The sequence below is a fragment of the Cottoperca gobio genome, chromosome 21 (genome assembly GCF_900634415.1).
Source record: "Cottoperca gobio chromosome 21, fCotGob3.1, whole genome shotgun sequence".
Taxonomy (NCBI): domain Eukaryota; kingdom Metazoa; phylum Chordata; class Actinopteri; order Perciformes; family Bovichtidae; genus Cottoperca; species Cottoperca gobio.
In genome coordinates this window covers 17,915,507-17,980,655 of record NC_041375.1, presented here as the reverse complement: position 1 = coordinate 17,980,655, position 65,149 = coordinate 17,915,507, and the positions used below count along the sequence as shown (strand labels likewise).

The 65,149-nt window shown below is 39.9% G+C and overlaps 4 protein-coding genes across 6 annotated transcripts; 2 read left to right on the top strand and 2 right to left on the bottom strand.

The window, feature by feature from the left end:
• Nucleotides 1-9,194: 9,194 nt before the first annotated feature.
• Nucleotides 9,195-25,811, top strand: itga6a (integrin, alpha 6a). The gene is given in 26 exon segments (XM_029458927.1): nucleotides 9,195-9,445; nucleotides 15,555-15,679; nucleotides 15,794-15,873; nucleotides 16,189-16,450; nucleotides 16,542-16,673; nucleotides 17,144-17,357; nucleotides 17,575-17,768; nucleotides 17,851-17,945; nucleotides 18,436-18,563; nucleotides 18,641-18,730; nucleotides 18,823-18,884; nucleotides 18,976-19,145; nucleotides 19,526-19,669; nucleotides 19,770-19,885; nucleotides 20,417-20,579; nucleotides 20,960-20,995; nucleotides 20,997-21,047; nucleotides 21,137-21,216; nucleotides 21,308-21,385; nucleotides 21,477-21,579; nucleotides 21,689-21,856; nucleotides 21,982-22,071; nucleotides 22,592-22,699; nucleotides 23,343-23,441; nucleotides 23,540-23,665; nucleotides 24,969-25,811. Coding segments are annotated over 26 exon segments (3,270 nt in total). The 5' UTR covers nucleotides 9,195-9,254; the 3' UTR covers nucleotides 25,134-25,811.
• A 622-nt stretch (nucleotides 25,812-26,433) lies between these two features.
• nup62l (nucleoporin 62 like) lies at nucleotides 26,434-28,953 on the bottom strand. The gene is made up of 2 exons (XM_029458760.1): nucleotides 27,007-28,953; nucleotides 26,434-26,889 (listed from the first exon to the last, which is right to left on the bottom strand). Exons 1-2 carry the CDS (start codon nucleotides 28,597-28,599, stop codon nucleotides 26,731-26,733), a joined length of 1,752 nt encoding a protein of 583 aa, XP_029314620.1. The 5' UTR covers nucleotides 28,600-28,953; the 3' UTR covers nucleotides 26,434-26,730.
• Nucleotides 28,954-29,226: 273 nt separating this feature from the next.
• Nucleotides 29,227-36,087, top strand: pdk1 (pyruvate dehydrogenase kinase, isozyme 1). Its single transcript, XM_029458761.1, has 11 exons — nucleotides 29,227-30,113; nucleotides 30,573-30,714; nucleotides 30,806-30,877; nucleotides 30,988-31,172; nucleotides 32,409-32,504; nucleotides 32,622-32,699; nucleotides 32,943-33,007; nucleotides 33,113-33,211; nucleotides 33,330-33,440; nucleotides 34,562-34,675; nucleotides 34,770-36,087. The coding sequence occupies exons 1-11, from the start codon at nucleotides 30,005-30,007 to the stop codon at nucleotides 34,908-34,910; spliced, it is 1,212 nt and encodes a 403-aa protein (XP_029314621.1). The 5' UTR covers nucleotides 29,227-30,004; the 3' UTR covers nucleotides 34,911-36,087.
• A 374-nt stretch (nucleotides 36,088-36,461) lies between these two features.
• Nucleotides 36,462-59,880, bottom strand: ppp1r9ala (protein phosphatase 1 regulatory subunit 9A-like A). Of its 3 annotated transcripts, XM_029458850.1 has the most exons (20): nucleotides 59,717-59,879; nucleotides 57,086-59,183; nucleotides 46,850-46,982; nucleotides 46,458-46,578; nucleotides 45,957-46,061; nucleotides 45,532-45,667; nucleotides 44,394-44,555; nucleotides 44,208-44,261; nucleotides 43,477-43,706; nucleotides 43,133-43,229; nucleotides 42,925-43,051; nucleotides 42,600-42,751; nucleotides 41,735-42,059; nucleotides 41,598-41,655; nucleotides 41,383-41,454; nucleotides 40,741-40,936; nucleotides 40,148-40,192; nucleotides 39,119-39,235; nucleotides 37,912-38,100; nucleotides 36,462-37,687 (listed from the first exon to the last, which is right to left on the bottom strand). In XM_029458850.1, exons 2-20 carry the CDS (start codon nucleotides 59,012-59,014, stop codon nucleotides 37,529-37,531), a joined length of 4,407 nt encoding a protein of 1,468 aa, XP_029314710.1. In that variant the 5' UTR covers nucleotides 59,015-59,183; nucleotides 59,717-59,879; the 3' UTR covers nucleotides 36,462-37,528. The 3 variants fall into 3 exon arrangements, with proteins under 3 accessions (XP_029314710.1, XP_029314712.1, XP_029314711.1); XM_029458852.1 differs by lacking the exons at nucleotides 39,119-39,235; nucleotides 40,148-40,192 and having other exon boundaries at nucleotides 59,717-59,880; XM_029458851.1 differs by lacking the exons at nucleotides 40,148-40,192; nucleotides 59,717-59,879 and having other exon boundaries at nucleotides 37,529-37,687; nucleotides 57,086-59,014.
• Nucleotides 59,881-65,149: the final 5,269 nt, after the last annotated feature.

The following is a 65,149-nucleotide window of genomic DNA, read 5'->3' as shown; positions in this document are numbered from 1 at the left end:
GGCAGAGATACCCTGAATATTGGCCACAGGATGGGCTAAGCTCCAGCAACTCCTGAATCCTGCATTTATCATAATGCAACTCCATAGTGTTTGTGACCCCTTCTGCTTTGTAAACACCCACATCTTTCAAACTCAAGGCTAACCACGTGTACCGTTGGCTTTCTGTTACACATAACAAGATACCTGGATGATGTCTCTTGAGTACTTTTCTCAGGCTTAAGAAAACTCCTCTAAAGCCACAGAACACATTATACAAGTCTTATGACAAGTAAACTAATCTTCATGGGTAAGATTGGTGGAATGCCCCTTTAAATTGTGTTAGTCTTGAAGCCTTATGCAGTTGCTGATCTATTTCAGTAAATAATTATCCTTTTTGATCCATTTAATCGCACATTGTTGTCATTTTGCTTTAGTCTGCCCATTTGTCAGCGAGGGCCTGATAAGATCCAGTCCAGGGAGGCTTCTATCTCCCCATTGTTTTCCTGAAAGGCAAGCAATCCTCACCCACCATGGGCCAGTGGGGCTGCATGTCACTGCTCATTAGTGGAGCACAATCTCTGTATTCAGCTGCCCGGCATCAGAGCCAATACAGGCAAAAACTCTCCAGTCAGAGTCACGTAGAGGCTACAAAAAGACTGTTTCTCTGTTTAATTATTCTCATAGTTATAAATGTAAGTCATTTGAGCAATTATCTTGTCTGTGCAGGATTCTTTTCAACATGGTTTGGTTGATGAGGTGATTTTCTGGATTTAAATAAAACAGACAACTTTTCATACTTCTTTATATTGTTTGCACAGGTCAGTTTTCTCTTCCTGGAAAAAGAGCCTTTTCTTCTGAAAGCTCACGCTTATGTAACTCATGCTGCACACTAACTGTGCCCCTGTATGTTAGAGTGTGAAATATTGAGATATTTCACAAGAAATAAGAAATAATAAGGAGGTTCCTCTGGAGAGTGCACAAGTCATCAGATTTCTAGATAGTGGTAAGGGAGGATTTCACAACATAGTTCCACAAATTTCAGAGTGCACAGTCAACACCAGGATATGCCAAAATATTCATAACAGCACAGTGCATTGACTGGGATACACAGTTCTTATCGTACCTTTTCTTTCAGCGTTTCATGAAATAGATGGTAGCTACTTAAGTTCTTGACGGTCACACGCAGTTGGTTGATTATAATTTCGATCCTCTGCTGCAGAGCAGCTGGTGTAGTGAATCTTGCCAGTGTTCAATGACATGAAAATGATGCCAAATGACAGGACACAGATGTAAGCGGATTTCATCATGCATTCCAAATTCCCATTTATACAGGAGCCTCTCTTGACTTGGCCTTAGTTCAGCACACCAGCCAGACAGCTTTACATATGTATTCAGCTTCTTTTCTTTCAGTTCATATTGTCTCATCATGGTGTAAAAAAGGATAAAACTACATTGCACATAATAGAAACACTTGTTTGTCTTTTGACAATAATTCAACCTCATGCTTATTGAAATTACTTATTTCTTTGATTGCTAAAGAAAGTTGGCAAGTTGCCACACATCATTAAAGACTTCTTTTTGCATATTGTCAGTTTGGCTTTAAGTACTGAATTTGACATGCTTGACAAAAGACAATACTTGCTTATTCTAGTACATTATTGTGATAGGGCTGTGCAATATATCTCAGCCCTTTCATGATATGAGATTACAGGTCGCCTTGGATTTTGGAAATCTATATAATATCACATAATTGTCTTTTCCTGTTTTTTTGTGGCTGCATAACAGTAAAGTGATGACTGCACTAGCTTTTCTATTATTTGCCTTTACACACTTAAACATTATATCCACATTTCTGATGATTATTTATCAAAATTAAAAAAAACAACACAAATAGTTCACCCTACAATATTGTTTTTTGATTTAAAGAAATTGTGGAATAAGACTTCTCCATATTACCCAGCCCTATTAAATGTGATTATAAGTGTGAACAGAGCAGAGCACACACAATATTGCACGTAACGTGTGCAAACATGTAACGAAAAGATGTCAACTAGTATTGGAGACATTCTTGCTACAGTATGCAGTTAAATCCATATAATTACAATGTAGCCTGTTTCAATCAACATTGCATTACAGCCTATACACAATTCACCTCTGTGTTCCTATTAGAGAGAAAACACGCGCTCGTAAAACACTGGCTGATATTGACATTTTGTCTTGAGGATTCAAAGTGCACAGAACAGGAAGTCACTGTGAAAGATAACAACCCTGACATTCTGAGGGGATATTGATCTTGAGCATATGTTATCTTGTTTTTTTGTGTTGCAGAAGCTCAAAAGGCAAACAAAGGCTGAGATCTTCAAAGACACCTCACGAGTTGAGGTTTCAGAAAGAGGAAAATAAGTCAATTTAAATAGAGAAGTAGCAGAAAATCACACTCACAGTCACTCCATGACCGCACCGTGTCTACTGTGTTCACTATAGTAATGACACTGTCAAGTACAAAAACTACAGTACAATTGATGATACAGGAGCGAGAGGATGTTACACTGAATATTAACCTATTTATTCATCTATTTACATACAAACTGCCATTAAGCCTGAAACGATGTTCATCATAGTGTGTCTGTTCTGCATGATCCATTATGTGCAGTACAGTGACAATGAGGCTTTAATTATCTTTGCAGGAGACAACACTTCTCATACCACAAAGCGTGACCTGCAGCTTTTAGTTTTCGGTTTGAAAGTCTTGTTCGCTCTCGTTGTGTACGACGGGAGTCTCGACGTGTGGCCAGACGAAAGGTGTTCAATGCTCTTGATTACTGTCTGCAACAGATTCTCAAAAATAAAGCCCATGTTCAGACAGAGGACGGCCGTTTATGGCGCTTGTTGTCCCATTTTATAATGAGGATATTGACTAATTGTGAGATTTCTTTTGCTTTGTATAGAATGAGTAAACCAGACATTAGACTAAACCCCTAGAAATGTTGCTTTTGGCTTTTAACAAAGTTAAAAAGAAGTATACCTAAAGTATATTGATATATAAAGAGTCATTAATGTTACAGTATATTAATTGTAACCAAGTTAAAAGTACATTTTTATCTTTACACCTCAGCATAATGTACTCCAGTACAACTCCACCTTTAACTATGACCTCAATAATAAATATTAATCCTAAATGATATACACATTTCTGACACCATCACCAAAAACATCAACTTCATAAAAGTAGACTTTATGGCAAAGCTGTTGTTGAATTGCAATATATTTGCACATGTTTACAAAAGAGTGTACACAATAACACATATATACCTAAACTTGGACATAGCAAATGGATGTCAGTGGTTTTTGGTTATGTACTGTACTCGGGGTCAGCAGCCCGGGCAGTAATGGCCCTGTTGTGTTAAATGCTTGCAGGTTTCTAGCTCAGCAGAGTGATTTGGCTGTTGTTGGATTCTCTTCGCTGATCTCCTGCTGGGTCTATTGGAGCATTCATCACCTTGGCAACTCACCCTTTTAGTCAAATCACATTACTGCAAGTTTTTCAGCTTTGGCTTAACAGTTTAAATATCTCCATGAAAAGCTACCAAACAAACCAAAGTAACAGTAGGAGGGTTTAACCATTGTTTCACAAAGGTTTTTTAAGCATTAGCCCGAAACACAGTCAGCAAATATCAGTTGTTCACCTCATGTGCTTCTTGCAAACATGGAAATGGTTTACCAAGTGTTTCTTGACCTCTCCGTCTGAAAGGTTGAGCCTGTACTGCATGGCTGGGGACATGAGTGGAGTTGAAGTTGGAAACCCTCAGCATGGTATTCATGATTGAGCATGTGTTTCCATGCTTTTCCTCTGAGGAAAAGTTATTTTTAACAACAAAGGCTTTAATGACGAGCACGGGCAGACAATAACAATTGGAAGGAAGTGTTCAGTTTTGAGCTCATAACAGATGTAAGGTTAAGGTTGGCTTCTCCACAACCGGACTAGTCGTTATGCTTGATTAAGCTAGGCCTATTTAAACTACACTCTTTTAATGTACTAAGAAAAAGAAAGGTAGAAAATAAGTGATCAATTGCTGATGTCGTATAAAAAAAATCTAATCTCTATGGGTTTAAAACATTTCTTATTTATTTTCTAGGTTGAAACACGCCCACAACCTCTTGGCCTTATACAAAAAACTTCAAAACCTCCACTGAATAAATGTAAACACTGCTTGATGCCTGGTGTAAAAACACACTTCTTATTTCCTCATGAAAGATTGCTGGTGATGATTGTCACAAAATAAGAACTCAAGCAAATCCCCTGCCCACTCTAAGATCGTCATGACATAATGATAAGAGACCCAAGAGGGAATTCCTTCACACTAACCCAAAAATGGGTATGCCCTTTGCAGGGCAGACAAAGGAATCCTCAGAATTCCCTGTGTCATCTGCACGGCCTGCCTGAGAAAGAATTCAGAGAGGTCTGCGAGGTCCCGCACCCTTTATTGTTGATTCAGCGGCACACCCCCCGCCCAGGACTCATAAATGGAAGCAGTCCTTTGTGCGAGGGGAGTAGAGCAGATTTACTGCGGATGGTCTCCCTACAAAGGACCACGGCACTGTCACAACAGAACCAGGATCAGCTGCTCCCTCTTTCACACAGTATGATTTAACGCCGTGCTTCACACAGCCACTGATGCAGACACAACTTCTGCAGTCACTCAGCACCTCAACGGCAGAACAGTGAGAGGTCCCTCTGGATACAGCCACTACTAAGAAAACTTCATTTGTACTTGCTTCTATCGTGCTGTAGGTCCAGAATAGGGCCGTCACAATATCAGATTTCCACTACATGATCATCGTAGGCCAAAATAATTTGCGATAATATCGTTATCGTGAGTTGCAATTACTTATAGAAGATCTGAATGAATATATAATGTTATCAGTCAAATTAAAACTTAGTTTTTTGTGAGTTTTGTCTCTTTTTGGGCAAATTAATTAGAGAGTCTGCAACCACAACTGTACAAAAGTCACGTTACCGTCAATACCGGTATATTCCATCACCCCTAGTCCAGAAGTCATCCCATTTAGAATCAGAGAAGTACAACTTTGTAGAAGAATCAGCATGATAATCAGTTTTACTTGCCTCTGTGGCGCTGTATAAATGTGTAAATGTTATCAGTAGGGTTGGGCATTGACTTCAGTCTGCCAAAACTGCTTTATTTAAAGCAACAACAGCAATCTGTTCTAACTTTGCATTGTGGTCATATAATCTATTGGCACACAAGCCAAAAACAAATGCCTGGGGCAACTGTACATTTTCATGTCTCTCCAATTTTGGGTTTGATTTCCTCCACCAGTCTCTGCTATGTTGACTTCATTACTGTGAAACAGAAGGAGCCGGCCCTTCTGTCTCACCAGGGTTTGAGTTTCAGAGCTTTTATCAGAAACATAATCATTTCAGCATGAAGGTGGCAAATCAGTGACGTTAAAAGTGCCACTCTTGGCAGCTCTACCAAGCATGGCGGGAGTCGTCCAGATTGCAACAAAGATGTAAAAGCATGAAATCTAATCAATTGTACACGCCTCCATGTGCTGTATAAATGTCATCATCAATAAGACTGAGCCTACATTTTAGTTTCACAGATGTCCTCCATTTAAAGTAACAACATCCATCTGTTTGCATTGCATTGGTTTTATGCCAATGACAACTGTGCATTTTGGGCATGTTCCCCTGCCTCTCTGATAACTGTGGGGTTTGGTTTCCTCCACCAGTCTCCGTTCGGTTGACTTCATCGCTGTTAAACCCGAGGAGCTGCCCTTCTGTCTCACCAGATTTTGAGTTTCAGAGCTTCTTAAATCTAATAATTTTAGCATGAAGGTGGAAAAACTGGAAACTATAACAAAATCTGAACTAAACCTGTGTGTATATATAAAACCTAAAGGGCTGAAATGTAGTTTGGAGATTATAATGGCTGTAATGACAGTGAGTTACTTTGTCCAGCTAACAATGTTCACAGTAACAGTCTCCCCAGACGTTAGCTAATAACTGTATGTTTACAAGCGTTCCATTATTAAAACAAAGTCCCAACATGTTGTCATTGTGAAACACTTAATTCATTGATGATTTAGTAAAGTATGACCAGGGAAGAGGTTTTCCATGACATGAAATATCGACGTTTAAATATCAGAAAGTTTTAATAAAAACATTTCCCCCACACTTGATCATTTTAAGCCACTTTGTTTATCTTCTGCCAATGATCAAACCTGTGGAATATGTATGTGTGTAGCATTACTAAGGGAATCTGATTCTTTCCCCACAAATGAAACTTAATATCTTCACCAGTGATTTAACCAGGGGGCCACACTGACCTTTCTCAAGTCAGCGTTCATTTTGTTAGTACAAAAGTGCAGCTAATCTGTGAAGAAAGACCCGTCACCTGCAGGGGTCCACCTGTTCGACCCGCACCATCTCTCCGGTTTCTCTATTCCCACTGACCCGAGACAATACGAGGCCGGGCAGCTTCACCTCCTCTCGCAGCTCGTGTTACACAACCACCCAGGGCAAAAGTGGACATGAAAGTGTCGTTTGTGTTGTTGGGTGAAACCAGGTAAAGGTAGTTACTGACCTTGTTTTGCTCACAGGGACACACACACAGACCAAACTCAGCAAGCAATTTAAGCCTTTTCTTTAGATTTATCAACAGAAGATCACAGCGCCAACATGGATTTACAGTTTTGCAAGCATGCACCAATCAAACTTTCTCTTAGGTTATGCAAAAGCATGGATGATAAGAAGTGTATCTGTCCATAATTTGTTTTGATTTGCTGATCGAGATTACTGTGAACTATCAAGAATAATAATGCAATCAGTGTTAATCAGTGTCTATTTAATAGTTAATTGTATTGAGGGTTATAATTTCAACAGGTCATAACATTTCTTATTAGTATTGCACAATTGCTAATTCTACTGGGTTAATATGGAGCATTACAAATGTTGAATCCTGACTGTCTAGTTGTACTTCAGGCTTCACATCGTGTTTTTGTTAAATACAGAGTTATGACACTAAATGAAAATAAATATTATGAAAGATTAAAAACTAGGACTAGAGAGCTACGACACCGCACAGTACTTGTGATGAAATGTGATGGGGATTTATGAGAGGATGAAGGAAATCATAAAATCATACAGCATCAAAACACAGCAGTCGCAGACACAAGAGGATGTGAACAACTGTGCTTAAAGTTAAGACTGTTGTCTGACCGACAGACACAAGGAGGCCTAGTTGTATGAATGAGGGGAAAAATATCTTTATCAATGGAATAGTTATTTGTCATTTATAAGAAGCCAGTAAAGTGAACTGATTACATCAGTGAAGAGGCTTGTGATGTGTTACAATCTGATGCATCTGTTACCAAACCCACAGCAACAGAGATGCCATTCACATTTCTTACATCTCACAAGTCATTTGCTGCAATTAGGAATGTGGTTAAGATCCAATCGTACCCCCCTCAGCCACCGCCTGCCAACACACACACACACACACACACACACACACACACACACACACACACACACACACACACACACACACACACACACACACACACACACACACACACACTGACACACACTTTCTTAACAATGGCCACATTGTGTTGTGCTCTGCTGAGGGATTGTGGCCCAAGCTGGATCAAACTTCACACCAGCATCAAACACGAGCAGATACATTGATAAAAGTGAGCGAGCGATACAATGAAGCTGCTTTATGTTTCCTGCAGATTTAGAGGATAACAAAGCTGCCGGCTCATATCACTGGTGCTCGTGGGTGGAAATCTCAAACCTCTTAAATAGCAGCTTTTCAGGAACTATGAAGATGATCCTTAAGGAGAGTTTGTGGAGCTGTTTGTAAAATAATAACTGAAACGTCACCCACAAAATGAGCTTTTGTAATTAAATCAGTGTTGGGATGTCCTGAGGTGACTGAATATCTCTAACATGTGCTTCATGAACCACACAACCTTTTCTGTACAGTGATTACTTATTTATGAACATGGTCCTAAGCAGGTGTTATTCATGAGAGCGTACATTAATATTTTATTCCGTTTTTCTTGGATGTACAACCAACCCCCCAAAGCAGAATATATTGTTCATGTTCAAGTTCACAGTAAGTATATCTTGTGTATAGACTGATACATTCAGTTGCACCTTTGACCTTTGACCTTTGACACTTTGATCTGATATTGCTGCTAACAGTATTACAGTTGTCATACTTGTACTTTTAGATTTTTATGAGTGTAATTTATTTGTATGTGTGTATTTTTGTTTGCATGTCACTTGCCTTGACTTGCTCCTTGAGGGACGAATAAAGTATTTAGAATTGAATTGAAATCAGGGTTTTTCCAATAAATCCTGATAGTGATTGAAATTCCAACCCTTCTAAAGATAGTTCAGCCTTTTAGTGACCTGCAGCAGCTTGTCTCCTTGTCTGGCTGAATTTGAGAGGTTTATTTGTCCAGCTGACTGAAACAAGAAAACAACCTTAGTTAGTGTGTCCTTGGCTCTGTCACAGATGCTGTACGACAGATCATAGCACTTTCTTGTGTAAAACAACATAAGCTACTCAGTGTAAAAATACAGATTTTATACATCGAAGTTTGATCTTTTTGACTCTTTGAATAAGGCATTGAGATTAATGAATGAATGAATAATGAATTCAATTTAGCTGTTTCAGTGCTGACTTGTCGTTAATATCATTAATAACACCTGAAACTTTCCGGCTATGAAAAATCTAAATGCTAGGAACGGGTAAGAAAGCTGATAAACATTAAAATCTCAACAAACAATTCACTCACATACCAAAGAATGTAAAACTCCAAATGAGGCCTATATTAAGATAAAAGTATAAATTGTAATCTATTCATAGCTGACTTACAGTGTCTAATATTAAGATACATAAATGCATGTATCTATTTGCTCATAAGTGTGTTTCCATATGTACATTTGGGTAAATTAGGCCAGATATAATTAATTAATTAATTAAATATTATCACTGGCTTTTTAATCAATCATACATATAAACAAACCTTGAATTTATATGATTAAAAATAACCTTTACTCTACCAGGCCTCTCCCTCAGCAGTCGGAGGGGGCGCTGTGGAGCGGGAGCGCGCAGCCCGGCGGGGGAACAACCAGCCGCAGCTTTCAGTCAAACAGCACCGGGCAGAGCGGAGAGGAGCAGCGGGGTCAGCGGCTCTTAACTTTGGACTACTGGACACATCTGGACAGTGCTGCAATGCTCCTGCAGGAAGGACCCTCTGCTGTTAATGTTGCACTTTTGTTATTATATTCTTATTTCCTGGAGCCAACTTTGGTGGTCGCCTTCAACCTGGACACCAGCCATGTCATCAGGAAAAACGGAGAGGCGGGGAGCCTGTTCGGGTTTTCTCTCGCCGTGCACCGGCAACTCAACCCGGATAAAAGAATGTGAGTGATGACTTTCCCGTACATCTCTGTTGCTTTGTTTGCATTCATCTGCCTGTGATTGTTGTTTAAAAGCGCACCTGATGACGGGACAGGTTCAGCTAATGAATGACAGAAGTCAATCTGAACTTTTAAAGATCCTTAAACCTAAAGGATTTATTTCTAAAATAAGGAAAGACCTTGTTAATTTAGGAATTCTTCCTTTGCGAGAATAATACACTAGTTGTTGCTGAAACCTATAAAAGTAACTTAACTATCCACCAAAGCCTACACACATAGTGTTTTTGTTCTAATTCTCAATAGAAGTCTCCCTGTGGTGCTTTGAATATAAAATGGTAAGGAGCCTAAAGACAACACGTGCACAAACAATGGTTATAACTGTCATGCAAATGTGCCTGTAAGGTCCAACCGAAGGAGCCCTGAGAGGAAAAGTGTAATGTTGCAACTATTGGTATATTAATCAGTTATTATTGTATATATTATTTTGATAATCGATTGATCATTGGCACAATTTGTCAAGTCAAAAAGGATAGATTATATATTCACAAATGTGAGGATTTGCTGTTTTTCTTTTTATAACGATGTAAATTGAACAACTTTGGATTGTTACTGAGACTAAACTTTTTTAATTCATTATTTTCTGATATGTAATTGATAAAACATTAAATGATAGATTTGATAATGAAAACAATGGTACATTTAAGACGGAGATAGTTTGTTGATATTTAAATGTGTTTTTGTAATCCCAGCTTTTTCAGCGTTGCATTTAGATGTTTCCTGTTAATCAGTCATTTCCTCCTAAGGATTTGTGTTTGGTGGGGTCGTGCTCTGTGGAAGTGTAAAACAGTATGGAGAAAGCAGGTTGGTTTCCAGTTTTCAACAGTTTTACTTCTAAAGTTTGATTTATGAAGAACAGTACAGAGAAGGGATGTTGGTGCATCCTGTTTCAGGCAGACACACGTACCAATGAACCAGGTCAGAGAGGTTTTCAGCCAAAATATGAGTAAACAGCGGATCAATTGTAAAGCAGCATTTCAATGATTCCTGCTATGTATACAGTAAATAATTCCATTTGGCACGCCCTGAGGGGGCACATACATCAGTGTAGTGAGCCTGTCTGGTCAACCTGCTCCACAAAGTGTAAGGGGGGTAACGTGAGGAGACTTGGTGGCATGTCAAAGCCTGCGACCAGCGTGAGGCTGCGTGCAAGATCTACATTGTTATCCGCTGGTTAGCAGGCACAGGAACCTGCAGCTGCATGTTGAGAGCGGATAAAAAGCCCTGATAACAGCACTTGGAGAGATTTCACAAAGATCACATAGCATTGGGCTTAATTTGTGGAATTTTATCTAACTGGTGTTTTGACTACTGTGCAAAAGCAGCTCCTGGTTTAGTGAAAGGAGTTTGTTTTTAATACAAGGATTCTTTTGAGCACGAAGAAGCCTGCATCCTAAAAAAAAGGCACTTTTACTTTTGTCAGTTTGAGTTGACAAGTGTAAAGAGAGTGAAAGTCATATTTGTTGGGCAAACAGGGGCTCGAAATGTGACACTGGCCTGATAGTTGGTTTTCAGCCAGTAAAAGTAAGAAGAGGGTGAAGATTCACCTCGCTTCCACGCTGATCTATGAGGAAGCTGCTTCAGTTTTAGCAAACATACAAAATGTTGCCAACGCTTGGAAAAGCTTCTTTCTCGAGAACAGAAACAAACAGCATCCTTTCGTTCGTTATTGTTGACATTAAGTTATTTTAAGATTTAAAAGTGATTGATTATTTAATTGAAAGAAAAGGTTTTGCTAATAGTTTTTCGTGGAAACAAAACAAACAACAAAGCAGGTTCTGACCTCTGAAATGTAAAGATTTACTGGCCTAACAAATATATATTCAACTAACAATTACTTTTATTATCGCAATTAATCATTTTATTGATAGAATATAAAAAAAATTGTGACTAGACAAAGAAAAGCAACAAATGATCAAGAAACTTGAATTAGAGAAGGTTTGGCATCTATGCTTAAAAAGTGACTCAGAAGACGAATCAAAAGAAGTTTCCTATTCGTCATTCTTATCTGTCAATTCTCTGACTAATGCATAATCAACTACATCCTCTCACATCCGGGTTGAGAACACATTGAGTCTGTGTTACAGTATAGAAACGCTCCACACTGCACGTTATTGTAACTGACAGCAGCTCCCACTCCTCGGCCGTGATCTCAGCTCCAAATCCTCATGTGACCCTGAGATTATCAGCCAGACGAGTCGAGTGGAAGCTCAGTAGAGCACACAGGAGTAGGTAATGAACAGCTCTGTCTAACTTAAAGCTGTGAGGCACATTGAAGGCAGCAGTGTGTCACACACTCTGCATCTGTCTCTTTTGTTCTTATACGAACTGATAATCACTGGAAGCTGTAAAGCTTCACTGACTGTCACTGCGTACATTATAGGATTATAACAAACCACAAGTGAAGAGAGGAGTCCTTTCGAAACTTTAAATAAGTTTGCTGAGCAACATGTGTGAAATTGGCCTTCAGAGCTAAAAGCCACATCTTCCCCACATTACTGCAGTTCAAAAACAAATCTTCTGGCGATTTAAGTGATTTGTTATTCATATTGCTTACAACCATTTGTGGAACTCTCTCCACTTTCTTCCTCTAATGGGTTCGTTGAAAGCACAACTCGGCTACTCACGGTCTTAATGGCGTTATTATGTCTTGGTTTGTGATGAGTGAAAGAAAAAAGGAGATCCATGTTTCAACATGAGACATGAACATAATGTGGCATCTTGCTAAGAGACAACTGGGTGCCTCTCCCATGAATAATGTGTTGGGTTAATGATGTGGATATAATATCCTCTGAATGAAACCAGAGAAAAAGGGACATTCGACTGGACATGCACGGCCATCTGTGCACATGTAACCTGATAGATTAAACGCATCGGTGAATCATCAGTCGAGACATTCCGGTCAAACTTTACTCTTGTGAAGCTTGTGGAGCTCAAAATATGGTTAATAAACAGCTAAAACAGGCGACTTAGTCTTTGTTTTGAACTCTGTTCTTTACTTAAAGTTGATTGCTGTGTGTAGTGAATATTCATGATTTCGTCTGTGATGTGTACCCAGCCAATCACAGGTCTGCACCAATCAACGTGTGTGTGTGTTAGTGTGTGTGTGAGTGTGTAAACTGAAACAGTTAGAACAGCTGCAGCACTTCTTGTGTCTTTGAGTGCACAGCTGTGAGAGCTCTGGACCGCATCTGTTAACAAAGACCAGTGAGATCACTGAGTGTAAACCCACACCAGTCACTGTGTAGTCACATTTACACGGCACTGAAAGACACGCTGCATGATGGGACGCGGTTCCACACCGTAGCCGGGCTGATACTGGATTCAGGCTCTGCAGCAGTTGTAGTGTGCGTCGACTGTAAAGAATACGACCTGCAGCTTTAGTTGAATCCAAGTCTTATCAGGACACGTTGATATTTCTGACTAATCTAAAGCTGCATCCTCAAAGTCTATATTAGCATCATATGCAAACATTGCATTCATTTCTTCTGCTGCAGAAAATAAAATAAAATACGGGAACTAGTGTCTGCCAGACGGGCGTGTTGCATGTAAATGTCAGTGTTATCCCTCAGTTACTTGCTAAATTCTACATCTGTCACTTTCCAGAGTAGCTCTGCTGTTATGTTGGAGGTGTTTTTCTTCTCTTCATGAATATGAAGCTGTTGATTATTATTTTGAAAGCGGGGAAATATTTAAATCTCCCACAGCCAAAGGTGATCTTTATTTTCATAGCTTGTTAATATTCGACAAATAGTCAGAACCCAAAGATATTCTGTTTACTATATGACTAAAAAGAAAAGCCTGACATTTGAGAAGCTGGAAGCAGCTTTTTGTATTTCTGCTTGAAAAATGACTGAAACATTTAATTGTTTCTCAAAATAGTTGCTGATTCATTTTCTGTTGATCAACCAATCAATTCCTTGTTGCTGCTCTAAATCTAAAGCTTTCCCATTCAATGTATCGGTTCAACTCTGAGGTCATTTCTGAGGCTTATTAACAGGTTTATATAATATGAAATAACAGCGTCGTCCACGTGTCTACTGTTCCTCACTTCTCGTAGCGCTACAGCTGAAATGTCAACTTTGTAAAGGCTCTTGTTTGTATTTGCATGTCACTGGGCTTTGTTTGAGGAGAGGGTTTGCAGTTGGGTCTTCAGTCTCACATCAGACCTCCTCAGGAGAGTCCTTGTTTAACAAATGAAGAGCCACGGGGACATCCCATAGATCAACAGGTTGCTGAGGGAACTGCAGACTCACAGGGAGGAGAAGTTTTCCTCTCCGCCCTCAAAGAAAATTCCTACACATGATAGTGCAGCTTATCTTATCTGATGTCGTTTTCAGTAGAAGTTTTCACAGAACAACCGTTTTAAGCCTTTTGGCACATATCCAAATCAAGCCTGAGTCTTCATAAGGTTTCATCAGAACATTGCGAGACACGCTCACCATAAATGTTACATTTCAAAATTGTGTTTTAATATATAGTTGCATTGTTAAATAGTCATGACCTCTTTTATATTCATGGTTTGCAGCGATGCACACTCCATCCTTGTTTTATTTATATGAAACAAGTCAGTTGAAATCATTAGATATCTGATAAGACTGAAACTGAAGTGCTGCGTCATCCAGTGGCTGCTGTCACTCTTGAAACACTTCTTGCTTGTTGAGGCTGTGTGAGGACGTGGGTTTAGGGGAGAAGTTGTGGTCAATGAACAGACTGAATATGCTTCAAATTGTCTGCTTCACTTCTCCTTTGCCCTCTGTAGAAATGACGGGACAATAGTCTAACTGTCCCGTACCAAAGTTTTGTTTCTTAGCCCAAAATACAACAGCTCTTTGTATACAAGCGGCTTTTCACAGGCTGAACATGCTTCCTGTGAAATATCGGTGCATTAACCGAAGACATGTACAGCTTCATGTCTGCTATGTTAATATTTACTATTATTAACTAATAGCACCAGAGAGGACGGAGCCTTTACGCAGTTTAAAATCTCTTCTTAAAACATGCTTTGCTCCAGCACGTCATCCTGGTTAGCATGCTAACACGCCAACATAAAATGGGGAACATGGTAAACATGCCTGCCAAACATGAGCCTGTTAACATTGTCACTATAGGCTGAGTGCAGCGGATTACAACACAAGCTAACATTCACACACATATTTATACACTCATGTAAGCTGCTCGACTTCCTGAACCATGCAGCACCAAACTCTTTCGCCGTGTCCCACTTTCTACAGACTGCACACTGTCATAGTAAACTGTTTTAGCAGTTTGTATTAAAGATATCTGCAAACTTTATGCTAAGTGGAAACGGCAAAATGCGTGCAACATGCAGTGTCCATCAAACTTTGCCAGTTAAACTTACAAACAGATTGAGTCTGTGCATTTGTTCTGTCTGGTTTTGAGTAACACAGGAACCTTTTGAAACATAGCGACTCCTCTCCATCTTCTATAAAGCAGATCCATGTTCTTCCTTTAATTTGTCAACTATTTATATTGTTTTAATAGAATGAAAAGTGCCTTATTTGACTGACAGTGTAGACACAGAAAGGAAACACACACAGAGAGAGGGGTACGGGTTATGACATGACCTTGACAGTTATAGTTATAGAGATATTTGCTGTACAGCTATAGATACATGTCAGGTAATAGAAGACAAATGTTCATCTGAAACAAATGTCAGCTTTTACTCTCAATGGCTGTTTTCTGGCCTTCATCTTTGACAGCCAGTCGGGGAAATGAAGACGTGAAACCAATACCCCTGCTAACAAGGAGCTACAATATCAGCTTTAAATGAACATAACAGCCAGACGACATGTTGCATCCTCTTTCTTGACAGGAAATGCAATCACTGTCTGTCACTGTTGATGTTCTCACATACATGTACTAAATTCAACAAGTGGCTGCTCTGCATCTTAGAAATGTAGAATAAAAACAAACTACTGAAGGTGTAGCTGGTGGAGGCTGCATCAAAAAAAAAAAGATCAGTTCTTATCAATAAATCTTGGAATGCTCCAGAAAATAATAGTTTCATTATATTGTTCTTCTTTTTGTTCAGGCTGTTGATCGGAGCCCCCAGAGCCAGAGCTTTAGGAAAACAGACGGCCAACATTACAGGAGGCCTTTATAAATGTGAAATCACCCAGTCCAATGATTGTGAGCGCATTGAATTTGATAGTGAAGGTGAGTTATCCCTCTGTCTGAATATACTATATGTAATATGTACTGTTTCCAAAAGGTCAAGGATGAATATACAGTGAATGCTGACATGTTTGTCATGTTTGTACATTTTGAAAGAGGACGTGCGTGTTGAGAACAAGGAGAATCAGTGGATGGGGGTGACGGTTCAGAGCCAGGGACCAGGCGGGAAGATTGTGGTGAGTCAAACGGCGTGTCTGAACTAGAGCTGCAATGACGAGTCGACAGACAGGAAATTGAATAGCCAACTATTTTGATGAATCCTTAAAGCAAATATATCAGAAAATGCTGTTTTCAGCCTCTCAAATTTGGAGTTTACCTGCTTTTCTCTGTTTTATTACATAGAACATTGACAAAACAAGAAACTTTTCACCTTGGAACTGAGAATGACAGTCCTAGTCTGAACCATTGTTCCCAGTAACCTTCAGTCGTGGTGTGGTCTCTTCTCTTATTAAAGGTTTGAACTTAAACTCTCCTGTGTTTTGTCATTTCAGACTTGTGCTCATCGCTATCAGAGGCGCTTGTTTGTGAACACCCCTCAGGAGTCCCGGGACATCACCGGGCGCTGTTTTGTCCTGAGTCAGGACCTGACCATCGACTCGTCCTCAGATGAGGACGGAGGTAACTGGAACTTCTGCGAGGGCAGAGCCAGAGGACATGAGATGTTTGGATCTTGCCAGCAGGGTTTAGCTGTCACCTTCACTAAGGATTACCATTACGTGGTGTTTGGAGCACCAGGAGCTTACAACTGGAAAGGTCACTAACTAACCAAACCCACCAACCCATTAGGTTTCTCAACACGATGTTCGTACTCAGTTTTGTAACTCTAAAATAAACATGTCTGCAGGCATTGTACGAGTGGAGCAAAAAAACAACACTTTGCTGGAGATGGGAGTGTACGATGACGGCCCGTATGAAGTTGGAGATGAGCATCTCCTAAACCCCGAGCTCGTGCCTGTACCTGCCAACAGCTACCTCGGTGAGTGTCTACCCACAAAACAGATATAGTTATATTTGTTTTTTTTACTGAGGTCTTAGTTAAAGGAGCTGTTTTGATGGACTACATTTTATTGAGAGATATTTCAATTTTATTTATACCAGTTGATTACATTTACGTCTGCTGTAGTCGGGCATGACAGTAAATATAATTTGAAGTGTTTGTTGAAGCTATGAGACATGTTGCTGCACTAGTGACCCCTACTGGTTGGTCGGGAGAACTGCATGGATTTAGAAGGACATAGTGAATCTGTGCAGGTGTTCCTCACTGACAGGTGAAAAGACAGTGCTGTGCAGTCCACTCCCTCACCAGGACAATAATGGGAGACAGCAGTGGGAACTGCAAAACAGAACAACTCACCATCCCAAATTAGGGATAAAAATAAATAAAAGAAACGTGTTCTTCAGTGTAAAATAAGATATTTATGTCCTACAACATCTTTGCTACTTTAGGATTCTCCCTTGATTCGGGACACAGCATCACCAGGGGGCGTGGCCTGACGGTGGTGGCTGGAGCACCCCGAGCCAATCATAGTGGAGCTGTGGTCCTGCTGAAGAAAGAGAGCCAAACATCGGGCAGACTCTTGGTAGAGCACATTCTGCACGGGCCAGGACTCGCATCCTCCTTTGGATACGACGTGGCTGTGGTTGACCTGAACGGTGACGGGTAGGAAACCTTTTCACCTTTGTTCTGTTTTAGTGTACAGAGAATTTAATCTTATCAAAGCTTTGAGATTTTGAGAAAGGACCTGACTTCTTTAAGGTCCTTTTGTTATTTAGGTATCTGTTTCTAATGCATCATTTCAATGTGTTCCTATCAGTGGACTTTCTATATTACGGAGGCCATAGTCTGTATGACGCTTTACCTCTCTTCTGTGATGTAGATGGCAGGACGTAGTTGTAGGAGCCCCTCAGTTCTACATGAAGGACAGAGACGTTGGAGGAGCCGTTTACGTCTACATCAACCAGGCAGGAAGGTGGGACAGAATCACTCCTGTCCGTCTAAACGGGACCAAAGACTCGATGTTTGGACTGGCAGTGGAGAACATTGGAGACATCAATCAAGACTCATATGAAGGCAATTTAGCTGTCATTTTATGGCTTCATTTATGTGTTCTTTGTCAGTGTCCGTCACGTAAACTGGTTTCTTTCTCATGCAGACATTGCCATCGGCGCTCCTTATGATGACGGCGGTGCAGGAAAAGTCTACATTTACCATGGCTCTGCACAAGGAATCAAAACCAGCCCTGCACAGGTCGGTTTTGTGGAGCCGACCTGCCATATAACCGCAATGTCTGGGGTTTGATTCCAGTCCTGCGGCCTTTGTTGCATGTCACACCCACTTTCTACCCCCCATTTCTACACTTTTAGAGGTCATATTAAAGGTGGAAAATGCAAAAAAAGAAACCTTAACAAAAAGAAAAATGGCTGTCATCAATAAAAACTGATAATTTGTCAGTGCCTATTACTGCTGCCCCCAAGTGGCCAAAATGTAGTTTAAAACTCTATAAGAAACTTTTCCTATGTTCAAGACATTGACCTTCCTGTGGACGGGCACTTTTCCCTATGATGATCAATAAAGCATTTCATTAACATTGATACATAGTCTCGCTCTGGAACACAGACTTATTCAAGTACTCAGTGTCAAAAGTCTGCAACTCCCGATACTAAAGAAGTTACATTTCATTCTTGTGTTGTTTTATATATTTGGTGACCAAGTTTGAATTCTTTCTCTCACATTACAGATCCTTTCAGGAAAAGAGCACAGCATGCGACTCTTTGGATACTCTCTGGCAGGGAACATGGACTTGGACAGCAACTCTTATCCAGACGTGGCTGTAGGCTCTCTGTCGGACACAGCTCTGATCTACAGGTAATTATTACACATTATAAGTTCATTTAAACCCTAATAATGTGGATCACAGCTTCATTTAACAGCTGTTCTTTCAGGGCACGGCCGGTCATTAGCATCAGGAGAGATGTCAAAATTTCTCCACAGGAAATTGACCTTACAATCAAAACCTGCGGTAACAGCATTTGGTAGGTTTTCTAATATTCTTACATTTCAACAGACCTCAAAATCAAAACTTCCTCTGGCAAAATTATTTTAAAAATCCATGTCCTATCCTTAGCTTCGCTGTGGACGCGTGCTTCACCTACAAAGCAAACCTTGCATCTCTCAACCCAAGACTAAGTGAGTGAAATGGTAACAAAACCAACCTTCTTTTACAAATACAATATTTGTTCAGATGTTCTTACACATGTGCTTCCCCTTTTCACTGCAGCCATCGGCTATTCTGTCGAGGCGGACGGAGATCGCAGGAAACATGGGCTGCCCTCCAGAGTGATGTTCCTCAACAAATCCCAGACTGAAACAGACTACCAGTTTAACGGCACCCTGGACCTCCGCGGCCAAAACCAGAAAACCTGCATCAAGATAACAGCCAGACTAAAGGTGAAACACGTCTGCCAGATAAATCACTAAGGGAACAACAGTCAGGAACGATTTGAGTTGTTTCGCTTGTAGGAGGATTTGATCACACGTTGCAAAAATATGTTGAATTAATGCTTAAGTGCTTAAGTTATTAATTCAGACGGCTGGAATCTTAAAACAATGAGCTTCACAGGCACCACTGAGGAGAGCCAATCAGGAGCAAGTTGTGACACAGACTGCAGTTAGTACTTTAAAACATGCCTACAGAAAAGCATAAAGTAAAGCATTGGGTATAGTAACTTCATTAACAAAACAAAACAAAGATTTCTCCTGCATAATAGAACCCATGTAGAAGTAAATATCATGCTCCATACAATGGTGTCTGTTTCTGATTTGCACAGGACAACATTAAGGACAAGATGCGGAGCGTTCCCATTGAGGTGTCTGCAGACATTGTGGGAACTAAACGACAGAAGTCAAAGAACGGCCTCCCTCAACTCATGCCCATATTAGACTCCTCTCAATCCAGCAAAGACGTGATTGAGGTGAACATCCAGACTACAACTCTTATTATTAAATTATTAACAACATTTTCACAGTGGAGCAAAGTTTGTATATGATTTTTGTTATGTGTCGTTGCTGCAGGTCAACTTTGTGAAAGAGGGATGTGGCAGAGATCATATTTGCCGGAGTAACCTGAAGATGGAGTACAAATTATACTACAAACAAAGCAACCTAGAAGAGTACTCTCCATTACCCATGTGAGTACAATGTGAACCTAAAACTTGTCTGACAATGAGGTACAATTCATTCATTAAATCTGCATTAAACAACATTCTTAATAATAAGTTTCAATGAAATGACTTTGTGTGAATTTAAAAGAGTCGCAGAGAGTCAACACGTAGCTCTGCCACAGTTAGCTCTTTGTTTTGGTCTTTAAGCCGAAACATTCTGCGTGGTTGAATGGTGGCGTATGACTCATCAAACAACCCACAGATGTGAAAGCATAGCCAGAAAACAACTTCAGACAGGTCAACAGTACAATACTTGTCCAGCACATAACGTCAGAGACGTCGAGTATAATAACCAGAGTTAAGATATGTATCATACATTCACCAGAAGCGTGACTTTAATGCTGCTCTATGTCTGCTGGATCTGCAAGTTAGCAATGGTTAGATGAAATGTTCGGCATAACAGCTTATACATGCTGTATATACTGTATATATTTAAATATATGCTGTTTTTCTTCTATAAAACTCAACCTGAAGTGTTTATGTTTGTGTTATTCGCAGCAAGAACAACGTCCCTGTGTTTCATCTGAATTACGAGAGGAAGGACCTGGCTCTGCTTGTGACAGTAAACAACATGAATGAAGACGATGCTTATGAGGCGAAGCTGGTCGGGACTTTCCCTGATACGCTGCCATATTCTGGAGTCCGCTCCCATCAAACAACGGTAAACAAGACCAGCCATGGAGAACTAGAATACTCGGATATTTTTACTCGAGTGAAAGTAGAATAACTTTGATAAAAGTACTCTGTGAGTAAATGTTACTGCGTTACATTTATGAAAGGGAAAGGGGGCTGGAGGGCAAAGAAAACATTTATATGATGATGTGTAACTCTGAGCTACCCACTCCAAAGAAACAGGGGGCAGTATTTCACCTCTGAACTGGGTCCATACAATCTCTAATGTTCATATTTTAGTTGTAGTAGTAATGTGATGTAAGTTATGTAATGCCAATTGACAGCCATTGCTTGTTATAACAAGTTATGTAATTATTTTATGACTTTTTGATTTGTAATTAATAACTTTTACAATGTGTAATTTTCCAGTTCGATAAGCCGATCATCTGTACAGCCAATCAGAACTGGCTCTCAAGCAGAGTGCGAGCTGGGCAATCCTTTTAAGAGAGACTCAAAGGTACGGACACGCTTCACATGTTCATCCTGACACTAAGTTCTTGTACTGAGAGATGTTTCGTGTTTTTTTTGTCCTTTTCTTTGCACCAGGTTACATTTTACATCATCCTGAGCACTGTGGGTATGACTCTCGACACCACAGAGATCGACATCGACCTGCAGCTCCAAACGTACATACTGCTGCGACGCGCCTTTTCCTGTATGTTCACATACGTTGTCACTCACATAAATAAAATATTATACTGTTTTTCTTTCTTTCAGGACTAGTGTGCAAGAAAATATTGCCCCTGTTAAAGTAAAGGCGAAAGTAATCATTGAATTTCCGTTGTCAGTCAGTGGGTAAGTGTGTCAAGCTATGTTGTTGACTACAGATGAATATACAGACACTCCAACAGTGTGTGAAATAAAGACTTTTGCTGGGTTTCATCAGGGAAGCCAGCCCTAATCAGGTTTCCTTTGGAGGTGTCGTGAAAGGTGAAAGTGCCATGAAGAAAGAAGAAGAGATTGGAAGTTTGATAACTTATACATTCAGAGTACGTTTAGTCACCTGACCTGCTTTTTAAACAGGATTTTTAACCAATGCTGTGATATCATCTGATCGTCTTAGCATCTGAAATGGTAACATATTGATTTGTTCTTCAGATAAACAACTTGTGGAAGTCTTCTGTCAAAGCCTCACTTCACATTCAGTGGCCCAAATGGAACAAAGACGGTAAATGGCTTCTGTACCTGGTGAAGATCACTGCCACAGGACCGGAGGACGTCCTGTGCTCTCCCGAGTCTGAAATCAACTCTCTCAAACACATCCAGGTAGTTAAACCTGTATTTTCATGTATTTCAAAGTTCCAACTCAGCATTGATCAGAAATCAGCCATTACAGCAAACCTGCACCGCATATTTCCACTTTGAATGAATGAGTAGAAATGTGCTTTCAGGAGACCTCTGCGTCCAGGACAAGGCGTGAAATTGGAGAAAGAAAAACTGTTGGCAAAATGTCTTCGCTGTCAGACAAAAAAAAGGTTTTGGTGAGTATTTACATCTTTAAACAGCTGTGTAGTGTAAGTAAGTACATATACTCAAGTCCTGTACTTAAGTACACATTTGAGATACTAAGTCTTCTCTTTTCATGCCACTTTTTACTTCTAATAGTTACTTTACAAATTCAAATGTTTGCACACAAAACACATGAAGCGCTTATAAGATAAGATGTTTTGTTGTAAATTAAACTACCTAACAGGACACAAGTGCAGCTGAAAAGAATATTAACTAAAATTCTATAGACAGAAATGTAGTGGAAACTATTTCCATTTTTTAAAAACATTTCCAGGTTCCAGCTTCTCAAATGTAAGGATTTTTTATTATTAGTATTTATAATAATTTTGAGGTTTGGACTATTGGGCTCTGTGATGAGCATTTATCCCACATTTTCAGAATGTTCACAAACCAAACAATCGAGTATATTTACAGTGTGGCGTTAACACTTCTACTAAGGAAAGGACTTGTTTAAAAAGGTATTGATTGATGTAATGATTCTCTCCTTCCCAGACGTGTGACAGTGAGATCAAATGTGTGGTGCTCAAGTGCCCCCTGCAGGGCCTGGACGGTACTGCGGTTGAACTGAGGTCTCGTCTCTGGAACTCGACCTTTATTGAGGTAACCAGAACCAGAACCAGAACCAGCATCAGAAATACTCTATTGATCCCCGGGCTTCGTTACAGTTGCTCATTTAAAAAAATAATAATATTAAATTAAAATTAAATCCCTCTCTCTCTCTCTCTCTCTCTCTCTCTCTCTCTCTCTCTCTCTCTCTCTCTCTCTCTCTCTCTCTCTATATATATATATATATATATATATATATATATATATATATATATATGTAACATTTAGAAATTAAAGTAAAAATGTGGACATTATTCCAAAATATATAACAACAATAAATACATAAAGCTATGTATATTACAATACATACAATAGTGTTATAATATTAATGCTGAAAATGAGATCTATGCTCAAGTGTTTAATCCCAAATACCTTAAATGAGATACATAAGAACATTGCTTGTGATGTGAATATTGCACAGTCAGATACTTGCACAGGTATAAGTATAGTAAGTATAGTCCGTATTGCACAGTTTAGATATAATAATTATGGGGTTATCGCTGCTGACGGATGAAAGAAGTCACAAGGGTCGGTCTATTGACCGGGAGTGAGGGAGGGAGGAGTTGAAGTGTTTGACGGCACATTGTATTTTCATTGTTTCCATGTGTCTCATCTGTGATTTGGTGTTTTCACACAGGATTACGCCTCTATTTCAAACATGCACATCGTTGTGAAGGCCTCGCTCGTCCTTCATACTCAGGCTAAAAACATGATCCTGAGAACTCCTCACACTGATGTAAGCAGCTCAACGGCTTTCAACAAATGATTCACTTCTCACCCTGGTCCTAATGCACCTGAACTCTTAGCTTTCCTCGCCTTGGGGTTTCATTGCAGGTGACAGTGGCAGTGTCTCCTGAAGGAGCAGTCGCACAGCTCAGTGGAGTTCCCTGGTGGATCATACTGGTGGCTGTTCTGGCAGGCATCTTGATTTTAGCTCTGTTGGTGTTTCTGCTCTGGAAGGTGAGAACAGGGACGTTACATCTATATGTCACCCACGTTTAGTAATACAGGAGGAAAATAGGACATAAATAGGAACTTCATTGAGCCCTTTAAGGAAACTAGACCAGAAAAGGTGTCGTGTAACAGTAAAATATATTCCCCTTGTTTGCTAGTTTTTATTTGCTGGTTGCAGGTTTCTGTCAAAAATATTGGGTTTATATATAAATGAGCATTTTGAAGGCCTCATTTGGGGCTGTGGTAACCATTATTTCTTTTACATTTCTAGACAAAAAATAAATAACTTTATATTTAATACTTTATTTACATTGTCATTTAGGTTCCCCTTTAGTTATTACCGGACTATTCTTCCAAGGGTCCACGTAAAAGAAACTACACAAATTGCAGTTGTACTTGTGATTTAACTTTTTCTATAATACAAAACACAGTTGGTATAAATATGAAAGGTAGAGTAATTGTTAATAACACGTCCTGTCTGTCGTCTAAAAAAGAACTAATTCATGAATTCAGCCCGTTAGCTCAGAAGTTACAATATTCTGTAGATGTTTTGCAAATAAGCATTTAACTTTTAGTTTTTGCCAGGTGACATTCGGGCATCAACACTAGACTCTCCAGATAAAAGTATTATGTTTTGATGGAAGAAATCATGACGGCTATTGACCATTGTTACTGATTCAGTGTGTCCCTCTTAACTCTTCATCCCCCTTGCTCCTCCTCAGTGTGGTTTCTTCAAGAGAGCAACAAAAGATGAATTCGATGCTGCATATCAAAAGGCAGAGATCCATGTTCAGCCTTCTGACAAAGACAAACTCTCTGTTGAGGCCTGATTTATACTCTCTGAACAGGGGTAACAACCAGCTGTCAGCATGGAGTGTGACTAACGAACTCACTTTCCAGCCAAATCAGCTGCCTTCATGCAGAAACATTAATCGGACACATATTGTACTCAGAAATGCACCTTACTCAAACACCTAAATGTAACACATAACATATTTTATTGATAAAACATTAAGGTTTCTGATTGTACAATATGTGTCTTTGAATTGTGCTAAGAAATCAATGCATTTTCTTACCAACAGGTTTAATATTTTCCTTTTCTTTTGCCAATTGTTCTACTCTGCAGGTGCTTTCGCTGACATCGCTTTTACCGCTTGGCTGTTTGAAACGCCGCATTAAAAACTGCAAAGCATGCTTAACATTCCTGCACAGCTCTCCTCTCTTGTTGTTTTGCAGTGTGCATCAGTATTTCGGACCTTTTTTTTGTTGCAGTTTTTAATAATGCATTGTGTTTTTTTTTTTATCTCAGTGTGGATTCTTCAAACGGTCCAAACAGGAGGACAGCGTCCCTCGTTACCACGCAGTGCGCATAAGAAAGGAGACTCCGGAGTATAAAGACGGAAAAGTCAAGCTTAATCCTTTTGAAAAGAAGCAGTGGCTGACGACTTGGATTGATGATGAAAGTTACTCGTGACTCATTGTTTTGTTCAAATGTTTTTTTTTGCAGACAGGTGTAACCTGATTTCTTTTCAGTCTCAAGCCACAAACACGATGAACTTTGTTTTGTTCATTTGGTCAAAACATTTTTTTACACTGTATAAATGATTAAATGTTTTGTAAGTTGTGTATATATTTAAATACTTCTGCACACTGTATATTTATTTTTTGATAAGAAATAATTTCATGCAGCCAAAACGTTTTTTTTTCTCAGTCTGTGTTGTCGAGTCGATGGACAAAAGGTTACTACTGTTTCTGACGAGTTGTTCGCTCGAAAAGCCAAAAGTCTATGCAAAGGAAGGTACAGCGAGCTGTGTCACGTGAATGTAAATCAGTATCTGTTGTGTGTCTAGTTCCAGTACCTTCCAACAAAAAAAAGAATAGCTTCTGCCCTTTTAGGAATGACAGTTAGGTACATTATCATCTCACTATAATTAACGGAGCACAAGTGACCACGACTGACTGTTCTTGTCACTGTTCAGGTAGCATCCACTGTACTGTAGGTCATCACTGAAGTAAGACTTTTTGTTCCATGTGAGGAATCCAAAGGGAAGATGGTGAAAAGCAACGGAAATTCATGTTTTATAGGTTGAACTCAAAAGTGAATGTGTTACTTGTTAAAATGGTCAAGTATAATAAAATGCTTAAAAACTGATAGCGGCTGTGGAATTTCAATACCATTAGAAGTATAATACTATATTTTAAAAATAGGGCTGCAAATAATGATCATTGATATTCTCCATTTATGTGCAGATCAGGTTTTGGATCATTGATTGCCCGTCACAATTTCCTTAAATCCAATGTGAAATCTTAGAAATGTCTTTTTTTTGTTTGGCCAACAGTAAAAACATCTGCTATGATATAAAATAATAAAAGCAGCATTTCCTCACAAATGAGGTAATGTTTGGCTTTTTTGCAAGAAGAAAAAAGAGATTTTCAAAACAATTGATGAAATTTCTGTCAATGGACTAAGCCAGGGCCCCCCTTTTGTAGATAAGAATATTTTTGAGCCCCCGCCCTGGGAGCCCTGCCACAAACTTGTCCATGTTATGCTAGCAGGGCTCAAGCCTTGCCACACCCCCCACTTTGGGAACCACAGGACTAAACAATTGTTTCAGCACCGTGAAAACAACAAACTACATTTAATCTGCAAATCTGTTGAAAACTTGAGATAAAATCTTTTGATATAATTCAAATGTTACAGGGACATGGAAGCATTCACAAACCTCTACCACAAATGGCAGTAATACTTATTTGTCAACCAAAAGAAACAGAGCCTTAATCCAGAGATTTATTTAATCTTAGTTTTAGAACAACCATTGCATATACATTGGGAACAGATTATTATTTGTACTACCCTATATAAAAGCTATTGCATTGGAAAACAAAGAAAAATCAATCTTTATGCAACCAAAAGACTCAAAACAGCTGAAGGAAGAAGCAAGTTAACAGGAATTGTGATGAATGTTTTGTATCCAAAACATCTCAACCCCTAAAAAAGACTTTCTTCTTCTGGGACGAGTGAAAGAAAAGCATCACTATGTCAATATACATGTCAACATATTCATTTCAGATCAGTCAAATGTTAAACGAAAGGTTTTCTCCTGATCCTTGCGCTGGTTGTCACACAATTTGGACACTTCCTCCACTCTCCTCTGCAGAAGAACCGAGTTCTGATCGATCCACTGAAGTGAATCCATGTGGGTGTTGAGAATTTTACAGATCTGCTGAAGCTGAGGCAGAAAAGAAGAAGAAGAGGCACAAGTTATTTTAATTTGCAACAATAAATGCCAAAAAACACATAATAAATATGTCAAGGAAGGTTAAACTTGAATAAGTCCTCATCTTACTGGGTCGCTGGTATCTGCTGGGCCACTGGATGTGTTCAGGTGCTCGATGATCTCCTTCAGGTCCTGCGACATCCTCTTCAGCTGTGCGTCCACGTTCTCGGCAAGCTTGTACGTTCTCTCACGTTCCTCGTCAGCGTTCTGCATGTAGATGGTTCCACTCTGCTCTTTTACAGACTCCTCCAGCGGGCAGAGTAAGTCCTCCAGCTCCTTCTGTTGGGACAGGATGAAATCCAGCTCCTGGTTTAGCCTCCTCTGGTCCAGCTTCACCTTCTCCATCTCCTTATGCAGGGATGTGATCTTCTCACCGTTCTCCACCAGCATGCGGTCCCAAGCGTTCACCTGAGTAGCCTGCTGTAAGAAATGTCTCTCTTGGTCCTCGAGCTCCAGACTCCACTTATTAATGAGACCCTCTAGCTGGGCGTAGGTCATCACTGGAGGAGCAGTGGTTGTAGGGATTGTAGCTGCTGCAATAGCTGTTGCGATACTTGTGCTGGATAAAGGTTTGAGTCCCAGTGTAAAGGCTGTAGCAGCACCTGTTGGGGCAGCTCCAATGGTGGCAGTAGGGGCAGGGGCAGAGATGGAGGTGATGGTAGCTGCCCCAAGAGGTTTGAGCATGAAAGCTGCTGTGGTTGTTGCAGCAGCAGCAGCAGCAGCAGTACTTGCTGCTAAAGTTGGAGCTGCGGCCAAAGTAAAGCCTGTAAGGCTACCTGTTGCAGAGGTGGCAGTAGCGGCAGCAGCAGCAGCGGCAGCGGCAGCAGCTGCTGCAGGAGGTATAGAGGGTGACACAAAGAGAGACGGGCCTGGAGCCAGGGTTGCCTGGATTGCTGCAGGAGGAGCTGGGGTTGATGAGGGTTTAATCCCAAAGGCAAATCCTCCACCCTGACCAGCTGTGGCCATAGCAGTGGAGGCTGGCTGGGGCTGGATGCCCATGGTGAGGTTGGATGGAGCACCTGTGCCAAAGCTGAAGCCGCCTCCTTGGGTGGCAATCGGGACTGGAGCAGGGGCTGCAGCTGTGGTCGCTTGGACCTTGGTTGCGCCAAAGCTGAACCCTCCGAATGAGAGGCCACCGGCTCCTGTATTTGCTGTTACTGCGGCTGTTGGTGGTGGTGCAAGTTGGGGTTGAACTGCAGGTTGGGGTTGAACTTGAGAAGTCCCAAAGGCAAAGCCTCCTGCTGCGGGGGCGGCAGCAGTGGTCTGTGCAGACATACCCATGCCCATGCCCATGCCCATACCCATGCCGAACCCTGACCCCGCAGCTGGAGCGGCTGTGGAGCCCAAACTCATCCCTGCCGGTGCTGCTGCTATGGTTTGAGGAGTGGCTATACCAAATGGGGCGGTGGGTGTCCCAAAAGAGAAGCCTCCGCCGGCTGCTGTGCTCATTGCTGTGCTCATTGCTGGGGTGCCAAAGCTGAAAGAGCCGGCAGGGTTAGGGTTGGCGGTGGCCTGAGTGGGAGTGCCAAATGCGAAGCCGCCTGCGGTAGCTGCAGGTGTGGAGGTGGTCATCCCAAAGCCCGTGCCGGGGGCTGCGGCTGGGGGCTTCTGAGCCCCGAAGGCGAAGCCCGAGGAGGCTTGCCCAAAGTTGAATCCACTCATATTCGTTCGCAGAAGGACAAACTTCAGAATAACGTGACCTTATCGAAAACAGCTAACTCACAAAATGGTCACTTCCTCGCTGAACTTCTGAGGCTTTTGGCGGGTCACAATTACGAGCTGGTTCAACAGACGTAACCGATGGAACAGGTTCTCTCCTACGATGATTTCCCAGGCGTTGGTAGTTAATAATGTCAATCACGGATTTGTTAACGTTATGGTGACCCAGACAGCGACCAAAATCTAACAAAACATCCCTCACAAAACGTGGCCAAATGCCTCGCACTTTTTCAAGCAGGCATTTGTGTAGTTCACTAAAGGAAATGACGACAGTAGTTGGGACCATACTGTGGTGCCGTTAGCCCTGAGCCTTGTCTGCCCGTACACAAATCCCGCCTCCCTTATAAGATTGACAGATCCGATGCCTAATCACGGCCCTGACCAGACAACAACTGAAATCTGATTGGTACAAGTCCACTGCCTGTAAAACAATCCACAGGGAAGGTAAACCCACTAATAAACCCCATGTTTCCCCAAAGAGTACTGATATAACACAAGAGAATATAGTTATGCGCAGAATACGAGCTGTGTGCTAAAGACGTAATAACGGAACATTTCACACAAGTACCTACAAACAGTTATCTGATAAAAATGGCTCGCTGTTGATCCAAAATAAAACAGTCAACAAGTAAACCAGCTAAAGAGTAACGTAAAGCAAACGGATCTTAATGTAAAATACAAGATACTAGTTCACAAAGAGAAGAAAACAAAGATTTTATTGTCGGGTTCATTAATTAACGGTTTGAGTCACAAATGGGTTTTTCTCTGAAACAATTCCCATGTTTACTGTTTTTCTTGAAGATTGTACACAATGCGTTTTTGTAATAGCATTCTTAAAACATTTCAAATGTAATCTGATCAGCCATTATGCTTTCCCATTTCTTTTATAGTTTCTCTTTAGTGTTTTACCTTTTTTATATCAACAGATAGGCTATAATTGTAAGCCTACCCTTCGTGTGTTTCTGTTAAATAATATTTTTTTAAGTGTATCTTAACAAAGTCCAAAGGTACTGACGCTTCTTCTCTTGACATCGTTATGACTCTCTGGGTTAACTGGCTACGCGCTTAGTCTTGCCATGTTTACATTTTTGCCACTTTTTTGCTATGTGCATTTAAAGTAAAGGCGGTTTAGAAATATTTAACGATCACTATGGATGCACAAATTTCACCAAAGCACTTATAATAACAGGACGTTAATTTCCAAGTGTGCTTGTGGGCTGCTGAAGTTAGCGTGGAAGCTAACTCAGATTAGCTAACTAAACTGCGTGCCTGTGCTGTGGATGCAAACCTTAATTAAACTTAATACATAGGATATTGTCTGTGACTGAGTTACACAGGAGCTGTCACAATGAGGATTTTAAGGTTTCTAAGGAGCAGCGTGTCCATAGGCAAGGACATCGACTATTACTCCAAATTTTCACCCTCTCCTCTGTCAATGAAGCAATTTCTGGATTTTGGTAAGAGTCAGTATACACACTTCAAACTCCGTCTTTGTCCCTACATGTGTAGCATTTAAAGCATGAGTGAGCAGTTCAATTAAATAATGAATTTCCTTCTCATATTGTTTCATTTGAGAAGATTCGGTGTTTCACAAGACAAATGCAACGATTTGAAAAATGTGTTTCAAAAATAAATTCCTACCACTTTAAGGCCCTTGTCATGTCAGTTTATATTACGTTTAGAGGTGCATCTTACTAAACAACACATGTGAAATGCATCAAACCACCACAGACTAGTTCTGGTACTGTTATATCCTCTCATGATGTTTATAGTCATATCACCCAAACAAAAGGGGCAGTACAGTCCGAAAACACAACAGCATCAATAATAAATAATTTCTTCTGCCTCCCATACTATTTCTTTAAATAATATCACAAGAGAATTCTGATTTCCCTGAATGTGTTTACACCTTTCAGGCTCAGAAAATGCATGTGAGAAAACATCATTCGCCTTCCTCAGACACGAGTTACCTGTGAGACTGGCAAACATCATGAAAGAGATCAACTTGTTGCCAGACAACTTACTGAGGACTCCATCGGTGCGGCTGGTCCAGGGCTGGTACGCTGGTTTTGTTCTGCTTTTTCTTAGTTATCTCTTAAACTATGCTAATGCCAGTACATATATAGTGATTGTTTATTTCCATGTGAAGGTACATGCAGAGTATTCAGGAGATTCTTGAGTTCAAAGACAAAAATGCAGATGATGAGAAAGTCACATATGAGTAAGTACATCAAAACACACACTATGCAGTTGTGTTCTTCTATTCGTGATGATCCAATTCTGTGGCTTTATTCTTCACGCCTTGGAGTAATCGTTATGCCTTTATTTTAGTTTCACAGATGCGGTAATAAAGGTCAGAAATCGGCACAATGATGTCATTCCCACCATGGCTCAGGGAGTTGTGGAGTACAAGGAGACGTACGGCACAGACCCAGTCGTCAGCCAAAATGTTCAGTATTTCCTGGATCGTTTCTACATGAGCAGGATATCCATCAGGATGTTGCTCAACCAGCACAGTGAGTACATTCTCTTCCCCCTAATGAAAGAGGATCTCTTTCTGTCAGGGAATAATATAATGTGTTGACAATAGTTGTACTTGTGTGTAGACTTTTTCACAAAGAGCCAAGTCGCTCCATTAACCAGAGGCTCATTTTCTGAACACAGTGCTGGTAGCCATCTTGATTGTATAGCAGTTCGGCACAAGTCACTGCCACAGGAATCAACAGACCACACCCAAATGACTTGTACCGTACCTACAACTGTTGAATGAGGGAATTGTTTATTGAAGTGTGAGACATTAAAGGGGCAAAAGACGATCAACCTGCCTAGAACTGGATATTATTATTATTATTAGGAACTGTGTGCCTGACAAATAACACAGGACAAAGGAGCATTATAAGGGCATACTGTTAAAACAAAACAACATTCTGATTAGATAATGAGAAAGAAAGAAAATAAGTAAACATACTCGAGTCATAATCAAAAGTTTGACACAATACTTGTGATATAAAAATTCAACAATATATATCATGCAGTTACAAACGCTCAAGATCTCAGCAGCTTTGGTCCAATACTTACAAAACAACATTTAGGGTTATTATATTAGTTGGAATAGCTAGTTTAACTTTACTCCCTTTAAATTTAATTCCACCCTTTTCGTTCAGCTGGATCATTTCTAATGATCATAATTTGAACGTTGTGTTGTCGGCTAACGGTGTTGCATCGTTACTGACATAAAAAAAGGTTTTCTAATCAAATGTAAGTGTAAACAGTAAGAAGCAACATTTAGAATGAGCTTTTAAAAAGCTCACACTTGTTCAGACAACAGAAAAGCTCATTCTAAATGATGCTTCTTACTTTTTACACTTTAAATTTGATTAGAAAACCTTTTTTTTATGACAGTAACTGACTAAAGTAAAAAAAAACAACATTTAGAATGAGCTTTTCTGTGTCGTCTGAAGGTTAGAGAGCGCAGAGCGAGAACGTTTTAGCTTCCAGTGGGTCCAGACGGAGGGACATTTTAAGTGTGTAGTGTGTCATCATTTTGAGTTTCCAGTTTGGAAAAAACTAAACAATAAAAGAAAATTGGAGAGAATTGAAGAAAACCTCCAGTTGCTGATGAAATGTTGCATTTTTAGGATGATCGTTGAATGATTGAGACATCATATATATTAAATACATTGTCATTTAAAGAATTAACACGTGTGTGTACAGCGTAGTGCATGGTCTCATCCCTTTGTGTTTTATTCCAGCTCTCCTCTTTGGGGGGAAGGTGAAGGTGAACCCGGCTCATCCCAAACAGATTGGCAGTATCGATCCAAACTGTCGTGTGAGCGAGGTTATCCGAGGTGAGAACACAAACGTTTTATGAGGAACACGCGGTGACAGTTTGTTCAGAAATGTCGTCATTCAAGTATTCAATCGTCGCTGGTGTTCTTCCCTGACAACAAACCTCTTCCTTCTAGATGCATTTGAAAATGCACGAAACCTTTGTGACCGGTACTACATGAACTCTCCCGAGCTGGTGCTGGAGGAATTCAAAGGTAATTTGTTTGGATGTTATTCAGAAGAAGGAACCATGAAGAGCAACACTTTCATTCATGTGCAGTACAAGCATACACGCTTGTTTATCTTAAAGGAACAGTTCAGATGTTTTGAGGTGGGGTTGCAAGAGTTATTTATCCAGTAGACGGCGGTCTGCAATTGCATTATTAATAAATAGATAAATATAAATTGCTTGATTCAAACATTTAGTCTAATCTTCGATCATGTGTTTGTCCCGACAGTCAACCCCATCACTGTGGTCTACGTCCCGTCTCATTTGTATCACATGGTGTTTGAACTTTTTAAGGTAGGATTTGCTTTTTGATCCCATCATTGGACGATACAGTTTTACATATTCATATGTCGCCTTTCTCTTTCTGTTAAACTGTTATGTTTGCTCTCATGGTTGCAGAACGCCATGCGGGCCACCATGGAGTTATACGGCGATGCCATGGAGTATCCTCCTATCCACGCCCAGGTCGCTCTGGGAACTGAAGATCTGACGGTCAAGGTAAAGCTTTGCTGCAGTCATGAGTCTTTTTTTTTTTCTTTAAACAAAACTTACGAGTGTAAACTCCTGTTCAAGTCATCGGATGAGGACGCTGTTCAGACCATATGTTCTTCTTCAGGTGAGCGATCGTGGAGGAGGCGTGCCGCTGCGCAAGATTGACAGGTTGTTTACCTACACGTACTCCACAGCTCCTCGGCCCAGCATCGACGGGGCCCGCGCTGCTCCTCTGGTCAGTATTCATGATGGGGGACATGGACTGTGTGTATGGATGTGCGCTCATTTGACTGATTTTGCTCTTGACTTGTATGTATATGTAAGTATAAATATCATCATGTCATCGAAATTTGAACACATCGCTTAAGACTAAAGGCCCCGTCACACATATCCGTATGACAGAAACGTACGCCGGCGCATACCAAAATGTGTCAGAGTCCAAATACGTCCAACTTTTCATCGGATCGGATTGGAAAAGCAAACCCAACGTGTGCTTCATAAGATACGCAGACGTTACGTTAGACATACGTGAATACGTAGGTGAATACTTACCTACATACATATAGTATGTAAATACATACGTGAATACCTACGTGACTACGTTAGAGGAACGTTAGATATCGGCTATGTCGGCTGACGGTGAACCCTACAGCCAATGTATTGATAACGAGTGGATAACCTATTCCTACCCTGTGTTAAGATGATGCCTGACGACGGAGTAACTTATTAAACGTGTTTCTACAGTACAGCTAGCATTCAGCATGTTAGCCGTTCTCCAGCATCAGCATGGTGCCGTAGGCCAGACGCTCTGATACGTTTTAAATACTTTTTTTTAATAGTGATACGCTATCAATAGGTTTGACATACGTATAATAATTTGTTACGTATACGTTATGTATACATCAGCTACAACACCGCTGTGGAAAGGTTGGACGTATTTAGACACATTTTGAGCTAATTGTCATATAAGCATGTGTGACAGGGCCTTAAGGGACTCAGGGATTTCTTGAGTAAGTTGAAAGAGCGTATCAGAAAAAATAACTGCACTTTATATGTAACCATCATTTATTTTTTTAATTGGTGCCTTTTGTGTTCAATTTATTCAATAAAATAAATATTTTCCTTTCATTTTTTTAATTCAACAAGCAATATGTTGTATTTTAGCAGTGTACACTTTAATGCTTGTTTATTTATCCCAAGTTATATTGTTATCGTGATATTTAACTAGGTTATTGCATATTTACATATTTCACATCGTGAATAATCAGTTTGTTCCAGTGCCAGACTAATCAGTCTAAACACTTGTTTCAGATGTTGTGTCTTGGGGAAGAAATTAACTTTATTTTTTTTAACCAGGCTGGTTACGGGTACGGCCTGCCGATTTCTCGGCTGTACGCCCGGTACTTTCAAGGCGACCTGAAGCTGTACTCTCTGGAGGGTTATGGAACCGATGCTGTGATCTACATCCGGGTATTTGAGATTTACATAAATAGTACGTGTTTGTATTTGTGCGCATGGATTATTTACATTGTGTTTTAACTTTATTCCCTCTTCCTCTTGTTAGGCGCTCTCCACAGAGTCCATTGAGAGGCTCCCCGTGTACAACAAGTCGGCCTGGAAACACTACAAGACGATCCACGAGGCCGACGACTGGTGCATCCCCAGCAAAGAGCCCAAGGACATGACCACGTTTCGCAGTTTCTAGATCCAAATGGCTCCTGGAGCAACGTGCGCAAGAGGTTGTAAATGAACGGGTGTGTGACGGCGATTAATCACTCCAGATGTCTTTGCACAGAAAGTTATATAAGATTTTGTTCCATATTCTTCATAAAGGTAAATAGTTTTGTTGTGATGAAGATGTTGAAGTGCAGCAACAAAACATCAGACTGGCACCTTTTTAATGGTATACTGGGAGAAACCAGAACCATGCTTCTGGAAAGCTTGCTGTTGAATGTAAAGTAAAAAAAACAAAAACATTTTCATTAATTATGATGAGGAAATAATTGTGAGGATGTCCTGAGACAAACTGTAACAACTTTCTAAAGGGCCTCAAACCTTTTTTTTTTGGCTTTTCTTTACTGCAACTTGCCATTTATCAACAACATGTCCGTAACCATAACGATATATCTGTGATAAACTAAAACCAGCCGATGAAATTAGTTGAAAGGTAACTTTTGATGCTTTGAGAAGAACAAATCAAACTCTAGTTAACGAACCCTCAGCTCCTCAAAACCTCCCCAACTGAAACTATCTGCGTGATTACGGTGTTAACTGCGTTTATATTGTTAGTTTTACGGCTTTATAGCTTTTCCTTAAATGCTTAGTTGCTTTTATTTTGATGAAAGTTGAACTTTTAACTGTTACAATCCGTCTGTGTGCGGCTCTTCTTCCCCGTGTGACGTTGGATACTTTGTAAGAAAAGGGAAACTTGTTCCAGTTAGTCGCTGCTTGTTTTTTAAATTTGATGGAAGTTTCTGCTGATAAGTCTTATTGGTTAAAATGTTTTAATTCAGGGTATTTATTCTTTAGTTGGAGAATGTTTACAAGAAACATGATCAAAAATGTCTTGATTTGCCATCTGGAGGCGACATTTTGCACCTTAGAATGAATCATTGAAATTCAGCAAAGCTGAAGGAAACATGTTGCAGATGTTTTATTTTAAGTTACTGTTTTGTCTTAAGTTTAGTTTGCATATAAGGTACTGCAAATGTGAATCAAGCTGCATCACTTACAGTATAAGAGCAACATATTTTTGGGTTGCTGTGGTTGTATTATAACGACTCATCCTGTCAATTAAACTGCATTCAATATTTTCCATGTTACACCTAAAGAGATGCTGTATGGATCATGTTCAGTGACAAATAAACATTTCAAACAGATTATTCAAATGTGTGTCAAATATATGTTAGTGAATGAACAATGGATGGAAGTAATGAAACAGGGACACTTTATGGCTGCTACTTTCACATTTTTAAGAACAGTGGATATTAATGGATTCCACCTGAAAAATATTAATTCTGAAGATTTAACAGTGACAAGAGTAGATTTTATTTTAGGAGAATATTCAGTATAATCTAAGAGGCCCGTTTGTAAATGCTGTAACATTAGTTTTCCTGCTTTTCTGATGACAAATTAAACTATTGCACAGAAAGTAAATGCTTCCTAAAAGAAGCCTTGCATTATGCATTATTGATACTGAGGGACCAGAACAACTGAGGAAGAGCCGTGAGATTGAACACAATACAAACATACCACATAAAGTGAAAATTAGTTTATTGATGCAGTATGTACCAAGAAATGTTTCTCCGATTAAGAAGACGTGGAAAACATGATTTCCTTGTAGTCCAACATGTCGTATTGTATACAGAACATGCGCGAAGAGAGAAGAAGAAGAAGAAAGGAAGCAGTTGGTTCGGCTGTGAACAATTCATCGTTCAGCCGCACATTCATACATAACGCTGTGCTCCCGACTCACACAAGTCCTTGTCAGTGATGGACCGGCGAGGTGTACGTGTAGCAGACCTGCATGCTGTGTGTATTTACACGGAGCGTCATGGTACCATCTCAGCCACACACAGCCAGAGGTCAGGGACAGCAGAAGCCCTAATTGATTCGTTTGTTGCTTTTCATTCAGCAAAAATGACGGCCTAGCTATTCTACTTAGTAGAAAAATTTAGATAGTATAAAATGAACAATTGTATTTAAGTAAAAAAAAAGAAAAGATATGCAGTTAATAAGCACATGTATAAAACTTATTTATACATTTAAAACCTTGTCGCCCATTGAAGCTTAAAAGACAAATATAGTGCTTTTATCTGAACTGTACAATAACCGTTCCTGCAGAAGAGTGGTACGTGGAAACAGGCAAGTTATACTAGCAAAAATATAAAATGCTGAAAAAGCAGTATACATTTGACTTCCGTAGGTTAACGTGTGCATGATCTCAACAACTAAATTAGATCTGACTTTTTTATAATTAGAGCTTCTAGCTTTTTAGTGGTAAAAAATATGTTAGGATTCTTTGTTTGTCACACACCTAACTTTTTTTGACATTCTCCATCTTTGGGTTAAAATGGTTTGAGCTGAAGTTTGTTATTCGGGACGAACAGTGATGAGAAAAGAATCAGGAGACGCAGCCGGCCCCTCAGTCAGAACAGGTTACAATCCTGGCAGTCGTGTTCTGTGGTTGTTGGCGTTAACACCATGTGACCTTACGTCATGGCACCAAAAGTATATTAAAAAAAATAAAAAAATGGGTTGCTTAGGGTTCTGCTAGTGATGAACTTTATGAGCTGCATGAATTCAAGGAGCAAAGCAGCTGCCTCAACAGAAAGAGTCCGGACTGACTGGAAGTTTCCCACTGCGTCGGACCTCCTTTTCTTTTTTCTCTCTCTGTTTCTCCAGCTTCTCCTGGGTCTTACGCAGGTCCTTCAGCTTTTTCTTGATAGTTGAACGGTCGCTCTGACTCGACACACCGAGTAACTGTCGGAAAAAAGGCCATAGATTTAGTGCAAAATACTGTTACCACATTCTGACCACAAGGTGGCAGTCAAAGGCTGACAAGGCTCGATTAAATAATGACTTCTAATGCAATAAAAGAAGCCCTGTATAATTAAACATAATTAAACACCATCCATTATTAAACTATTATTATTATTATGCAGGTAATTCAAAGTCAATTATTATTATGCTGTTATTTATTTTACCTTCAACTTATCACTGTCCAAGTACAATAGCTGCTGGCCGTCCACTCCCTTAGCCGTGAACTCAGGTGTGTATTGGTCCATATTCATGCCCATCAACCAGTGACAGACCTGCTGATTGGTCCATTCAGAGACCGGCCGGTTGTGCCACTGATACTCTTTCCCTGTAGCTACTGGTTCATCATCCAAAGTCTACAGAGGACACACATTAAAAAAACAGATATTAGAAAAGTAAAAACACTCTCGCTTTAGGGCGTCACCATTTCATACTTTTTGTTTAAAAACATTTTTCTGGAAATTTCTGTGCAGGATTCTGAAAGTCTGAGTCATTTCTGTACTCTAAAGGAAGCAAATTACACAGGTCTAGTGCATGGGAATAAATACATTATAATGACTTTTACCAAAGAAATATATAAATAGTTGATGCCTGTGGACTGTCTTGATCAATGTTCCTAAAGCCCAGTTAAGTGACGAGTGTGAAATACTGACATTAATCATGTTTTCCACTTCATCTTTGGGCAGATGTCACTTAAATAAAGGCTGTTTGAGTAAATGTATTATTTCTATCGATGGAGAAATTGCTGAAAAGCAGTTGAAGTTATAGAGGGGTGAGGCTTGGGGACCAAAAAAAAAAGTAAAGCCAACTACAGCATTTATACAACAAACAAAAAGAACATTTAGTGCAAGTTCTGTTGAACTAAACTGTGTCCAAATTTCCCAACCCAGCACCAAGAAAACAAGCGTGCAATGACATAACATTCTCAAACGCAGGTCTATGTGTGTCTTCATACTGCATGTCTTACTGAGAGAGACTGAGACACTGGAAACTATAATATCAAAGCGCACTGCTGCTGAAACACCACTGAGCAGGCAGCATCGCAGGCAGCATCGCTCTGTGGTCTGCTAGAGCTTGTAAACAACATGAAGCACCGGGTCTACTGTTTAACAGAGGCTGAAAAGTACAAACCATTAACATCACAGCTGATCTAAGAAAAGCTAAGCCAAAGACTTGTTTTAACACACACACAAAAAACTTTAACACACACACACACACACACATGCTGCTCTCTTCTATCCCCTCTGCATTCACAGTTTAATCTCAGCTATGAAAGGGGGGAGGCTCAAAGAGCATGCTTGAGAATGTCCCCTTTCAGCTGCATCAAGGCGTCCCACACGGCTTTTGTGACAGCGCAACAAGGAGAGCACTCACCTCGCTGGAAGAGAAGATTAAAGTGTGTGAGCGCCCAGACAGATTGGGTTCAGCAACTAACCCAGAGAGCTCTGAACTGGGGCTGGCAGGGTTAGAATCATCTATGACTGAAAAACTCTGGAACAAGTGGAAACAAGGAACGCATTTACTAAAGCAACACATCACCAAACAACAGTTCTTTACCAGGAGGAGCAAACAAATACAACACTACATGTGTGAGGTGTGAGTGCAGTGCTGTTTCCATAATGACTCAAATTATTATGATAAATGAGTGAAGCTGTGATTACAGTGCGATCAAATCCAGGTTATTGATTTGAGCAATGTGACTGTGATCTTCAACACACTATGCAGCACAATATTCAAGGTGATTAAAAGTAAACCCACCACCAAAACTACACAGTCTCTAAACTACAACAACTAACTATACTACTTCTAATGAAAACACACACAAATTCAGGTATGGGGTATTGTTTTGTATTTTTTATTTAGTAGATGCTATGAGAATAACTATTTGATTCATCAAGTGTTTTTAGAGTCTAAAAGCTAAACTGTCGTGTTTTTCAGACAGAAATACGGGTTCAATTTAGAATCAATGAATATTATCCGGACCTGCAGGCACCAGCTAAGTGCAAGTTCATATGCAATTTAATTTCAATGTAGCGTAAGAATCACACATCACAGAAACAACAACAGGTTGCTCAATACAAGTTAGTTACAACGTAGCAGTTAGTGTTGATGTTACAGGCAAATCTCTGATCAAACTTCCGATTAGCTGATGCAACAAGCCCATGAAACCATTTTCCTCTAATAAAGTAGATTATTATAATACAACTTTTAAAATGTGAATAAAAGGAAAATTAGATCACATTTGTTTTCTAATAACAAAACCACATACCCAGTTCAAAAGAAACATTGAAGGATTCATAGGATGTGTTGTGGTGAGAAATTACAATTTGAACTCTATTTGTTAGTACGGCTCTAACGTGGCATCTGAAATCAAAAGGTAAAACAAAGATGCGTATACTGTACCAAATCTAACGAGCGACTGAATAAAGAGGACCAGGAGAGATTTGTCTGTTTAAAGGAAACACGGTTCAGTGAGATGATAAATGTGCAGGCAGCAAAGCACTGACAAAAACTACCATAATGCACACAGCAACAAAACCAAAACTTTTCTCTAGGTAATCATTTTCTCATTGGTGCAGCCCGTGTCTTGAACTCATTAAACGGCATCTAGGGAACGCCAGCCCGACCGCAGCATGTGTGACAGTTAGCCACGCGTTTCACTGGATGCGTTTCATGTGTCACTATTTGCAAACTCATTTAAAAAAGCCACTAAATTCTTCCCTGCTAGCTCTCTGGATCCAGTTATTGTAGTCAATGATGGCACATGTCTGCTGGAAACTTCCTGATATGTTTCTACTAGTTTTACTCTTGCAATGAAGATAGAGTTACATTTATTCTGATGATGCAAGGACTGCTCTGCAGCTGGCTGAGAGGATCACGTTTGTGACCCACACTGATGTAATATCTCAATGTTATATAACTAATATCTTATCAACGTTGTGCTGGATGCTAATACTCTCTACGCCTGATGTTTACGCTCACGTGAACTAACATACCTTATTCTTGCGGTCCTGGCTTTGCTCACTGCTGGTCTCAGTTGCAGTGTACGGCAGACTGCTGCTGGAGGATGAGGGCTCTCTCTCTCTGTCTTTGTCTCCAAACCAGGAGAAGGGCATACAGGTGGGGATGGACGTCATTGAATCTGCAGGCGACAGGTTCCCTCCGGACTCCTCCAGTAACTCTGCTGATCCCCTACGCATTGGAGAAAAAAGGAAGATTCACAGTCAGGCTTACACATGTGACAGCTAATACACAATGACTCAGTAAGTAATAACCATCCAATATAGGACAAAAACCTGTCTATATTTAGATTCAGCAACAAGAAAGTAGAAATCTGATCTTGTGTAGCTCAATATTTACACCCACAGAGAAACATGGATTCCAGTAATACTGCAGTTAAGGTCTTCATGAAGTTCATCCATTTAATATACACAAGCCTTTGTTTGTTTCAGTAACGTTGTTTCTATTAATAACTCTGTAAAAAAAGAAGAATTGTGTCTAGAACTAAAACTTACAGCATATGTAGCAATGAATAACTAACAAATAAGATACACAACACGGAAGCACAACAACTCAGCGTATATTCAAAATATTTATCTCTTTTAAATGTATTTAAATTAAGTTGAATAATAACACACCTGCTGTCCAAAGACGCTCTCATCGCCTCCTTGTCATGTTTTTTTCCTTTGCCACCTGACTTCCGGAGGCCTCTGTTGATAACCATTAAAAGAAATGAGTTGTTAGTGCCAAGATGATGGTAACTTAATTAAAGTGATCATGATTGTTTGCACTTATTGTAAGTCGCTTTGGACAAAAGCGTCAGCTAAATGAACTGTAATGTAATGAGACTTACCCAAAGTCTGGAAATCGTCTTTTAGGTTTTCCTGCCGACGAGGCTTCATTTAGATCCTCTGAAAGGAAACAATAGGCTCAGTAACACTGCAACATAAAGCGCTGATATGGCAGCCATCACATTTTGGTCTTGCATACCTTTGAGCTCTTTGCTCTTTCCTTTCGATTCCCTCTTCTTGACATTGCGCATGAATCCAGAGGGGGAATGTGGCGACGAGCCGTCTTTTGGAGAGGACAAAGAAGGACTTCCACTGCTTTCAACACTTTCTCCCTGTGATGGAGACAAAGATGGGCTGCTGGAAAGCTCTGCCTTACTCCTGGATCCATCTCTATTCTCTCCTGGATCCCCTTTCTGTCCATTCCCAGGATAGCAGACAGGCACAGGGAGGGACAGGCTCTCCTGGATGGACCTCCTCCTCCTGGGAGATTCCTGCTCCTCCTGCTCCTCCTCTTCTTCAGCTTCCTGTGGGGACAAAGTTAATTATTAACAAGGACAATGGAAGGAAGATAAAATCTCATTATATAACAGAAAGCTCCGCTCTCCAGTTCTGATTTGCTGAGTCATGTGCACACACATTATAAAAAGCATTATTGTTTTGCAAAAGCAAAAGAAACTCAAGGCGTGTTCCCTGTGGTATTTTATAACAACTGCGAGTATCTTAAGGCAATGCTGTTGCCTCAACAGTACAACAGTGAGTTTGTTATAATTTACAGATTAGCCACAGAATAAGTAGCAGTAAAATTGTCATTGTTCATAAAATCCCACCTTTTTCACTGTTATCGGTCAGCTCATATACACCACGTTAAATATGACCAAAGTTAAATATGTGCTTCTTCTTTAAAAGGGAGAACCAGAGTGTGTTGTCACCATTTATTTTACCTCCAAGATTGACATGGTTTCAGGTATCATACCTCACATCTGGCCTCAGGTGGCAGACTATTCAATTCAATAACATGATCATACAACTTAGCAATGTATGACTATCAGCTGTTCCTGGCTGACCTGAGAGTGACCTGAAGCCACTGCGAGGCTCTCCTTCAGTTTGTTCCGAGACGGCAGCTGACGCTTGGCCTTCTGAGCCAGCAGGCCTTTTGCTTTGTGTGCACTGGTGTCCAAGCGCTCAGTCTCAGGAACCAACTCACTCCAATCTTGATCTACGCAGGAGAAGAAAAACAGACATACCAAATAAGTCACATAAGCTGTGAACAGATTTAATTATTTACCAGGGTCACTGGAGTTAATGACGTGTGAATGTTTTACATATCACACAACAAAAGTGTGACCTGTGTACTTCCGTTTTAACTTGAATTATAGTAGCTCTTTGTACCTAGCTGTGAGTCAACAGACTGTGTGTTGGTGACTGGGTCTTGGCCGATCAACCTCTCGTCTGCTCTCGAGTCCTGACCACTCTGACACTCCACGTCTGAGGCTCCTCTGGACTCAAGGACAGCTATCTGTGGACAAAACAACACATTTCAGTGTCCATAGCAAGTCTGCTGTGGCTTTTTAAGCATTTCTTTAAGATTGAGTCTTACCCTTTTCTGCAAGCTCTCCAGCTGCTCCTTGTACGACTTCTCTTTTTCATCTAGAATCTTTTTCAGCTCCTCCTCTTTCTTCACAAAGTCTATCTCTCTGGGGAGGAAGCAACAACAAGTGGTTTCCCATTAGTCCTTTATCTTGTAAACACGTTGTATTTGATGTGTTTACCACCTAATTCCAAGAAAATTTAAAATTGCATCTTAAACCGTAGTAAAATAATTTCTGGTCAACATTTGTCATTTTTTAAACTGTCTTCTATAAATGAAATAAGTAACCCACTGAATCCAACCGCATTGAGCCCTCCAACAGTGACTGTAACAGTAACTCAAGATAAACTCACTTCTGCTGGTAGTCCTTAAGCAGTTTCTTGGCCTTGTTGTATTTCTTGTCCAGGGTCTCCTGCTGGGCCTGAGTCTCGGCTAATTGTTCATTCACGATCTTACACAGACCCTGGGCTTCTAGCCAGTAACTCTCAAACTTCAGGGTTTTGTCGTCGCTATCCTCGATCTTTTGCTCCAGTGCAGACTCCTTGGCTTCCCACAATGATCTGTCCTCATCAGAAGCCCTTATCTATACAGAGATGAAAACATGTTACTTAGGTGGACTAAATTGAATTTGCAGGTGGGTCACCGGCCTAGGGCATTCTCTGTGTTACGCGTAGTATTAAAAAAAAAAAGTAATTTAAAAGAACGAGGTCTCACATTTTGTCTGCCTGTTGTGTGACCCAGTTTTCCTCAACAACCTACTGTAAATGCATCAACATTTTACATCCTTATATAGAATTTAAGTGTACAGCCTCAAAACTAATGTTCAGAATAGCCATCAGTCACTGTGAGTACATAAGAGTTCAAAGTTCAGAAGCAAAAAGGCTGATAGGAAGCCACCATTTTCAAAAAACAAGCGCTCTCATGTATACAGTGAAATGTAATTACTGATGGAATTCAGAAATTAAGTTTAAATTTATTTTTTCGTTTTTATATTTAGATACAATAATTACTTTGTAATAACTGTATCTTATATTTACCTCTCTTGTATGTTATGTGAATATAAATGATTTCTTCTTTAACATACCTTTTTGTTTAGTTGATTTATTTCAGCTGCAGCAATACTGTGTTTGAGTTGCAGCTAAGGAACAAAAATAGGAAAATACAATATTTGGTTATACTCATTAGTGTATGTTATTAATAAAACAGAATACTGACATTTGAATATATAGTTTCAACCCCATAAGACTGAAAGTCATGGAGTGGGTAATACCTCTTTGAACTTGAAGACCATCTGAGAGCCGTCCATGTTGGTCGGCATAAACGAAGCCTCTGAATCAGGCAGCTCAAACAGCTCTACGTTCTCTGTTGGAGAGAAATTGGAGCACAAAATCCTCTCATCCACTCCGTCCTCTTCCTCCTCATAGCGCTCCTCCTGAAATATGACATCACACATGGTATCACATATTGCAAACACTGACACATCCTACATGCCCAGGAACATGCTTGGCGTGTGTCAACAACACTCCCAGCTACGCACTTAACCACAGTCTGGAGGGAACATTGTGATCAATACATCATAACCAAACCATTGGTGGGCTGGTTCACGGGGAGGCACTGCAGGAGTCTTGCAACACATGTCTGTAACATCTCTGCAGCATTGAACAAATTAACATGAACAATATTCTCAGTGGATAACAACACTATCAACTCACCTAAACACACTTTGCATACCTACAGAGCCACTCACAACATAGCCTACTTCCTCACTAAAGGTTATGCAACATTACTTTTAAGTGCTGCCCCAGTAAATCCCTCATATTCTCTGCCCTGTCTCTCCATCTTAAAAACAGGGGCTTGTGGTTGCTTGAACTTCAGAAAGCAAACATTTCACAACTCTGGCAAACAGGCGGCGGTCGACTGAACACCTTCAACACAGCAGAAGGGTGACACATGGCTTACTCACAGCCAGCTGCTCATTCCCTGGTTGAGCTGAGCGGGATTGGAGTGGGCGTGGCAAAGGAGGCTAATGTTGTGTTCATGTCACACCAAAGTTATCTTAATTATGAGGGTCAACATCCAAGTCCTAATTACAACTGGGAAACACAGATATATCCAAATTGACACATAATCATACAGAAATACCTGAAAACGAGACAAATATGGACGCCTCACATCTGCCAATCAAACCCAAATATAAAAAGAAAATGTGCCAATTTTTCAACCTGCTTTGTATCGTTTAACGAATATGGTGTTTTGTCAATGCACAGTATTTTGATTCCCTGTTTGATGTGAATCCTCACAAGTCAGGAATCTTTCCCATCTCTAGCATCCATCCCATATGACACGACCATGGTATACGGTTGAGCAGCAACTGGGCTTTCCAATGAAGTCCTAACCAGTTGACTCACCTCCTCTGTAGAGTGTTCGTAGGGGTCATCCAGGTGATGATGCTGTTGCTGCTGGTTCTTCTCCTGCTCTAGTGTCTCGCTTATGAGGCGGGCTACCTCGCTTTGCGTCCCCGGCTTCTCGCGTCCAATCAGGAACCTGTTTTTAAAAAACGCAATGTAATTAGTATCTGAACAAACCTCACTGCAGCTTCTGTCATGTCTTACTTGTTACAGGGAAATGCACATTTTGAGATGCAGTTTATCCCTAACCCTGTCATGTCTTGCCTAATTCTCTTAAACAAAATAACAATAATCATTATTGGCCTCTGGACCCTCAGAAGATAAAAACACTCAACTGTTTACAACTTATTTCTAATCGTGATAACAGTGGCTCACTCTTATCACAAACAAGATTTGTTCAGTAAGCAGTTGGGCTTTGAGCTGACCTCACTGTTCCTTTAGTGTTCTTCAGGACTGTTGCAGCAAACAGTTGGGTGACGCCCACCAGACTGATACCATCCACCTCAACAATTTGGTCATTCACCTGTATTCTGGAGACACAGAAGATAGTAATTATAAGGAGAGATTTTCAAATCCACAGAAGAGTTAAACACCACCTTCAGAATAGTATTAAAGATTATTTTTAAACAATACAGTAGCGTCAATGCAGCAGGCAATAAAAATCTAAATCTAAAATGCCTGGGAAATAGAAGTAGAGACTATTTTCTTCAGTTATAAATATATTTGGTTATGTGTGTCTTGTGTGTCACTGGGCTCTGGGGAATGAGCTATTCAAGATGGTGAAATTAAAAGCTGCTGTAGTGGTTTAGTGTACAGTGTGTGTGTACCATCTTTCTGGTTGTATAGAAAACATTACCAATGACTCTTTTGAAACAAGACTTAAATGTGGGGTTGTGCAAAAAGGAACTTTAAGTGCTCTAACTCACCGTCCATCGCTCTCAGCTGCTCCTTCCTCTGTTATAGTTTTCACAAAAATGCCCAGCTTCTCCAGACCCTGGTCAGCTCCCACTCCCATTCCTATGATACTGATACCAAGTCCATTGTCTCCTGAATGCAGAGAAATTATAAAGATTTTAAAGGGCGGGTATAACAAACTGCATACAAATGGGCTCAACTCCACGTGGTCATGCTCTTGACAATCATATAAATATTATGCATAAAGATTAGGATCAGTAACATAAGCTAATTATTGCTTATCACTAATTTGTTTAAATATTCAAATCAAAGTCACTACTGTTTGCCTTTGCAGGGCTTATGAAATGTTTCTCACTGATGACACGTAGGAATGTATCTTCACTTCAGTGTTTACTAAACTTGCCTTTCTCAATCTCCACAGGGAACACATCCATCTTCTCCACTCTCTTCTCCAGCTCATACTCAGCAGACGCTGCGACTGGATCCACATCATCGTTGCGCCGATCATATTCCTCATTGGAGAAGGTACTGAAGACCTGTGTTGGTGAAAATAAGTGCAGCTTCAGTATACCACCTTCTATGTCCTTATCAAGTAGGTAACCATCAGACAGCTCTGTGCAGACATCACCTCACTCAAGAATTTCAAATATAGGCTTTGGTCCTGTCTGATGAACCAAAGTATTTGTACTGATCATATCTGATTATAATTGACTGAACACAATCATGCTTTTGTAAGAGCGCACACACGCACACACACACACACACACACACACACACACACACACACACACACACACACACACACACACACACACACACACAAACACACAAACACACAAACAAACACTGACTGAAATATTTTGTTTGATTTTAGATAGTTTGCTTTTTTTTTTACTTTTTACACTTATACCACTTATTAAGGTGAGATTCCTCCTATAAGCCCCAAGTTAGTTAGTTTTTTCACCTGCACAATTTGCTTCCTTTCTTTTGTTGTTGTGTCTTTTTTTTATTGTGCAAACAAATACAATCTCAAAAAAACTCATAAGCATATTGTTTTCACTTTTCACTTCTTATTTATCTTGGAAGGCTGAACAAGGGCACATTTCTCATTTGAGAGAAATTGCATGAGGCGGGAGAATTACACCACACAAAATTAAAGCCATCTTTTGCATCTAAATTAAATATTTATCAATCACATTTTTATACAGATGTCAATCAAGTGATAACAACATTGAAGCAGAAGATGCATTCCTAAGACATACTCTTGAGGACATTCAACAGAGTTTTAAGAAGTTGTGAACTTTGCAGGCAGGCCCCGTAAAGCACTGGATGTGTCCCAGAGACCGTTTTCTGGTTGGAATTATAAGGCACATACGCACAGTACAGCGGAACATGAGCAGCGTGGAAAGTAGGGCACACCTGGGGAGAGCAGAGTAGTGGATGCAGCAAAGATCAATGTTCATGTGTCGTCAGCAGCACAGTAAAAAAGCAAAATAATAAAGAGCAATACAAAAAAAAACCGAGTAATCTCTTAACCTTCAGTCAATGGGAACTACCCAGTACTCAGTTATTACATACAACACTTTGTGCTATTACCATGAATACCACTGATACTACTAAACAGAAGTGGCATCCAATCATAACACTCCTGGGGTCAAGCACTACCATATTCTGTATAAAATGATCTGGGGGATGACCATCTGTTGTGACTCAGTTACTACAAAGTATAAGAGTATACAGTTAATTTAGTGATAAGACAAGCTTAACATCAATGCTTTTCATTATTGATTAAACTGCACATTTTTCTTAATTATTATTATTTTTAAACACAATGGTCCATCATAGTTTCCCAGAGGCAAAGATTGTAAAAGTCTGCAAATCTTCACATTTAAAAAGTCAAATCGCAGGGAATTTTTAAGTTACTGCATTTGTTATCAAACTAGTTGTGCATTTCTTTCACTTAGATGTTGTATATCTAGTTAGGCTTTCAAAGAAAGAATAACCAGAGAGTGAGCTCAATTATGAGAAACTAGTTTATAAATATAAAGCATTGATGAAAAAAAGTAGATTAGAGTGGTAAGACTCCATCAGGGGCTAATGCCTGATTATGGGGGATGAACCCAACAGTGGGTCTGTAAAATAAATCCCCTGCTTGGTCATGATTAGTCTTAATCTGGGTGGAGTCATGATCAATAATGGTGGTGGCGGCAGGATGCTGGCATCAGTGCTCAGGTGCTGCCGATTGAGGTAATAACACGCATATTCTGGCTCCACTTTGAGTATGAGAGGGTAGTTGTTTTTCTGAATAGCAGGTTTACTAATTGGATGGAGCAAAACAGAAGAATTTATTTTTGGAAAATAAACAGGAAAGTGGTAAGACATAGGAAAAGATATGAGCCGCAGGTAGAATATGAATTAAAGGGAAGAATGAAGTAGTCTTCCTATTGAACTTTTGCTGCACTTCATTCAATAGAATTGTTTTTATAAATGGCCTAAAAGATAAATATATATTGTTTTAATTTAAGTTTTTTAAGCTTCACCGTGGCAATGAACATAGCTGGGCATAAATTTGGGATTTCTTTAAACTTTGGATTTGGGATATGATTTTTGATTTATCCTAGTCTTGACGCACACGGTTAGACTTGAGTGGCATAAGTGCAAAGGTTTTTCATTCATCACTCCATATATGCACAGAAGCTCCCTAAACCCTGACTACATGCTTCAAGTACCATGTGTGCTGAGCAGATTTTATTGGTCATTTACTATCTCTGTTGTGATACTTTCTAGGAACAAAAGAACAACACAGAAATCTTTCTCAAACCTATTATTTAAGTTTAAGATTTTTCTTCCTGAGAATTTCCCCGTATCTTGGATTTTAAATAAACAAACAAAAAATTCTGTGATTTCATCTTGTATATCATAGGTGGTGATTTTGCACAATTAAATGATTCACCACGCTATGCTATCCAGAGCCTATTAAACTCTACAGCAAAGGGCAGCATGTACGAATGTATAGTTTTTCTAAACACCAAAACACATAGATATAGACTTACTCGCAAATATTGAGCAGTCAGGTGGTGTGTCGTAGTCTAGTGTGCAACCTTAGATACCTGAGAGACACTGATCCATGTGACAAATGTTTGAGTTGTGCTCTCATACTGCTCCCAGGTTGTGGTAAAACCAAAAACAAATAAACAATCTAAAAACAAGCGGACAATTTACTATAGGATAACATGCTTGATTGAGACATTTGCCATGAGAATGTATGATGTAATCAAGTAAACATTTCCATCCTGGGCAACAAAGTCTGAGGTCTCGATCCTGTAGCTTGTCAAGACTTGAGGAATCAACCACAAACAATCTATTTTCCACTCTGTCTTCTCACTAAGTAGCCTTTGGACATCAGCCCATAACAGCGCAGATAGTACATTTCCAGAATGCCTCACTGAGGTCTTTGTTGAATTTGTTAAAGTGAATTACAAAAACTATTTCTGTTCTACAACATCCTGCTGATTCAATTCACACACATGTATCCAAGTGGAGAAGCATTGTCTTATTTTGGAAACAAGATGTTCATGATTTGCTACACTGGCAGGTACCTCTCTCTCATGTAGCCTCCCAAACCAAATGAAAGAAGATTGGAAACTTGAGGATTACGCACAGTACTGCAGCTCTGTGGTGGTACAGGCAGGAATTCTATTCATGGGGCCTCGACCCTCCATCAACCCAAGGGAGTCCTCCTCTGTTTGAATCCTCCTTCTTATATATACATTTCGATAGTTTTTCTTTTTTAAACTATGACCCATATAATGTGGTAGATAGGTGTTATCTTTATCACACAAAAGGTAAAGACAGTACACATAGCACTGAAGAGCACTAAAAACCTTTTAAAAATAAATTAACAAACAAGCTACTCAAGACATTTTTGTCCTGCTTGCATCTTGAAACTTATTTTGCATGTCTCTGAACAACAAGCTTCAAAGCGCTTCTATAAATAGGAGTGACAAAGCTTATCATCTTCTCATTTAGACTGTTAAAAATGGATTCACAGAACTAGAGCAGACAGAAATTCCATTAAGGATGAAAGATGTTTTTTAGTTTAGACTTTGGAGACTTTAGTAATTAAGGGTTGAAATGTAGGCTAATAGAATCTAGGGAGCACCACTGCATCCTTGGCCTCTGCATTAACTGAGCAGCAGCAGTTCAGATTGTGCTTCTCGCCTCTACCTCCCCCGACTCCAAAGTCTGACTTTCCTGTTGCCATGGACTCCCAGGCCTTTTTTTGAACAATGTTCTGTTCTTTGCTGAAACCTAACCACACCATGTTTTATCTGCAAGAAAGGCAGAGATCAATCTCTTTATTAGCCTCTCCCTCACAAACAAGCCTTACACATAGCTCACTATTATCACAGTCTCGTCTCCAGTTATCAGACTAAACAGCCATTTGTTTCATTGTTCAGCACATGCCCAGTCCACTAAAACCAAAACACTTAACTGTTGATCAGGCAGACTGACTCCAACAAGAATGAGAAACCAAAGAAGAACTAACAATTTTTCCTCAAGTTTATACAGAACAAGGTATTTAACATGTATTTTGATGCCTATTTCTCCCCATAAGTATTACTGCGGTCACTGAGGTTGTGATGTGGGTCAACTGACTGCCATCTTCATATTGTTCTATTCCCTACCAGCAGCATGTGTGGGCTTTTTGTTCATCTTCAACAACTGCAGTGGTCTGTCCTCTCTAGGTGTGTTCACATGCACAGATGTACACATGCCCACACCCAAACTAAAACTTTTCCCATCACTCCCTCGTTCCCCTCCCCACAACCGAATACCAATGTGGGAAATGAGTCAGCAGCTGCGAGGAAAAGCAAACCAGAGAAATCTCTTGCCAGTGCAAAATGAGGGCTGACCACTGGATTGGGGAACTCGTAATGTAAACGGGCCTACAAAAAGACAACAAATCAAAACATGCTGTGCGAGCGAGCTGGGGCTGGGGTGGCAGCCTGGCGCAGATCAGAGTAATTAGGGAAGAAGGCATGGGGCAATGTTTTTAGATCCTGTGTTAAGACACCAGGAAAAAAAGAACAAAAAAAGAACAAAATATATATCTTGTAGTTCCTGTATGCATGCCATTGGAATTAATAACACTGTGTTAAGTTCACAATGAGTGACAGTAACTGAAACAACAATGTTTATGTTTTAAGTGTTAATGTATGACCTACAGCAGGAATAGATGGACTCTGATAAGAGCAGTGTGCCATAATGGAAATACATTTCCAAAGAGTGCAAACAAAGACAGGTTGAACAGGTTTGTGTATAAATGGATCACAAAAGCTACATTTATCATGCAAGGGTTGCGGAAAACTTGGAACACATAATTACTGCTAACTTGAAAACACACAGCATCTGCTAATGTGTTTGTCTGTAATCACATAATGAAAGCGTTTAAGTCAATCGCAATCAGCCCAAGACTCATTCTACCATGCCAAGTTGTTTAATGAACAGCATTCAGCGGACTGCATTAGTATTCTGCCTCGTTTTGTCGGATAGTCACCCACTTGCCCAGGTGGCTGGAGGGAACTCAGATCCCACAAGGGGAGGGCCTGTCTACTAGTTGGATGAGGGTGGAGTCTTGTCAGACACATTCCTGTGGCCAGCAGAACACCCATCTCAGATAGGAAATGGAAAGCATAACACTATGGATGGGTCGGCTACAGAGGCCACAGTTCGGACGTGTGGAGTATGCCGCTTTTGTTTTTCACTAATCACATGAAACACAGATAGGAGGAGCAGAGGATTTCAACTTTCCAGCACGTGTAAAGAAAAAGGGGGGGGTGAAAAGATTATTTCACATCAGAATCGCAAGTCTTACTCTCCATAATTAAAGATAGATTTTTTGTACATTGTTGATAAATTTATGTTGACAGAACGAAGAAAGATGAACTCAACCGCAAGAGCACAGTACAGCACCCGGACAATGTAGTTGTTCATTTTGATGATGAGACATAATAGAGTTATCTTGTAGTTCATCTACACGTAAGGCAAGCGTTTGGGTGTAACTTGGATTTAATAATAATTAGCTTTGCATGCTGAAAGTGATGTATTTTGCAGATACTTTGTACCCCTTCACCCAGAGACTAGCTAATATTAGTGGAGTGGAACATCAAACTCTAGCACTATACAAAACTCCCAGCCAACTTTGGTCAGTTGAAGAAAATAGCTATATGCACAAACCAAGAAATGCAAATACCTGTAAGCTTCTGTTCAAGACATTTGTAAAAAAAAAAAAAAAAAACACTACAGGGCACCTTGTTATCTGGCTTGACATTAATGTCTCATATAAACTGTACTCTACCTGACAAAAGAGAAATGTCTACAAATACTAAACAAAGTTTTACTGCGGACATCTGACAAGCCGAACAGACTAAAGGACATGTATGCTTATCTGCAGTGCAAACAAAGATTTTTCTTTGAAATATTTCAGTCACAATGAACTCCACAATCCTTTACCACACCCTGTGTGTTCGAGAAGGCACAATGTGTTGACTTGACCAATAACTGCTAGTGGTACTTCCTGTGACTCTGCGAGGGTGGGGCAAAGCAGCAGGTGCAGATTCTGGCTTCAGACATTTTCCTTTCTGTTATGGTGAACTGGTTTTTGACTCCTGTTCCAAATGTTCTTATTTGCAAAATGACACAAAACACATTAGACGACCTCTCCAGAGATCCCACATAGCTACCCTCTTTGTCCCCAAGCATTTAACACGCCTACAGCAGAGTGTTAATCATTCAATAACTCTTGGCTTTTCCCCCAAACTATAGGGTTCAGAGTGAATTCAAGTAGATGCAAACTGGTAAACTGCAACAACAACAAAAAGAAAAGAAAATGTGTTGCAAGGTTTAAAAGTGTATCCAGATAAGGACATGCCGAGACACACTAATATTACAGGCCTGGTTTTTATTTGCAGTTAGTTGAGGAATAAAAACCTCCTCACTAACACCAAATATATAATCAGTATAAGCAGTGGTGCAATATTTATACTGCTCACACAGCCAGAGGGTAGAGCTGAGCAAACTTATATACTGACACAGCAGCAATGGGAGTGCAGCACTTCAATGCCCTACTAAAGTGTGACTCTGTGTTAACATATACGCAGAAGAATTTATACAACATAATGTATAAAATAATTGCAGTGCTCTTTCAATTTTCTTTTTAAAACTGTGCATTTTGAGTATTTTCATCACAAATACATACCAAGTCCATTAAATGCATTAAGCAACCTTAAGAATTCAATATTTGGCTTGACACAAGACTTTCACTTTTAGGAATTATTGAAACTGTGTGCCTGACTGCCTTAGAAATACCTCTTCAACCAAGTTTGTTTTTCAACCATTATAAGAGTGATACATGTTGAAACTGGACATCTCCTTTATTCACAAAGAGGACCTTTCTTCCTCACAGGATACCTCCTCTGTCAAGACTCGGGTTACGTAGGGACCATTGTGAGCCAGAAGCACAAAGCACTTCCTCTCTCTTAGTTAGCTACGACTCAAGTGTGCTCGATCCCAGAGCCAACTCTGACTAGCAGACTGTGGAAAATGATGCAGTGCTAGCGGGAGGCCTTTGTTAGCCAGGCTACAGGTAGAAAGGTTGGACGAGGGACATTTGTGTGACTTAATTGGCTAACCACATACCACGTAACCTTGACCCCATGGTTTTAATCCAAGCACATGTCATTGTTATGACAAATCCCTCTGTGTTCTTTCCAGCCTGTCCATTGCATGCACTCATTCATGCAATATATAAAGAAGCTAATTGGAAACTTAAAAGAATGCTTGGACATTTTTGGACTTTCTACTTATTTTCACCTTATACTTCTTGCATACCGGTATATCCTTTACTTTCCCCTGGTGATCATTGTAGGTGGGGAATTACATTTCATGTGAACAATAAAATTGATTGCATACTTTGACCATTGTACATACTAACTAATGGTAAAAGTATTTACTGATACAACTGATTATTTGTGCATATAGGCCAATTCAATAATTATTGAAATTACTTTTACATCTAAAATGTTTCAAATACATGACTGTTACCCTCTTGTTTAAGTCTACGGCAAAGCTAAAATACACTTTATAATCAAAGGGTTCTAATTATACATCATAGTTTGACATGGTCAACATGGATAATCATTCATCTCGTTTTGATCCACTGAGCAATCAATACAACTAACAACTTTAAAAATAGATTAATCATTTGTTATTTTTTAAGCATAAATATTGAACATTACCTACTTTACGCTTCTTAACTATGACAGTGTGCCTCTTTTCTTTCTCTTATGTAATAGAAAACTGAATATCTTTGGGTTTTGCATTGTTGGTTGGACAAAACAAGTGATTTGAAGACCATGTTACCATGGCTTTTAGGAAATGTTAATGCAATTTTCTGACATTTTATAGGCCAAATAATTATTCCATTAATTGAGACAAGAAATCTGCATATGAATTGATTTTGAAAATAATAATGTTGGTTTCAGCCCTACATTTCAGGACCATCAGCTTAATTCAGAATATTGGGTCAATACTGACGCGGTATGAAAAGTTGTACACAGTAATGTCTTTCAATCAGCACTGGGGATGTAAATTCATACAAACTCACTTATTAACAACTACAACTTTGTGTCAGTTAATCTGTTTTGCATAAAGTCTCCCGCTCATGGTAGTTATGAGCAGTATGTGAACTGCTACATAGAGGTGACAGTCTAACATATTGTTGTGAACTGTAAAGCTGTATTTATCTCTGTCATATCTCCAGTTTTGGAGGAGGAGAGGCACTGTTGTTTGTGTTCACTCCAGGTCAGCTTCTGGTCCCCTCTCCCAGGACCCCCCTGCCAGGCTGACGGGATGGGGGCGGGGGGGTTCCACACCCTGAGATAACAGTGCATTTTAAGGCCTGGATAAACACTGAGCTGTTCACAAGCTATGTGGAATGCACTGGAATTATTTGTTTTCCCTGCTTTAGCGAAATGTTGTTTAGATATAGTGATTGTGGAATATATATATATATCTTATATATATATATATATATATATATTTATATATATATATATCTATCTCTACTCTCTCTCTCTCTCTCTCTATCTCTCTCTCTAATCTATCTCTCTTCTATATCTCCTCTCTCTTCTCTATCTCTCTTCTCTCTCTCTATCTCTCCTCTTTCTTCTCTCTCTCTCTCTCTCTCTTCTCTCTCTTCTCTCTCTCTTCTCTCTCTCTGTCTCTCTCTCTCTTTTCTCTCTCTTTCTTCTCTCTCTTCTCTCGCTGTCTCTCTGTCTCTCTCTCTCCTTCTCTCTCTCTTCTCTCTCTCTCTCTCCCTCTCTCCCTCTCTCTCTCTCTTCTCTCTCTCTCCTATATATATATAATAACATAATAATAATATAGAAGATATATAACCTCCCACCACATCCCTTAAACACGCACTGGCAATGTTGTCACAGAATGTGTGGCAATACCAGAAGAGTTTACACCTAGAAAATAATTTTGGAATACAAAACTGTAAAGCGGCAAGATATATCAAATACGTATTATGGATATCATGATACAATGATAATACCAACAACTGGTTGGATTTTTTCCAACTCGTTTGTTCAAGAAAGGAGAAAACCATCATTTATATTGGTGATGCTAATTGTGCACAGATCATTTGAAACATCCTTAGCTGAAAGCACCAACAGTCATATTCAAAAATAGCAAAGTCAAAAATATTGTAATATTAGTTATTCTGTCAATCCCCCATCTCTAAAAACTCAATTGTAGGACTTCTATCCTCAATGAATATATTAGACCACTTATAAACACTACCAACATGAGGGAATTCACAGAAAATAATCAAACAGATTATTATTGAATATTGATATGATTATAACTGCTTTTCACAAAAGATTCAGATTTTTATAAATTAATGGATAGTAAAAAACAGGAATTCCCCAGCTGTAATAAGATAACATGGTATATAAAAGAGATCATATGGGTGAATTAAATACTTAAATTCCTCATATGAATGTTGGTGTGAAGTGAAAAGTCCCTCATGAGTGCAACACATGATTCACTGACAAACTCTAAATGACTAAACATATGCAGTGCAGTGATTCAGGGCTGGCTGTGATTTTTTATTGTAGTCTAAAGTTTCACATGTCTTGCTACTACCTCACTGCTGCCCCCGATCAGCTGTGGTCCTGCTTTCACAAGCTATTATGTTGTCAACAATATTTCCAAAATACCACAAACAATGTTGCCAGCTAACTTCTCCCCTCTCTCTCCTGATCTCTTGGTGATGAGCCTGTCAAACTACCTGCCTCCCTGGTCACTAAGATTAAATAAACCATAGTTTTCATTTTCTGAACAGGGATAATGATACAGTGCAGCAGCTGTGATGTCAACATGCCCAACAAAAGCATTCATCCACAGCCTCAACTCATTTGTCTTGTGTCTGCAGGGAAACACCTAGGTCAGACAGTTGCTGAATCAGTGAGACGGTGGTTTATAATGAGGGTGCTAGAGTGCAATATGTTTTTAGGTGCTTGAGTTGAGCAGCAATAGCTCATATGTAAACAACACAAGGAAAAATACTAACCTGAATGGGGTGTGTGGAGAACTTGATTTTCCTCCTTGGGGGAGGCTCCTCCTCATCCGACAGACCAGTTGTCTCGTAACAGTCGTCATAATCCCCATACATTTGATCTTCCTCCTCCTCCTCCTCCTCCTCCTCTTCTTCTTCCCTGAGGACCTGGTCTACATCCCTATCATCCACAAATGCTGCATTCTCAATACCATACACTACTGGTGAGGCTCTATCCAGGATGCTCTGGCCCACCTGGTCCTCTAGCTCACTCTCCTCCTCTGCTACCTCCTCATCATCATCCTCACGATTACCATAAACATCTTCATTCACAAATGAACCGTCTTCCTGTCTCTCCCTTTTCAACCCAAATCGATCGTTGTCCTCCAAGACTCGTCCTTCGCCCACAGTCTCTGCTATCTTCTGTGTCTCTTTAGAGACTTCTCTCGCTAATACACGATGAGCAGTGTTACAGTTCTGTTTTTCTGGTTGAGTGGTTCTTTTCAGGTCTGTTAGTCGTTCGCCTTTGGGGCTTTGCACCGTTTGTTCCTCAAACACATTATCTTCAACATTCTCATTCTCATTCTCCTCACTATCTGAGGACTCATTCTGAACTACCACCAGTTCTGCCCGTACCACGCCCACCCCTCTTGAGTCCAGTGATGAGGTCTGGCTGGATGGATTGTCCCTGACAGGACTATGTACCACACTGTCATTACTTCTGGCTTTTTCAGGGTTTTTAGCCCTGTTGGTGTTCTGAGAGCCACCAGCTGATAGATGAGGCTGCTTCACATCCCCTGGGGGCGGACTATGTGGCTTGCCTTCATCCCCACCAACAGATGTCCTACTAAATCCATCAGCGGATGATGAGGAGTGTTTGTAGCCGTGGCTAACTGGGGTTGTTTGCTCTGGTGAGAGGGGTTTGTGAGTGGCATCAGTTGTTGGAGAAGTAGTTTTGTATGCCGCATTGCTGACTGCAACTGGAATTGTTGGTTTAACACTCGACCCCAAAACCGTTGATTTGTTGACACACGGCGCCTGGGATGCATTTTTGTTAGTGGCGTCAGGTGTAGAGTTAGTGGAGTCTTTAACAGGAGAAGAAGATTTGTGTGAGCTGTCCCTTGTTGGAGATGAAGGCAGTAAGTGTTCAGTGGTACTGTGTTGTTTAGCAGACACAATTCCTCCCTTTGCAGCAGCTGTGTTGTCTTCTGAGCCATTCTCTGCCATGTAATTCTCCAACCTTTTGGACATGGGTCCTGCATTCAATGCCACTCTAGACGCATTCTTTTTTTCACCATCAGCCTTCTCATCCAATTGGCATTTAGCTGTTGATGTCGGAGTTTGCTCTGATTTGATAATGATCTCAGAGGATGCTGATACTCTCCTTGTGCTTTTCCCCTCATCAGAGGCACTTCCGAGGGACAAACGATTTACCACTCTGTTTGGGGACTGTTTCTCAGCTGCAGGCTGCTCTTTGATGCCCCTTTCAAAGAGTTTTCTGGTCACAGAAAACTTCTCTGCCATAGCCTGTTTGTCAATCTCAACATCTTCCCCCTTGGGTGTTTTATCTAAATTTTGTGATTCTGGGCTTGCGGCGGCAGTGTTGAGGTTAACTCTGTGAGTGTTAACTGGAAATTGCTGCTTCGGTGGGGACACAGGGGACACATCAGGCTTTAAAGTCACTTTCACCTCTGGGCACTCCTGTTGCTGACCATCCATCTGTAGGAATATGTTCTTTATCTTGTTCACTCTGTTCCCAAAAGGCCTTCCCCTTGAGTCCTCCCGGGTGTCACTGGAACCATTTGCATATGATTTGGCGTCCCCTTCGGATTTTGACCCATCAAAGGAGCACTTAATGGCGTGAAAATCAGACTTGTATGCATTTCTATGAGGGGATGCGCTCCTCAGGGTCCTCTCGCCTCCTTTGCTTTCTGCTTTGATCATTGTTGTTTATTTGTGACTGCAGCCCAATTCGAAAAGCCGTTTTTTTGAGAGACTGATGTTGTTTTGTTGGTGAACTATTATCCCTCCACTTTACGCAGGCGGTGCCATGGGTCCGGCGGAGCTTCTTCGGAGCACAGTTGTCTTAACTAAACACTCACAGCGAAGTCATCTAAAGAAAGAAACGGATAGGGAAATCTGTTAATACAGAGAGCGGATACCATTATCTCAAAATGCCTAACGTAAATCATTTCAAATGAGTTAATGCCTAATTATTATCACTTTCTGTATGCAAACCAAAACAGTGTGAAAAGTATGTTAGAACATGAAGGTTAACATCAACTCTTAGTACGTTAGAAGGTTAACGTTAGCGTACACAGCCGTTTGAATGCATTTCGGTGGTTGTCTGACTCCTGGCGTTAGCTAACCAAAATGATTTTGAATTGAAAGTTACTTTAACCAACTATTAACTTTAGTTGTAATAAGTTCAATCGGTTAAATGTTGTTACTACTGTCGCTACACCACAGATAAAAGGCGAAACAAAGTTAAACTTACTGGGCCAACAACAGTTCAACACAGCCCCAACGTTAGTGCCTCAGTCTGAACAATTCATTGTAGCATTTCAAGTACGAGCCGTTGGAAATGTTAACTCCGTCTCTACACAAAACACCACACAAAGGTAAACAACTTTATAAGGCTCTCACCTCCTACTTGCTTCATCGTGTTAGGCACCGAAAGATGGCCCACAATGTCCCAGTTTTACAGTATCAAACTTGCCCCTTCTTCTTGCTCACCGCCATCATTCCCCGCTCCAGCAGCGTTTTCCTGCCTCCTCCTTGCACTTCCAGACCTGTCGCGGGCTGCGCGCGCACACGAGTCTGTCTGTGCAGCGCGCCGCGGCCGACGAGAACAGAGAGAATCGGGAACGCGGACACATTCCAGGACTGTAACCCACCACCCCGCTCCTGCCTCCACTCCCCTCTTTCTCCACAGCTCACAGACACGAGGAGTTGTAGGAGAAAGGCGTGGGAAAGAGCCTACTGTATATTAGAGCTCACCTAGACCTCTGCACGGGCAACAGTCCACACCTGGAGTACAGAAACAACTCACTAGAGTTACTGTGTTACACTGCGCATGTATTGCAACCAGGGCTGGAAAAGTTGTACAGTAGTCATGGAAAGGGGCATTTCCTAGTCTATGCACTGTTTTCACAGAGAGATTGATATTAAAATATATGAGTATTAAAGGGACACTCCACCGATTTTACATATAAAGTTCAGTCTAATTGTCTTCTACTCTCATATAGCCAGTGGTGAAATGTAGGACCTAACTAACTCAATGACCATAATAACCATATCATTTTGAGGTTGTACTTTACTTAAATATTTCCATTTAGCTACTTTATACTTCTATTCCCCTACTTTTCAGAGGGAAATGTAGCCTACTTTTTACTCTACTACATTTATTTGATAACTTAAGCTCCTAGTTACTTTGCAGATTCAGAATATTAATACACAATATAAATAAAATAATTAACTATGATGTATTGTTATAGCTTAAACTACCCATTAATATATAAAGTAGCTTAGCTAAAATTAGCCCCAACTTTTTGGGCTGCAACATTAGAGATCATGGTAATTATAATCCACAATACTAAATTCTGAAATATGCCATTCTCCATGAGTACTTTTGGTACTTTAAGTATATATTTATGCTATGAATGCAATGAATACAATACTTCTACATGTAACAGAGTATGTCACTGTGGTATTACTTTTTCTTCAGTAAAAGATTGGAGTATGTCGTCCACCAATGATTATAGCCTAACACTAAAAGTTGCATAATGTCTTCTTTGGCTCTGAAAGGAGCTGAAGGGAGTCCTGGTGATGTCATCACGGTTATCTTGGTTTAGGCTTTAGACTTAAAACACAAAATGTACATTATAAACTGGGGTTTGAAAATAATTTATATTGAGGAAACAGATGAAAAAGATATGCTATTGAGTTGCATGGAAAATGTAAGATACACAGTTTTAGTAGTTTGTAGTTTTTAACTCGGCCGTTGCAACTTAATTTTTGACATTTTTTGAGTTACCTTATATACTGGAAGCGCAATACCAAATTGCTGGAGTTGCTTTAAGATTTTCTGAAACAACAGTTTTCTAAATTTCCCAAACTCCCAGGGGCCCGAAAGTGGCAGGTTAATGTGTTTTGGTTCTCTGATTAATAGGCCTTTTTCACAGAAGACATGTTTGAAAGCACAGTTGTAAATGATTTAATCAGTGATAGCTGAATTTCATTTAGCTGCTTCAGTCTCAGCCTTACCAACACCTGGTATTGTGTATGCTGCCTCACTGTCACACTGTCATGGCTAAATTACTGGGACACTCGAATGGAACAGAGCCATTGTAATGTTATTAGTAAGACCTGTTCTGTCTCCTGTGAAAAAGGGAATGTGCACCACAAATTTGGTCTACAATATCGACCCTGGCAGGTCTTGCATTAGTATATATATATATATATATATATATATATATATATATATTCATATTTACAGTGGTCCCCTGTCCTGTATGACCACTGATTTTAGAAGTACTTTATTAATCCATCTTTGGGAAAATTCAATTGTTGGTTTGCACGGTGTTTGTTGTTTACATGATACATGTTCTTAAATAAAGTTAGGAGTTTGATTGGTCTCTAGGCTTATGTCCATTGACTCGACACACTGCTGCAGTTACTTGTGATTACACTAGTGGTACGCCTTCCAAACAGAGCACCAGATGGTTGTGAGTTCAATACCCTGAGCAAGGCCCTTAACCCTGAGTTGCTGCAGGCAGACTGTCCCTTTAGTTAAACCACTGTAAGTTACTCTGGATAAGAGAATCTACTAAATTACCTGTAATGTAATGATAGGCTGATTATAATGCTCCATGCTTCAGGGAGCAGATCCCTTTTCAGCTAAAATGCATTAACATCTTGTAACTCCTCTTTGGTTATGGCCCGAGCGTGGACGTGTATAGTTCAACTAAAGATCAATCAGATGTTCAACCACTTTATTTTTTAGGGCAATAAGCGAAAGAAACATCAAACAACGAAAAACAAAACAAACAAACAAGAACATCACAACAAAGAACACAAAAAACACCAAAGCAACGGGTGCAAAACTGTGCTTGTAGGAAAGAAGCCAACCAAGACTCTAAAGGAGTTAAGTAAGAAACATCCAGTAACCAAGCTTAGAATAGTTATCTAAAGTTGAATGTTAGACACCTGTACATACATTCAGAAGTTTAAATCAATTTGGAGTCAATTATGAATGAATTTAGCTCATTTGAACTGTGGTGCAGTGACTTGTTACTGCTTATAATTATTCTCATAATGCTGAATTCGCCACATCTCTGACTCGTGTGTCTGGCTGGCTCATTCACGATGCTGCTGGATACAAATGTTAGAAATTCCAATTCCAATACAGTCATATCATTCAGGACACCACTTTTTCTAAATGCTACAGTCTCCGTCCACAGTGAAACGCCTGAACTATAGAGAAATGGCAAATCGTCTTCTTCTTCAACCTCTTTTGGTCTGGCAACTACAAAACAGTTGTTCTGTTGAAGGCAATTTGTCAATTTGGTTTTTGGATGTCAAAGACTCTCTTAGAAGTCGTAGATGTGATGGGAGTTAGACTCCTACACGTCTGATCACATCCCTTCAAAAGTTTCTTATTGTGAAAGTGGTCACACCTCTCAGCCGCTCAGAGTAAATCCTCTTGAAGCAACGGATCCAAATCTTCTCTAAGGTGGTGGAATCAGTTTATAGAAATAATACAATCATTCGTAAGAGACTGACTCAGACGCTATAAGCTGCTTGACGACACCACTGTGCTTCCTGTCTGGATGTCAGCTCGTGACAGATTATTTGACCCAGTCGGACACGCCTAAAGGTGTATCCGTGCTTTACTCAGTGTGTGCAGTCAGAAACATCTGCACCACTTACACAAAAAGTGGACGTTATGTTCAGAGCTGTGTGTGTGTGTGTGTGTGTGTGTGTGTGTGTGTGTGTGTGTGTGTGTGTGTGTGTGTGTGGAGCTTGTGTGTGCCTTATGACTATTGACTGCCCATAAATGCTGATGTGTAGTAACCATTCAGTGAGCCTAAAAGGCATTTACAGGTCTGGCTTTCCTCGACTACTGGAGATAATAGATGATAGGGACATCTCTGTCAGTGTTATGGTTATAAAGCGAGAGGCTACGGGGAAGTAGATGCACAATAAATCACGCCCAATGTTTGATTTATTGTGACATGAAGTGCTGTCATGAATATTTGAATATTTGTGTTTCGAGGGAACGTGGCACATTTGGTTCTTTCTAAACAAGGCTTATAAATCTTTAAGTCGGGCCTTTCATGTATTTATTATAACCTTTGTCACTATTGTAGTTTAACTGCAGTTCTCTCTACTTGATGTGTGAAGTGATTTAATGCTTTTATAATCTTCTGGGATTAAAATGATACATGCTAATGAGCGAATAATCGTACTGATTCACACTTCTCTGCTTTCTTGCCAAGAAAATAGACTCAATTGAAGGAACATTTTGTTTTATTGAAATTGTCAAAACAACAGTTAAAAAGTGTGATGATCATGATCAATGTTATTGTTGATTTATTTTCTGTTGATAACCTAATAGATTAATCGATTAATGGTTTCTGTTCAAATAAAATACACTAATATGCAGACAAAATGTACAACCACACTTAAAAAGCCAGTGACTTTATGGCAAACTGGAGATTGTAAAAGAAACAAATGCATTGTGTGTCATTAGAGTCTGAGACATCATTACTAACTAAATAGAAACTGAGTGCTTTTTACACACCTGACGTCCTAAGCCTCCTCTAAAGAAACACCCCCACCCTGCGTACTGGATTCAGCCCCTCAGGGAGTGCAGCTTTATTGGCTCAGAGGGGCTGAGTTCATTTGTTCATGTGCCGCTCAGTTTAAGTGCTCCTCCCTAATCCTAAATCCTTTAATTGTCCACAAAGATACACAGATAGGCTTGGTGAAGCTTCAGATCTGTTGATTAACTTTGAATATTTGAATCTGTTTGCAAAATCCCCTCCACAAAAGACACATTTTGATAATCTGAGTGGGGTGTTAGTTGGCATTAATCTATACCTCTTAGTGTTTTAATGAGGAGCAAGTCAATCCTCACTTTAGAGTAGATACGTGTTTAAAATCTGAGGTCATTGAGACCTTTCTAAACTGCTTCTTAATCGAGGGAAAGAGCTGTGTGCCCCTAAAGGGTTGCAAAAGTGATTAACTGACTTCATGGGGTAGAATTGAATTTAAAACATGACCTCTGAGGGTGCATTACCCATCCAGCAACAAATTGCTCTAGCTTTCCTTCAGTCTCCTCTGACCAGATGATAACAACGTAGAGAGAACTGGTCGGTCACTAAGTGTTCCTCAATCAGCTTTTTATCGACTCAGAACGTAGTTGCTTCGGCACGTAATCAGTTTTTGTTTGTCTTTTACCGCAAATTAATCTTGAACCATCAGTCTACTTTACAAATGGTTTAAAAATCAGATAGAAAATACAATTGATCGTATTAGAGTACATACTAAATGTGGTGGGAATGCTTTTATATGATCGAGTGTGTGCGTTTTCTTTTTTTGCAGAGTGGAATACTTTCTCAAAGAGTAAAGGCAGCCAATGCCGAATCAAAAGCCCTATTACATAATAATAATAATAATAATAATAATAATAATAATAATAATAATAATAATAATAATAATAATAATAATGTTAAGGAAATATCTTGTTTATGGCTTATTTGCTACGGTTGGATTGACCTCTTTGTACACCACTGTCACGGACAAAAACATGACATTTGCTAGAGTGCATGAATGCAGAATGATGTTCCTTACATAACATATTTCACTCTGCAGGGCACAGTTATGGTATATAAGGCACGCTCAAGCAGCATGTTATATTGTCATGCTATGTTTGCTCTGCGGCTCTCTGCATCTTGCACAAACGTTAAGGAATCTAAACAAGTAAATAAAAGAGGACTAGAAACTGAAATTCAGATTTTGAATAGATTCAATGCTATATTTAATTTATTAATTATTAATTAAGTGTCATTTGAA

What these genes read in the sequence shown, in the direction of transcription:
- nup62l (XM_029458760.1), bottom strand. Translation starts at nt 28,599, where the DNA reads ATGAGTGGATTCAACTTTGGGCAAGCCTCCTCGGGCTTCGCCTTCGGG. An exon ending in CAGCAGATACCAGCGACCCA is followed by an intron (nt 26,890 to 27,006) that starts GTAAGATGAGGA and finishes TTTCTGCCTCAG; the next exon opens with CTTCAGCAGATCTGTAAAAT.
- ppp1r9ala (XM_029458850.1), bottom strand. Translation starts at nt 59,014, where the DNA reads ATGATCAAAGCAGAAAGCAAAGGAGGCGAGAGGACCCTGAGGAGCGCA. An exon ending in GCAGCTGAGAGCGATGGACG is followed by an intron (nt 46,062 to 46,457) that starts GTGAGTTAGAGC and finishes CTGTGTCTCCAG; the next exon opens with AATACAGGTGAATGACCAAA. An exon ending in CTTAAGGACTACCAGCAGAA is followed by an intron (nt 43,230 to 43,476) that starts GTGAGTTTATCT and finishes CTTCCTCCCCAG; the next exon opens with AGAGATAGACTTTGTGAAGA.
- pdk1 (XM_029458761.1), top strand. Translation starts at nt 30,005, where the DNA reads ATGAGGATTTTAAGGTTTCTAAGGAGCAGCGTGTCCATAGGCAAGGAC. An exon ending in GAAGCAATTTCTGGATTTTG is followed by an intron (nt 30,114 to 30,572) that starts GTAAGAGTCAGT and finishes TACACCTTTCAG; the next exon opens with GCTCAGAAAATGCATGTGAG. An exon ending in ATGCTGTGATCTACATCCGG is followed by an intron (nt 34,676 to 34,769) that starts GTATTTGAGATT and finishes TCCTCTTGTTAG; the next exon opens with GCGCTCTCCACAGAGTCCAT.